The sequence below is a fragment of the Scleropages formosus genome, chromosome 14 (genome assembly GCF_900964775.1).
Source record: "Scleropages formosus chromosome 14, fSclFor1.1, whole genome shotgun sequence".
NCBI lineage: Eukaryota > Metazoa > Chordata > Actinopteri > Osteoglossiformes > Osteoglossidae > Scleropages > Scleropages formosus.
Window position 1 is genome coordinate 566,548 of NC_041819.1, and position 57,076 is coordinate 623,623.

The 57,076-nt window shown below is 47.2% G+C and overlaps 2 protein-coding genes across 4 annotated transcripts; one reads left to right on the forward strand and one right to left on the reverse strand.

The window, feature by feature from the left end:
* Positions 1 to 15,270: 15,270 nt before the first annotated feature.
* Positions 15,271 to 29,689, reverse strand: LOC108942267 (UPF0524 protein C3orf70 homolog A). Its single transcript, XM_018765457.2, has 2 exons — positions 28,785 to 29,689; positions 15,271 to 17,550 (listed from the first exon to the last, which is right to left on the reverse strand). The coding sequence occupies exons 1-2, from the start codon at positions 28,966 to 28,968 to the stop codon at positions 16,931 to 16,933; spliced, it is 804 nt and encodes a 267-aa protein (XP_018620973.1). The 5' UTR covers positions 28,969 to 29,689; the 3' UTR covers positions 15,271 to 16,930.
* A 12,705-nt stretch (positions 29,690 to 42,394) lies between these two features.
* Positions 42,395 to 52,587, forward strand: LOC108942594 (transmembrane protein 41A-A-like). Of its 3 annotated transcripts, XR_003798126.1 has the most exons (6): positions 42,395 to 42,669; positions 47,335 to 47,485; positions 47,627 to 47,788; positions 48,835 to 48,973; positions 49,659 to 51,488; positions 51,857 to 52,586. XR_003798126.1 is itself a non-coding variant. In XM_029257701.1 (5 exons), exons 1-5 carry the CDS (start codon positions 42,503 to 42,505, stop codon positions 49,877 to 49,879), a joined length of 840 nt encoding a protein of 279 aa, XP_029113534.1. In that variant the 5' UTR covers positions 42,395 to 42,502; the 3' UTR covers positions 49,880 to 52,587. The 3 variants fall into 3 exon arrangements, 2 of the variants coding, with proteins under 2 accessions (XP_029113534.1, XP_018621550.2); XM_029257701.1 differs by having other exon boundaries at positions 49,659 to 52,587; XM_018766034.2 differs by having other exon boundaries at positions 42,395 to 42,657; positions 49,659 to 52,586.
* The last annotated feature ends 4,489 nt before the right edge of the window (positions 52,588 to 57,076 follow it).

Genomic DNA, 57,076 nt, shown 5'->3' on the forward strand with positions numbered 1-57,076 from the left:
TGCAAACAGAGTGTGACTGTTGTGGAACATTGGCTCTTGTGTTCTGGGCAGCAAAGGCCAATTGTTGGGAAACTAAGAACAAGGAGACAAGTGGTACATCGGGATCTTTCAGCAGTACTACATGAAGGGGCGTAGACCTATAGAGTGTGGGTTGTCTGAATGGTGACATCCTCCTGGCTACACAGATTCATGATAAACAGTTTTGTTCAAAGTGGATTAGACTTAAGAGTATATTTGTTTCAATCTACATTGACATTTAGCTGATGCTTTCCTCCAAAGTAACTTACAATGTCAAGCTACTTGCAATTATTTACCCCTTTATACAGCTGGGTAATTTTACTGGAACAATTTAACTCAAGGGTACTACAGTTGGTGGTGGGATTTGAACGAGCAATCTTTGGGTCAAAGGCAGCAGATCTACCTATTATGCTACCAGCTTCTCCCACTGGGGCTGTTTTATTGACCTTATTATATTACTTTTGAGTCCCAATGTTTGATCATAGAATCCATCAGCGACCGCTCCATCTGCTGTACAATAACCTTGGCTGGCCGTGCTGCTTCAAGGCACCATATTTCTTACTGCTTGAGTCTTAGTCAGTGTTTGGGTGTCTAGCAGCGATTGTATTTTGTTTACAAAACTTTTTTTGTGATTCCCTTCAAATTGCTTTTTACTTAATGTCTGCCAAGTGAAAAAATGTTTTCATTAATGCGTATTATACAGTATTAACTGCAGTGTTCATAATTACTTTTACTCCATTTCTTTCATAATTACTGTACTCCAATTTATTATTATTCTATATTAGTACTATTTTAACAGATATAATGCTTGAAATTAGTTAAAAATATAATAAAGCCCTGTTACACAACTTGGCATCTATGCATTTGTGCTTGTTAATTGTTTATATGTCCTTATAGATCACTTAATACAGCGTAAGGGGACTTTCGACTAATGACGAAGTGGAGGACTACCTATATTCTACAGTTAAATACAGTTAATTAGCTTTTAACTGGTAAAAGCAGCAGGGTTCCTTGTGGGACTTGAGATTTCAACCTTTAAAAGCGGCTATTGTCTAAAAGGCACCATCTACCTAAACTGGGGACAGACAAATATGAGAAATGATACCTACTGTGATGTAACCTACTGAATCCACTTTGACAGCGATGGGACTGGGCCAGGTAGTTATTTGTGCTAGATTTGTGTGCTTTCTACCAGTGTGCATGCTGGAGCAAGGTCATGCCCCTTCAGAGTATACAACATTTGATGAACTTTTCACCCTTTACCTTGTCTATAACACATAATCCCACTGCAGTAGAACTAATGTGAAGGATTTCTGTCAGCAGGTTCTTGGGTCAGATGTCAACAGAGGGCCGGCAGGAGTTGCAGTGTTACAAGAAAAGAAGCAGCAATGAGAAGGAGTGTAAGAACAGCATCGTCTGTTGGAGGGGATTAACCATCTTCTGGGTTCCAATCCGTAGGGCCAAGGGAAATGGATACTAGTACATGCTAGGTTAGAAAGTAATCCTCTCTATCTTAATCCATCTTTAGCAGCACCATGTGCCATCCCCCACCGTAGGGCCCGTCACTGAGAAATCAGATGTTATAGTTGGGTGCCAGACCTCTGTGGTCCTTTCCCTCAGGGAAACCTTCTTAATGTCATATATGGGGTCACTCCAGGATGTGCACCATACAATGAAGTGAAGTTTTCCTCCCAAAATAGATTTTGAACACTGATATTCTTTTACAGGTATTTTTTTGACAACTTCTTAGGCCACAATGTCATCATCTGTGGTACTAGAAGTTCCCTTGACACCCCTGAACCAAGCATGCTTTCTCAGAAGACACACTGCAGCATCGAATTGTAATGTCGAGGGTCTTTGTATGTCCAGTCGCCAAAGTACCCCTCGAGTACGTTGTGGTGATGACTTCTTACTGCTGCCGTGCAGAAAAATACCTTTCCAAACTTTACCAAGTGCAAGTGCATTTTCTTTGAGCCATTACTGCTTGCCCTGTGCCTTTCTCCAGTGGTCATCACCTGGTCCAGCATTTTCAGGCATTTCATTTCCAATGATTAGACAGAACAGCAAGGATCTGTGTGTGTGTGTGTGTGTGTGTGTGTGTGTGTGTGTGAGTGAGAAAGAGAGAGAGAGCGGATGGGAGGGAGGGAGACAGAGGGAACATTTTTGATAACAGTGAGCCCTGAAAACCTTGTGTCTCTTTCTTCTTTATCTTTTTTCTTTATCTGACATTGTTGTTTAATACTGTTCACCTTGGAGTAAAGGTGTGGGAGGGGAGGGGAGGGAAGTATGTATCTGCTGCTCTGAGAACAGCTCTCACTGCAATGTGTGGCTCAGTCTTTTGCCTGACAGAAGTTCTCCCTGTTCCTCTGAAGAATTGCTAGAACTCTCTCTGTCACTGTTTATACAGGGTACTGATACTCATTGCAGTAACAAGGCTGCTGCCATAGATTTGACACTGTTTCCACCCTGTTTACACCCTTTTGTTTCACTCAGGGGTGGTTGATTTCAATGGTAGGTAGGTGTCAAGGTTTGCTTAATAATTCTCATTTATAAGAGTCTTACTAGGTGTCCTGGTATGTGTCTTACTTCTTGCTTTGCTTTCGTTCTGGCAGGAACATAAGAAACAAGTCTTAAATCTGAGAAGTGAATGCTGTCCTTGTCCTTGTTCACAGTCTGTGGACATATTTGACCCATGTTTTTGATTCTCTGGGAAATACAGGCTCAGCCAAAGAACAAGCTGCCAAGACACTGCATCACTGGCCGAGTGCCGGATGTCATTGTTCCAACGGTTTAGTGTTTTTTGTTTGTAGGAATGGTCCCCCCGTTGTTTCCCCCAAGTTGGGTGTGGTCAGTCCGTAGTGTTACGCTCTTTCTGGGGATAAATATGAAAACCACAGATTTCTGGAGTTTTAACAGAGAATATTAGTGTAAGTTTCTGATTCTAACTTTAACCTGACATGCTTCACTACCGAATCCAAAATAAAATATGCAGCTTGGTTTCCTCTCTCTCTTTAATATTTCATATTGATTCCAGCAATTGATTAGATGCTAACTGAATATCGATGATGTTTCCTTATGAGGCCTAGCAATAAGAAATAAAAATTCTGGAGTGGTCAGATTAAGCATTCACAGGTCAGAATTGGCGTTTTATTACACTGCGGTGCTTTTCGCAGACCTCCAGGCTATGTAAGAACTAAACATTGTTTTGCTGATGTTTTCTACTTTTAATCAGAATTGATTTGTTTCACTGGTGTCGAAGGCATTTCCATAAGGTGTCTTGCTGTTTTTGCATAAAAACATGGGGGGACAGAATTAGTATGCAGTCTGCCCCTCAAGATAGCTAAGATATGTCCTACAGGGAAAGCAGCTCATAAGTGTGCATGAAATAAACACACATTATAATGTGCTGGGGACAAAAAAAAAGTGACTACAAGGTTTATATTTCAATTTTAAATCTGAGTCATCGTGGCACAGCGGATAGCACCCACTCAGTCTGTGTGGATTTTGCACATTCCCCCCATGTTTGCGTGAGGTGCTCTGGTTTCTTCCCACAGTCCAAAGACATGCTGTTCAGGTAGACTGTGACTCTAAGTCACCCACAGTGTGTGAGAGTGAGAGAGAGATAGTGTTTCACTGATGTATGGATAAGTGACCCATTGTAAGTAGTGTATCTAGCAGTGTAAGTCACCTTGGTGAATAAGGTGTGGGCTGATAACACAGTTCATGAGAAGTCACTCTGGAAAAAGGCATCTGCTAAATGAATAAATGTAAATGTTTGATGTTTGTATGGATTACCTTCCACAGTCCAAAGAGATGCCATTCATGTGGACCGATGATTCTAAATTGTCCTTTGTGCAAGTGTGTGTGTGTGTGTGTGTGTGTGTGTGTGTGTGTGTGTGTGTGAGTGTGATCATCTTATCCTGTGCTTCCAGAATAGGCTCCAGACCACTACAGCACTGCACTGGAAAAGCAATTATTCATAATTGATGGATGGAGGTAATTTCTACTAAAATGTTCACATCCCTATTTAGATAACAATGTCTCCGATAAATGACTGTTGTGGTCACAGGGGGGACTGGGTGTGCCCCCTCAGAACCCCATCTCACCCATCCTGCACACCCAGTTTTATATATATTAATATTAAATTACAAAGTTCACACATGAAACATGAACAAATGAGTCAAAAGTTTCACTTTTGATTAGATATTCAAATGTTGATAAAAAATGTTATCATGACCAATTAAAAAAATGTTAGTAAAGCATGACTATTAGTGCCGCAGTGTCAGTTTCAGTGGAGCTGCACAGGAAAATGGCGCACGAATGAGGTTCCGCACGCCTGCCAGCTTAAAGTTGCTCTATATACCAAGTATTTTTATACGGCACTTTGTGCTGTACCTACAATAAATGTAGTAACAGGCATGTTACCTAATTTAGTTGTAATAAATGGGGTGATGTTTATGTTGCATGCTCTTGAAAGTGTCACTCAGTGTTTTGTTACCTTGTATGTTATATGTTGTATGACTGTATCCCTGTAGTTTTTATCAGCCTGGTGTGTTTCTACTCCTATGTGCACTACATGTGCTTAACTAAGCTGAAATATGAACTTTTTTTGAAGGCCAGTGTGCCTTGCTACTTCAGGACACAGGTTGCAAACTTGGTCTCTGTATTTGCTAGTTTTTATTCTAACTGACCTTGCAATTAATCAGCCTCGATGGTGCTCATCATTGAATGAATGATGCAATGAAAATCACGATCGACAAAGCATTAGCTGTAATTTGTATTAGTCTGGAATTTGTGCATTTATGCGACGTTAAAAAAATGAACAAACTTTTCTCTCCCCCCGATTAAATTTAAAAAAATCCATCCATTCATCCATCTTCCTCCGCTTATCCGGGACCGGGTCGCGGGGGCAGTAGTCCAAGCAGAGCTCCCCAGACTTCCCTCTCCCCACACACCTCCTCCAGCTCCTCTGGGGGAACCCCAAGGCGTTCCCAGGCCAGCCGGGAGATGTAGTCTCTCCAACGTGTCCCGGGTCTGCCCCGAGGCCTCCTCCCAGTGGGACATGCCTGGAACACCTCCCCAGGGAGGCGTCCAGGAGGCATCCGGAACAGATGCCCGAGCCACCTCAACTGGCTCCTCTCGATGCGGAGGAGCAGCGGCTCTACTCCGAGCTCCTCCCGGGTGACTGAGCTCCTCACCCTATCCCTAAGGGTGCGCCCAGCCACTCTGCGGAGGAAACTCATTTCTGCCGCTTGTATCCGCGATCTCATTCTTTCGGTCATGATCCAAAGTTCATGACCATAGGTGAGGGTAGGAACGTAGATCGACCGGTAAATTGAGAGCTTCGCCTTACGACTCAGCTCCTTCTTCACTACAACAGACTGGTACAATGACCACATTACTGTGGACGCCGCACCGATCCGTCCATCAACCTGCTGCTCCATTTTTCCCTCACTCGTGAACAAGACCCCGAGATACTTAAACTCCTCCACTTGAGGGAGGAGCTCCCCCCTAACCCGGAGGGGGCAATCCACCTTTTTCCGACTGAGAACCATGGCCTCGGATTTGGAGGTGCTGATTCTCATCACCGCCGCTTCGCACTCGGCTGCAAACCTCTCCAGTGCATGCTGTAAGTCTTGATTCGATGAAGCCAAGAGGACCACATCGTCCACAAAAAGCAGAGACGAGATCCTGCGGCCACCAAAACAGACACCCTCCGTTCCCTGGCTGCGCCTAGAAATTCTGTCCATGAAGATAATGAAGAGAATCGGTGACAAAGGGCAGCCCTGGCGGAGTCCAACATGCACCGGGAACAGGTCTGACTTACTGCCAGCAATGCGAACCAAGCTCTTGCTCCAGTCATACAGGGAACAAACAGCCCGTAGCAGCGAGCCCTGAACCCCATAATCCCGAAGTACCTCCTACAGGATGCCACGAGGGACACAGTCGAATGCCTTCTCCAAGTCCACAAAACACATATGGACTGGTTGGGCAAACTCCCATGAACCCTCCAACACCCTAGTGAGGGTATTGAGCTGGTCCAGTGTTCCACAGCCAGGGCGAAAACCGCATTGCTCCTCCTGAATTCGAGGTTCGACTATCGGTCGGATTCTCCTCTCCAGTACCCCGGCATAGACTTTCCCAGGGAGGCTAAGGAGTGTGATCCCCCTATAGTTGGAACACAATCTCCAGTCCCCCTTCTTAAGAAGAGGGACCACCACCCCGGTCTGCCAGTCTAGAGGCATCGTTCCCGAACTCCACGCAATGCTGCAGAGGCATGTCAGCTAAAACAGCCCCACAACATCCAGAGACTTGAGAAACTCAGGGCGGATCTCATCCACCCCCGGAGCCTTGCCACCGAGGAGTTTTTTGACTACCTCAGCAACTTCAGCCAGGGTAATGGACAAGTCCCCCTCTGAGTCCCCGGCCTCAGCTTCCTCTACAGAAGGTGTGTCGGAGGGATTGAGGAGATCCTCAAAGTACTCCTTCCACTGCCCGAGGACATCCTCAGTTGAGGTCAGCAGCACACCACTTCCACTGTAAACAGTGTTGGCGGAACACTGCTTCCCCCTTCTGAGTCGCCGGACGGTTTGCCAGAATCTCTTTGAGGCCAACCGAAAGTCTTCCTCCATGGCCTCACCGAACTCCTCCCAGGCCTGAGTTTTTGCCGCGGCGACTGCCAGAATTGCGTTCCATCTGGCCCGCTGATACCCGTCAGCTGCTTCAGGAGTCCCATGAGCCAGCCAGGCCCGATAGAACTCCTTCTTCAGCTTGACGGCATCCCTTACCTCCGGTGTCCATCACCGTGTTTGGGGATTGCCGCCGCAACAGGAGCCGGAGACTTTATGGCCGCAGCTCCGAACCGCCGCCCTGACAATGGAGATGTGGAACATAGTCCATTCGGACTCAATGTCCCCAGTCTCCCTTGGGACCTGGTTGAAGCTCTGTCGGAGGTGGGAGTTGAAGACCTCTCTGACAGGGGCCTCCGCCAAACGTTCCCAACAGACCCTCACTATGCGTTTGGGCCTGCCAGGTCTGTCCAGCTTCTTCCCCCGCCATCGAATCCAACTCACCACCAGGTGGTGATGAGTTGACAACTCAGCCCCTCTCTTCACCCAAGTGTCCAAGACATATAGCTGAAGGTCAGAAGAAACGACTACAAAGTCGATCATCGACCTCAGACCTAGGGTGTCCTGGTGCCAAGTGCACTGATGGACACCCTTATGCATGAACATGGTGTTCGTTATGGACAAACCGTGACTAGCACAGAAATCCAATAACTCGGGTTCAGATCAGGGAGGCCGTTCCTCCCAATCACGCCCCTCCAACTGTCACTGTCGCTACCCACGTGGGTGTTAAAGTCCCCCAGTAGAACGACAGAGTCCCCAGTGGGAGCACTTTCCAGCACGCCCCCCAGGGACTCTAAAAAGGCCGGGTACTCTGCACTGCCGCTAGGCGCATAAGCACAAACGACAGTGAGAGACCATTCCCTGACCCGAAGGTGCAGGGAGACGACCCTCTCATTCACTGGGGTAGACTCCAACACATGGCGACTGAACTGGGGGGCTATTAATAAGCCCACACCCGCCCGCTGCCTCTCACCCTGGGCAACGCCAGAATAGTGGAGAGTCCACCCCCGATCGAGGAGAGTGGTTCCAGAACCCAAGCTGTGAGTGGAAGTGAGCCCGACTATATCTAGACGGTATCTCTCAACCTCCCGCACCAGCTCAGGCTCCTTCCCCGCCAGTGAGGTGACATTCCAAGTCCCAAAAGCCAGAGTTGGCGCCCGAGGTTTGGGTCGGCCGGGCACTCGGCCTCCACCACCGCCCAAATCACAATGCACCGGCCCCTTACGGCCTCTCCAGCAGGTGGTGAGCCCACCGAAGAGTGGCTCCACGTCTTGGCTTCGGGCTAAGCCCGGCCAGGCCCCGTGGGCATAGACCTGACCACCAGGCGCTCACATGCGAGCCCCCTCCCGAGGCCTGGCTCCAGGGTGGGGCCCCGGTGACCCCATACCGGGCAGGGTAAACGAGAACCTAGATTTAATGGTCATCATAAGGGGGTTTTGAACCGCGCTTTGTCTCGTCTGTCACCCAGGACCTGTTTGCCATGGGAGACCCTACCAGGGGTGTATAGCCCCAGACAACATAACTCCTGAGATCATTCAGGCACTCAAATCCCTCCACCATGTTAAGGTGGCGGTTTGAGGAGGGGTAAATTAAAAAATACACTGCAAAAATTAAAATGTAATTTTTTTATTATGGAACAAATCTCTTTATGCTGCCTATGCTATGTCTCACTATGAATATTTTCTTGTATGCCTATAGTGTGCCCTATGGTGACTGTTACCCAAATATGGCCATTATACACACACACACACATTTTCAGAACTGCTTGTCCCTTACGGGGTCACGGGGAACCGGAGCCTACCCGGCAACAGAGGGCGTAAGGCCGGAGGGGGAGGGGACACACCCATGGACAGGACGCCAGTCCGCCGCAAGGCACCCCAAGCGGGACTTGAACCCCAGACCCACTGGAGAGCAGGACTGTGGTCCAACCCACTGCGCCGCCGCACCCCCTATGGCCATTATAGGTTTCATTAAACATTTTCATCTTTAGCCCCCTGAAATGAACCCTCACAGTCACTCCATGCACTTCTTATTGCACATCATTTGCTTTTGTAAATACCTCTAACAGCTTGATTTGTAAAAGCCAGGAAATACCCTTTTTGAGAAAAAAGTTGAGAAAAAACTTTGAGCTTGAAGCACATTGATCTTTACTTCCAGGAGACCACACGACAAGTCCTTGTTTTCCTTTTCTTCATGAAAGAAGACTTTTGTGGATGAAAGGGTTTTTGAAAAGAACAAGTAGGGATTAAGGAGTGATATTAAAATGGCAACAATAGGCACTTTATTATATCGACTGTGTTTCGATACCTTCTTCGGAGCTGAGAACAAAGGCTGCTCTGGAGCCCCTCACTTTAAGTGCTCAGAAATGATTCAGAGCACATCAATGGATCCCACTTCTAACAGGGATCTTCAGCCCGAAGAGGGAGCATGCCAGACAGCACTGAGGGAAAGTCCTATCCTCCATTCACGTTCTCCGTAGCTAATGGAAAAGCTACGACTCCTGCTCACACATATAAACAGACACTTGAAATTCTGCACACATTCACGAAGAAACAAACTGATAGACCTTGTAGGGAGAAACGCTTGTTTGGTTGGTTATTTTCAGTATGGGGGAGCGTGCGGCGGACTGCGACTGCCAGACACAAAGTGACGTGAAACCCGAAGGTGAAGAGGGCCTACGGAAGCGGTATTTTCTCCTGTCCGATTGAGAAAGTCAAACATGTCGAGCCGAGTCTTCCTCCTTCAGTTTGCTGGGTGAGTCAGTCCCATGTCATGATTTATTCAACACAGGCGGGTCAACTGGCATCGCACATGCACACCAGTGTGCAGCTAGCGGCCGGGACAACACACCATCAGCGCTAAAGTTGCACACACCACTGTGCTCTGTTTACGAGACACAATGAATAATTCACAGGGTCAAGCACTATGCCCCAACCCGAATCATTTAACTAACTTAACCGTTCTGCTAATTAAACGGGCAGAATTCTTTAAATTACGAGCCTCTAGTATTTGTGTTCCGAGCAATAAATTTGTTTTTTAAGAGACGTACGTGACAGGCCGTTCCAAGAAAGCAGCTCAAGGTGACAATGGAAACACTTATCGCCATCGCGAGACCTCGCACCTTATCCACATGCGCTTGCCGCCTGCCCTGAAAAGGTTATTACGTGTCTCAAAGTGTGGTGGGGGAGGAAAAAAAAGTGTCTTTTATAATGAGCAAATGAATTTTTATAGCTGCTGGTGAAAGCAACGTCTGCATGGGGCCTTCAGCCAGAACTGCCATTGGACAAATACAATTCTTTCACAGAGCACAGCACAGGAGAAAAAGCAATGAATATTTTACTGGTGGAGGCTCGGGGAAAGCGCATCGAGGGCGACTACAGTGCTTCTGAAGCTTATTAAAAACATCCCAGTGCCCCAGCCCAACAGAAACATGGCTTGGATAAGGACAGTGCTGTGTGTATTTTTCTATTTGTTTTAATCCAGGCACCTGTTCTTATCCACATTCCTTTGTCCCCATGGGGCAAGGGGCTCAAAAATGACAATACAAAAATAATTCTTGGACAGGCATTAGCATAACTGGCAGACATAGGCTGCCGTTTGGGGTAAAAAGCAGTGAGAAGCTTCACTCCTGCTGCTGTGGAAACGGATCCAGACTGAACCATGATGGATCTGAGCTTGGACTGACCTAGTGCACATATCAGCCTGCCCGCTCACTTACGCCCCAAAAAATTATGTGGACACCATGGATAAAAAAAAAGAACACACACGTGGACAGGATGAGCAATTTGGGACCCTACCCCAATAAAGGGCCTACATTACGCCTGCAGTAATGATCATAAAAAAATACGCATTTTTAGTAATTTGTGTAAATGCAGCTTTTTTCGGCACATCATGTTGATTCTTCTAAGAGGGGTGCCATTAAGTGACATTTGTTTTTTTTTCCAGTCTGACTTCAAATACTTGTCCTCAGGGGCCTCATGGGGAAGTAGCTCTTTTAGAAATATTAACATTTAAAGAACTAAAGAGAAGAAAATGTGCTCTTTTATGCCTAAAAAGTGCTGATGGAAAGCACGCCAGACTTGAAAGAAGGTTAGAGGGAAACCAGAACCTGAGGTTGTCTTCTGTTGCTGTGCGTTGGCTGCCAACCCAGGAACATAAATGAAGGTCTGGACTCAATGACCACCCCCTTGTACACACACACACACACACACACACACACACACATACACACACACACACACATACACACACACACACACATTTTCTGAACCGCTTGTCCCATGCGGGGTCGCGGGGAGCCGGAGCCTACCCGGCAACACAGGGCGTAAGGCCGGAGGGGGAGGGGACACACCCAGGACGGGACGCCAGTCCGCCGCAAGGCACCCCAAGCAGGACTCGAACTCCAGACCCACTGGAGAGCAGGACCCGGTCCAACCCCCCGCACCCCCACACCCTTGTATTCATTGTTAAATCCTTTCAAATTTGGGAGACCACTGCTGGCAGGAAGTGGACGACTTCAGAATTTGGCTCTGAAATCGAAATTCTTCAAGGGGGAAAAATTGGAAATAGTCATCTAATTGACATATGTTCAGGAATTCATGCACAAGATAATGTAAGGTACCAGCGAATGGATTATGCAAAGCAACTTGCAACATACATATTACACCAGTTATTATATTTGATTTTTATCAGTCTGAAAAGAACAGCCACAATGGGGAGAGCAACCTAATTAAACATCAGAGATCTTGCTGCACCTCTCTGACTGAACTCTACCACATCTGGCATTTATTATAAAAGGTGAAAATCAAAATGGTATACAATAGTTTCTTTCATGCTTCCGACTCCCCTCCATGGACCAAAATCACACTGATGACTAAGAGTCTTTGATGCAGCCATCTTTAAGGTTAATTCTTATCCTGGGAAAAGCAAGTGCTTTTGAGTCCTGAAGCCATTAACTGAAGAAGAGCTACCTGCTGGCTTTCCTCTTGGTCTTAAAGCTCTTTAAACATTCTCAGGTCTTATTCCATAATGGGGAAAAGCAATTAAACATTACATTAAATCTTCGTTGACATTACAATTAATTAAACTAATGGGTTCTCTGACAATCAGTACGGAAAACACAGTGTTGTGATTTTCATTATTTTGTCCAGATGCCAGCATTGAAACATCCATACATCCATCATCAGCAACTCCTTGCTCAGTGTGGGATCACAACGGTACGGAGCCTAACCTGGAAGCACAGGGCACAAGGCGTGAGGGTGCTGGCTTATTATAGGGCCATCACACACACTTTCACTCACACACACACACACACACACTACAGGCAATTTAGAGTTCCAGTTCACCTTAAACATGAATTTGCACTCTGGGAGGAAACCCACACAAATGCAAGGAAAACATGCAGACTCCACACAGACTGAGCCAGATTTGAACCCATGTCTGAACCCGTAGTCCCTGAATTGTGAGGCACCAGCATACCCTTCCCGCTAACAAGCATTCATGATTTTACATGTTACTCATTTAAACAGCTGCATGTTTTCATTAAGTAAATCAGGTTCCATTCTTAGCTCTGGGGTACAACATGGAGTCACTTCCTATGTTTGGAACCGCACTGCTTCCCGCTGACTTGGTCAATAACCTACGAGCGAGGGTGTTTTTATGGCCAGCACTTCTACACTCTGTCCCGCTGATAATCACCAGAAATGTTCAATGGCTGACATGCTGTTTTGATCTGTTCACCACAGGGCTCGTGTATGGAGACAGCCTCTCGCCCACCTTCCCCTGCTCCCATGCTCCCCTGTTGGCGAGGTGGGAGCACGGCGTGGAGCCCACAGTTCACTCCTGCCTCCTGACACAGCTACGTGCATTTGCAGGTGAACTAGTTTTGCCTGGGGGGAACTTAAATTAAAATGGGATGATGCCAAAAATTGTTTTGTTTTCCAAAGTTGACACATTCTTACTGATTGAAAACATTGCAATTTTTTTCCAAAACGCCATTTAAATTAAATCAATGACCCTTATCAACCGGGGAAAAAAATTGATTTGTGGGTTTTTCTGCCCTGGACCAGTTGGGAATGAGCAAACCAGTTGGGAATGAGCTCACCAGTTGGGAATGAGCTCACTTCCCTTGCTGATGTTGCCTTGTGGGACACAATGGTTTGAACTGGCAGTCACAAAAAGGGAACGAAATTAGAGTGTCTAGACCGGAGGTCAGCAATCTTGGGCCCCCGGGGGCCACAGAGTTTTTTTGTTTTCTTTTTTTTTCAGCCGAGTGCTTCATTTCTCAACCTTGACTGGCCCATGATTTAAAACGCATGAAACTGAATGCACCGAGAACCTGCTATTCACAGTTATTTTAGCTATTATGATATGCTTCAAGCAAAAGTTTACAAGTTACCAACTGATTATGTTAAGTCAGCCAAAATTTAGAAAAAGTTACTAACTCATAACAAGTGGCTCCAGATATTCTATTAAAATATGCTGAAGTTTGTTTGTGAAATTAAAACACAAGATGCATTAGCACTTTTTCTGTAGCTTTATCAATATTGCAATATTTAACTGTGCAAAGCTACGAACGACAAAGCAATTTTTGATTGTGAAGTAATAATAATTTGCATTTTTATTAATTTTTTGACACGATCATAAAAACATTCAGAACCATCTTTGCGCTTCGCCATCGGGACGCAGTTACTGCTCAGTTCATGTTCGCTCAGTTAAACGTTATTGAAAACCAACAGCGTTTCTTCAGTCAACACATTTGATTTAAAGCAATTTGAATCCTGCGAGGCATTTAATCAAAGTCCCAATCGAGCCTTGATAGAGAACTGATCTGGAACAAAACCCACATTTGAGCCACGAGGAGCAGGAACGTCCACCCTGATCTCAAATGTCTCCTCATTTATTCATTTGAATGTTGAAGCTCATATTCATACAAACACCCATCTGACAGTGAAAACCTAAGACATTTGGATTTAAAGGAGTCATGCAGAAAAAGGACCAGAGTTCCTTTGTGTTTATATAGGCTAAGTAAAGCCTTGGGGAATGCATGGTGCTTTGAAGACTTATGTCAGCTGTGCCGTGGCCCTAGAGCAAAGACATCACCCTGTGTGCGTGTGTGTGTGTGTGTGTGTGTGTGTGTGTGTGGGGGGGGGGGGGGGGGGGCGGAATGCACACACATGTGTATAATTCATGCTGAGTTATTAGGTGTCAATGTGATTTTACTGACTGCATTTGAGGAGTAAGATCATAACATGTCAGCCAAGAGCCTTATATAGTAAAGACACTCTAAGGCTCAAAGGTTTCTACCCACAGTTCCCTTGAGAGGTCCTTCAAGTGTCATCACATTACATGCACATTGAGACCACTCCTCATTCTCCGTTGTTTCTGCTTCCCTAACCTCTCAGCAGCTCAGTTCCACTATTGCTGGTGACCGCTCTCTCTCTCTCTCTCTCTCTCTCTCTCGCTCTCTGGATGACTTGCCCAATCTCCACAGCTGTGGCTGCCTCTCCCCTTTCACTCCTGCAAGAGAGGATTGGCGCACCCCTCCATCGAGTTATTACCATTTGGGTGTCTGTATTATAGACGTGCTCTGAGCAAGTGGGATCAATGGGCCTCTGTGAAGCAGAGAAGGGGCGGAGGGAAATCGATTGACCGTCGCAACCCGAAGGTGAAGTTCTTCTTGAAGTGGACATCAAACACAGGTAAATGTGAAAATGCTGGGAGAGGGAGAGAGGCCATGGGACTCCAGGGAGGGCTGTGGATGGGGCGGGGGGGCGGGGGTCCCTTCTTATTCCAGAACACCTCCTTCCTGGCCTATGTTGTATCAGCTGAAGGAGTGGCAGGTTCTCCTTCCCTGCTCCCCTGTCCCCTGTGTCTCGCCCCCACACTGCTCCCCGCTGGCTGCTCCGAAAGTTTTCATGAATGACTATAGGTGAGATCGTGGAGCTGCTAGCACTCTCCTCCAGCTCGTTCACACACAGGCTGCCCCTGTTGGAAGAGCACTTTTCATGTTGACCTTGTTTGTCTTTGTCTTATGTGACTGGATATGGTCCTTTGTCTTTCATTTGTTTCACCTTTTTTCAACCATTTTACAGTGGTCCAGAGTCATACAGTGTGAGGTAGGGTACGCTCTGGGGAGGACGCCACTCCATCACAGAGCAATCACATACAGTCATTCACGCACACACATACACACAAAGGGCAATTTGGAGTCACCAGCTCACCTGAAACATATCTTTGATTGCGAGCAGGAACCAGAGCACCCCACGGTAACCCAAGGGAACACGGAATGCACATGGAAACTCCACAAAAACTGAGCTGCATCGGAACTAATGCCCAAAATGAGCTGTGACTCACCAGTGCTTAATGCTGTGCCCCATGCCTTAGTCTTATACATTAAAATTTATTTCAGTGGAAAGGCTATTATGCTGATATCGTTAAAATCCTATCATTTGTATTAATTAGCTAGTGCAGGATGGTTTTTCCACGCAATAAGTCCCTAATGGAAGCAAAAGGAAAGAAGAGCAGCATATTTTCACACACAGAACAGACAGTGCACTTTTGTTCTAGATTTCTTTATAAGAAAATAAGAGTAATAACAATAAGGATCATAAGAAAAGTGGCTTTAGCACAACCAAAGCAGAGGCGTGACATATCATATGTGTGCATCTATAAGTTTATATTTTCATTAATTTCCCTTAAAATGGAGGTTACAACAGACAAGACAGAATTTTAACTTCCACATTTTGTCCTTCTTTTCCATGTTTCATGGGTTGGGGGTGTTTTCTGGGGTTAGGGTTCTCCTGTGCTTACAGCTCCATCCAGGTTCCGATGGACCCTCCATTCCTGAATATTTCAGAGCTTCTGCAGCTCCTTTCCATGGATCAGAGTCGGTTCAGGCGGCTGGGGTCTGTCCTTGTGCTGTGCCAGGGTCTGTGCTCAAGTATGGGTGGCTGCAATAATAAGTGTCATTCTTCTGTATCAAGGGGGGCATCATGGCAGTGGACCGCTTAGTCAGAGAGCCTCTTTGGCTAGAATCTTTAAGCACAGTTGCCCAGATAAGTGGACTGCTGCTCCCGCAACCACTTCCTTTCGATACTACAGCTTATCTGTGTTCAGGGTCTTGGGTCCACTCTCCTTCAGAAAGACCATACATGATCAAGGTGGTCCTGGTCAGCCAGCACTCACAAAATGTGCAGGAACTGACCTCACGGACACCTACGTGGTCCTGAGCAGGAGGACACAGCACAATATTTATACCGTGCTACCCTGAAGAAAGTGCTTTCAGAGAAAGTCTTAAAACTACACAGCTGCATATGCTGGACCACCACCAAGTGGCTCACGTTCATATATCTGCATGCAAGAGAGTCTGGTGCTTCTTTTCGAAATGCGGTGATTGTCAGGCATCAGCAGCCGCTTTGTATGGCCCTTTAAAAAGCTCGTTTTGTGCAGGCACGCCGTAAACCTGTGAGACGACAGTGGACTGCCGAGTGGGCGTGGCCATGGTGGCTGTGCTCTTGTATGATTGGTCATGAGAGGTGCAAGGTAGGCCACCACACAGGTTCTACAAGCCACCTGCCACTGTCCCCCAGGGAGCTGTGGCTGGCGGTGCTGAGCGTCGGCATCCTCGTGTCCCAGTGCCTCATTAGCGCCTCCTGAACTCATGCATGATTTAGCCCGGGTTTCAATGCAATGGCTACAATGTGGTTGCCTCACACCTCCCTTTCAAGCTCCTCTTATTTCCTCTTGCACTGAAATGTCATCTCTCATTAGGGCCTTCTCTCCTGGCAAGAACTTCCAGCTGCGGCTGAAAGCCACAGTTTCAGCCCCCCGAGGGCTGTATTTAAAACAGTCTTTTGACTACATCTGGCTAAATACAGTCAGTGTGTGCATGCGTGTGTGCGTGTGCGTGCGTGCGTGCGTGCGTGCGTGCGTGAGTGCGTGAGTGCGTGTGTGTGTGTGTGTGTGTGTGTGTGTGTGTGTGTGTGTGTGTCCACAAGAATTCTGACTACTGGTTGGAGATGCAGGACGATGCTGGCATTCCCTGTCTTGCAGGCCATGCTGAGGATTGTGGGATAAGCTGCCGCCCCGAGCTTTTCTTGGTGGATCTTGGCTCTTGCTCTACATGTCAGTGTTTGTGACTCGGTATGGCAGGCCCTGCGGGTTCTGATCCAAATCCAGTGGTCCTGGAATCAAACACGTGACATCTATCAATTGTCCTGCCAGGGGACATGGACTGTGGTGGGTTCTGGGAGATGGTTGGGGTTGTCGGAGGAGTGGGGGTGTCACACAGTTGTTTCGATCTTTTCAATGATCTCCACTGTGGACTTGGAGGGGGACAGCAGCGAACACTCGTCCTGGTCCCAGAGGCTGGCAGGGTATGAGTCTCCGTCGGTGCTCAACTCCTCATCGTCCTCTTCCTCCTCCTCTGAATCCTCATCGCACGACTCCATGTAGTGCAGACCCAGTGCATTGATCCCAGAGTCCTCTGAGCTGGATGGCGACGAGCAGTGGTCCATTTTGGGCCCACTGACCTTGTTCCCGGGGCTGGGGTCCTGCTTGTACTCGCCAACTGCTGCATCACCTGCTGGCCCCGGTGGGAGCTGGGGGGCCGACTGCGGAGTGGGCGGTGCCGGAGTAGGGGGTGGGGGCCGCTGCACGTAGCACATCTTTCCATTGATGCGCTTTACAATGTAGTCGTCGATGAAGAGGTCGGCAATGACACAGTATTTGGGCGACTCGGGGCAGGGCGGAGCCTGGAAGCAAGGGGCGGTCCTGAGGAATCGCTCAGCCAATGAGGCGGACAGGTCGAGCGTGTTGCTGTCTGCATAGTCGGACGGGGCTGCCGGCACCGCAGTGCTGGGCAGTTGACACACACTGGTCATGGGCTGGTACACGTATTTACCTGCAGGAGAACGAGAGTCAACGTCAGCGTCCCCATACCGCCAGTCCCCTGCACAAACAATCTTTATTGAGACCTTTATTGCTTGCTTCCAAACAGCGAATCCTCGGTCAGTTACATATGGTGACATAATTTTTATGTCGTGTATGATTTCATTTACGGAAGGAACTGAGGTAAACCCTTTCGTTCTCGTAGGGTGTGCCCGCACTGGGGCTGGGGCAGCTTTAAACATGGATTTGTCTTTTACAGGATCGTGTTCTGCTTCATTGGTATGTTTGATAGAAGGGTCATCTGTTTTATTGGAAGCTCGTCTGTTTTATCAGATGATGATTTTGTTACATGGTTGTTCTGTCTGATCGTGCTAACCTTCATACGATGATTTTCTCTTTTATAAGACAGTGATTTGTGTTACGTGATGGTTTATATGTTGTTTCCTGTGCACCGAGGTCTGCACTGCACACCTCTAGGAAAACTAGAAGTGTTGCTGCAACTATTATTAAAGTGAGAAAAGATGAAGTATGCAAACAGGACAGGATTTGAAATTGTGGTTACATCAACATTTTAAAACACACAAGTCACAGAACAGAACACCCCCCCCACCTCGTCTCATCTTCCGACTCATCAAAATTTCCCAGAAGTCCTTGAGTACATCCAGGTAAATAATGAATTCACAGCAGCTGCTTTCAAATGTCTTTGGCACAAAACTTCTTGGCATAATTTTCAGTTTGCAGCTTATGTTCCTGTAACGATTGCGTTGCAAGGTGTAGAGTGCAGCACTTTTTACTATGAAAGCATGATATCACATTTCAGATGTCCTATCTCTAATGGTGGTGACCGGAAATCCAAAAAATTTCAGTCAGGAATGCTTTGCTAGAAGAGTTTTGATGACAATGTCTTCATCTTAATTGGGAAGCTCTATATTTCGATAGGGCAAGACGTAGTCCTTACAGGATGTAAAGGACAGCTGCTGGACTGAGGGAAATATGGACACAGCCGCACACTGCACAGCTCCAGCAGACAGTGTTTATTAAGCGAAAAGACTATGCTTTTATCTTGGTGGATCTTTGCTGGCTCATTCCTATGGGGATCCAGTCCCTGTCTTGTTGCTCAATAAATGTGTCTGTATGGTCCAAACAGTATGTGCATGCCTTTTCCAACCTTTTCACCTCCCTACAGTGTTCCCAGCATCTGCAGCACTGACGCTCATATGAATGCATCACATACTGGCTACTTCATGTAAACGGGGTAAATTAATTCTTTGTCTGGATGCAGCATAAGGGTGGCACCTGGCAGGTTCAATGCAACATTCACCGCGCTTTTCTCATTAAGACATCAGAGGCTATGAGAAGTAGGCATGGTTTGGGGAGAAGAAGAGAGGTGAAGGTAGGGTGCGACAGGAGGGCCGGAGGGAATGAGATGGGGTGGGGAGATGAGACGAGGCAGAGACGAGGTGGGGAGAGGCAGAGATGGGCGTTTGGAAAAATGGAGATGGAATGGAGATGGGTTAGAGGTATGTGGAAATGGGATGTGGAGAAGGGTGGAGAGATTGATATGGGGGCATGGGGAGAGAGAGAACGAGACAGGTGTCAACAGGAGTTACAAAGCAAAGCTCAGACGTTCCCATCCTGTGTTTGTTAAAGAAATCCAAGCTCTTTCAGCCCACTGATTTGTCTGCTCCATCAGATTTTAAGTTTGATCCTTCAAAAGTCGTTCTCTGTGCCGATAAAATTTTAAGCGATTTCCTTTAATACAAACAAAGGATGAATATACTCTGAGTAACAGATTCCTTAATGTCAGGTGACAGGAGCGGGGCTGCATCGTCTCAAAGTGCGCTGACAGGAAGTCCCCCTCGCCGGCATGGCTCGCACTTCCAGCGCATAGACACTCGTCACTCTGGAAAAGGGGGATTGACGAGAGCCAGAGGAAGGGGCAGGTGTGGGTGAGGAGACGCTGGGCTGTGCCTCGGCCAATCGGGGACATGCGGCCGGTGTCCTCGGCACTGGCACTCGGGTGGCCATAACCGTCCATCTCATTAGCGCCCAAATGTGAATATCCGCAGAAAAGCCCTTGCAGCCATTGCCAGAAAGAACCAGTGCTTGCTTTATTTTACTTATTTTCATTTTACTCAGTTATTTATCTTCATTATAAACCTGAGGGTATAAGAATCCTCCATGAAGAGAAATAATGCTTTTTTAATCATTTTGTCGCCTAGGTGATACCCTTCGCAAGAAATGCTTCTCGTCTTTAAAATTACTAATACTTGTGTGCTCATGTATTCGGTGGTTATATTTATACTGTTGAAAGTATGCAGAATTACTGGGTGGAATGAAAAATTAACCGAAATCAAATGACGTGACACCTGCAGCAGGTGTTTTCAGGTGCCTGGAGCTGCTGCTTTGTGCTCAAAGGACCCAGGTTTGAATCCCAGCCCCTGCTGTAGTTCCCTTGATCAAGGCACTTACCCTAAATTGAAAGATTAAAAAACTTCACAAACGGGTGAATCATTGTAAGTAGCCTGACATTCTCATTGAGATGGTTTTTGAAGAAAAGCATGCTACTGAAATAAACGTAAAGTGTTTCACCCTACCAAATGGAAAGGTCCAGTTTTCCATGAACATTCTGATAGTGACAGCAGAAGGGCAGCTGGGGCTTCATAAAAGGGTGATTTCATATGATGCACTTGTAACAGCTTGTGCTTGTGGCTTATTAATATTGTTTACTGACACTTTTCTAAAAGAAATGACCTATAGTTTGAAGTTACATGCTATTATTAACCATTTCTACAGTTGAGTAACTTTTACTTCATCCATCCAGTGTAAATACCTTGCTTAAGGAAACAACAGCGGGAGGTGGGATTAAAACCCGACGTGACCTTCTAGTGCAAGGGGATAGCACTAAGTACTATAGCATACTACCTGCCTGACTTGTGTTTCCATCTATGCAGCTTAGAGCAAAAATGCTCGAACCCGGGAGGCAGGAAGCAATTCAGCAACATTCTCCAGCACACACACTCACCAAAAAATAAACAGAGGCTCTAGTGAGTGGATGAGAGGAGGCTACGGATCACTGCCCCCATTCCTCCCTCCCACCCAGCACTTGGGGTTCATGACTGTGCTGGACCTGGGATCCTACGCTCTCCCAGAGACCCAAGACCCTTCCCTCCACATGCAGAGCATCACTAGCACAGGACCCGGCCCACGTTTGTGTTATACATGACGTGTTCAATGAGCCCACATCTCCTGCGGACACACCGGCATGTGTGGGCCCAGCAGGCCCAACATGAGGCTCATTCTAGGCGACACAAGTGGCACAGGTTGACAGGGAACTGGAGCAGAGAGCGTTCTCAAAGACGGGAGAAGCCCAAATCTGTGCAAAGAAACACCAGGGACCATTGAGCTCAGCCGTTCAGTTTGTTAGCTATAAATGCTGAGTTTTTTGGAGCCCAAAGTTTTCCCTCCATCTCCTCTATTGGCCGTTACACTAAACTCGTCGAGAGAGGGGTGGTTAAAAGCACTTAACATGGATGTGACCTGGGCCACATGGCCGCCCACGGAAGAATTGCTTCATCACGATTAGCATATGTGATGATGTTAGTGGCCGAAGACTAATCCTCTCCATCATAAGGCATCATTTCCCCCTCCGACTCCACTGAATCATTTAATGAAGATCACAGTGCTCTCTCAGCCCCTGCGGATTCTAGAGAGACGTGGGACGTGAACTCTGGCTATGAGGATCTCTGTAACAAAAGTTATCCAGGAAAGTCTCCAAAGCAGCACAATGGGTATGGGGTCCCGTCTCAGGAGTTCATATTGTTTTGGTGGAGCAGGAGCATTTGTGTGTGTGGGACTCTTCCATACACTGACCGTCCACTTGTCCATTCATTATCGTTAAGAAATTGTCCAATAAATATAGTCACATGGGTCCAGAGCCTATCACGGAAGCACAGGGCATAAGGCGGGGAATACCCTCAGTGGCATGCCAGTCCATCCCAGGGCAATTGCACGCACACCTAAACAGAATTTAAGGAAATCAGAGCACCTGGAGGAACCCTGTGCGAACACAGAGAGAACATGCAAGTACCACACATATGAACTGGATTTGAACCCTGGATCTGAGCCTTTGCCCCAGCGCTCCCAGCTCTGCCACTATGACACAGTTAAGATAAACAGTTAAGATTAAATAACTTTCTCACAGCTACTGCAGTATGGAGCCAATTACTGGTTCAAAAGGCGTAATTCCAGTTCCTTAACCACCTGGGTCACAGAGTCTCGATGAGGGACAGGAAGCTATCGACTCATGAAAGGTTTGCTTTGCTCATAATATTACCTAGTAGTCTGACTAAGCACATCAGACAGTTTTGGAGATTCCTTTCGTTTATCCAAATTAATAGACTACGACACTTATAGTGAAACTTTAGGCTATATTATGACATAAAGCACAGAAACGCTAAAAAAGAACCAGAAAACCCCCCAGTTGTAGTTCAGCTTAAGAGACTTCCAGCTTCAGCCTGCTGAGGGATGGCAACAGATTGTGAGATCACTGTGTCAGAAACACTGCACAACGGAGCTCTGGGAAATGACCGCAAGCGCATCCCCCCACTGTGGCCACGCAGCTGTCCACTGACCACACGCCTCGCCAACTCTGCACTGACACCCCAAGGCTGCTCCAAGATGGAGACAAATGCTGGCCTTGGAAGAACGCACTGGTGTAACTATTTATCAGGGCAAGACAAGGCCAGGTGGACTGTGGGGCTGTGGTGTGCACGATGAGTAAAGTGACCAGTTGAACTGGCCAGGTGTGTCTGCTTCACTGTCCTAAACTAGCGGGATGCCCTGCTCACTCAGCGTCCTCTCTCCTGTCCAGTGTTCCATGGAGTAGTTACATTCATCATCACTAACCCCTTGTACAGTGTAACAGTGCTCCAGAGCCTATCCTGGAAGTATAGGGCGTGAGGCAGGGTGCACTCTGGTCAGATGTCAGTCCATCACAGGGCAATCACACACACATGATGGACAATTTATAGTCACTGATCCACCTTAAATGCATGCCTTTGGACTGTGGGAAGAAACTAGAGCACCTGGAGGAAACGTGGGCTGGATCTGAACCCACATGCAAACCAACATCCCCAGAGCTGTGAGGGCTCTGCCACGGTGCCATCCCAAAGCAGTAACAGCAGTCACAAAGAAAGCACAGCTTCCTGAAACAGGTGGGCCTCGGACTGTGGTTGCGCTGCCAACCTGTGAACAGACAGCAGGTCCTGGCAGCGGCACTAAACATGGCTAATTAACTGTAACGACGAATCCTGGCTGCCGCTCCAGCAGCTGCGTTTCGGGGCAACGAAAGCAGTCGTCCACTTTTCTCCTTGAGCCCCACTGGGCTTTGGGGGCTTGGAGCAGAAGCGAGGGCAGCGTCTCATGGAAAGCCGGGGGGGTCACAAGGTCTACGGGCCACTTGGGGGCTCCGACCCCTACGGATCCTGTGGGCTCCCAACCCCCACCACTACCCACCTGCGTTCTTCTCCTTCTGTTCAGTGAACATCTCACTTCCTCTAAAAAATTTCCCAGAGAGAATTCACTCGCCACAGTCTTCAAATTTGTGAACTAGCGACAACATCCACGATCACGATGAGGCACATGGCAATCCTTCAGTATGTCTTCAAACAAATTTAATGCCCCACAACTTAGTTTCTGTTCACCCATTTAATTAAAGTGGTTTTAATCCAATTCAGAGATTAATTGGAAGGGAAAGATATTCCTACTTTATGACAATCTACAATGTTCATAAGCATATTTCCTCAGTACGTGCTAAGCAGATCAGCTTTTATGAGCCATAAAATGCACATTGTTAGGAGTTTGTTATCGCCAAGCGGCCCATTGGTGGATTACACCTTTGTGCCGCATGCTCTGTCTCAGCCCCGCGCTTGATTGGCTGACCGGGAGCCTTCTGAGGTTACACCCTTGGAGGCGTGGCTTTACCAACGCTCAAACATCGGTTTAGCCCCGCCTCCACACATCTCTGTTAGCAATGGCGCAACGGGAACGAGGGGAATTCGCAGGAGGCTGAAATAAAAGCAGTTCTCCACAGGCAGGCAGTGCGTTCCGAAGTGTGTTTGGAGATCTAACGTAAAGAGCACTTCCCAAAAAAACACACAATCCAGATACATGGCACAAAGGGCAGCCAGGGTCACCCTTCTGTTGTGTGGCAGACGGAACACGTGATACACATCAACTGCCTTGCAAAACACGCAGGCGCACATACATGCTGATGTGCACAGTATTTGGAGCATCTCCAGCAGGTATGCCAATGAAGGGTGAGTGTTGTGATGGAGGAGGGGAGTCACACCACGCCCACATGGTTCCTCCTGCAGGACTGGCATGGGAGTCATGGTGGTGTCTCCTTCACTGGCCTGATGTCTGCATTGGAGGAGAAAGGCTGTGTGTTGCCCAGATCCCGGGGCTGCTCAAAGTCTGCCCACCCGCTAATTAATGATGCCTGATGTCCCACAGTGCATTGTGTGAGCTCAGGTGAGTGGCATAAGGAGTCAGAGTGAGCTTCCTGAAACCAAACCTACACTGATACTTATGGAGAGAGTAGCACACATACACTGTCACCCATCACACTATGTCTGTGTGTGAATCTGACTGCGCGCACGCACACACACACACACACACACACACACACACACACACACACACACACACACACACACACACACTCTTTTCAATCACCTACACTTTGGCATGAGCTATATTTACCAAGTCACTGCTGTGTGACTTTTTCTATATGTTCCTTTTGGAATGACTTGTAGAGAAACCATCTTTCCTCCATCTGTTGGTGTAAGTGCCACCAGAACATACAGTCCGCCGCGCTTTAGAGCTGCCCCGTTTTTCTTAGTGGGAAGAAAAATGCCAAAAAAGAGATAAAAAAGAAGAAAATAGGACAAAATGTCACTATCTGAGTGCCACATATCCAAACATCCCTCAAGCGTCTCTGCGAGCGGTTTATACAGCGAACATGAGAAGAAGCCCAAAACCAGCGTGAACGTTGCCACACTTCCTGCTACAAAATAAATTGTGCGTAATTAGCCTTTGCATATATTACGCTATGTGTATAAATTAACCCTCTGGAGCGGAGCATCTGTGCAGGGAAAATTAGGAGACTGGACTGTCATCATTAATTGCACCCTGCATGAGCGTGGGGCCCTGGAGGGCGTTGCCAGGGGATACCCGCTGCGTTTGCCTCATGTGGCACTCTTGGCGTTTCAGTCTCTGTCTCTCGGTGGGGTGGCTGTGCGAGTCAGACAACGTGCTCCAGGTCAGCATCCCGGGTGGGGCAGCATTGTGAGTGAACGCGATGCTGTGAAGTCCCCTGCTGGGGGACAGCTCAGCACACTCTGGGGTCAAAGTGCACAGACTTTGCAATGGGCTGGATGTGACCTCGAACCCTTGTCCTCTGCTGCTCCAGTGTCCTAGCGAGGGTGCAGGGCAGGCTATCAGGTGAGGCCCTGACTTCACTGGGATGTTTAACAATGAAGGGGAACAAAGACGGGGCTACGCTGTCTCCAGCCGAACACTTACAGGACATGTCCGGTTGGTCCTTCGGCAGTGGTGTCAAACTACACTACGTGCTTTGAGAGAATCCAGTTTAGAACTGTGAAATCCCACAATTGTGTTGTCCACATGAGCGGCCATCTATCAAAATACTGTATTACCGAGACTCAAAATCCCAGGATTACACAAACTGCCAGCCGAATCAAAACTGTATCTGTGGCATCATTTCCACCAAAATACGGACTGAAAACGAGCAGCTGAGTCGCGCAGAACCGAAAATGGGATTTATACATTGTCAGCCTGAGAATTAGTGCAGCATATTAGTCTTGACTTATCATTTAGTGCACTGATGCACGAGACTTTATATGTATTTATATAATGTTTATTTTCTGATACGCTGCCATGTTCACATCCGCTCCTGTCTTGGGGCAGTGCTCTCGATTGACTTGTAACCGAAGTAAATCGAGCATGACCCCACCGGCTGATCAGGGTACAGAGATTAAGTATTTCTTATTGTTGGGTTGAGGATATCCAGCATCAATCAGCGAAAGGAAAGGCCACCATTTCCGCATCACCCCGACAGTCCCCTCGCAGCGCCCTTCCACCGGCACCCACAGAGGATGATCCCACCTTGTCGGGCCGCTTTGCCGTCCCTCTCAGTGGACAAGAGCCGGCCTACCCGATCCTGCAGTCCTCAATTCTTATTGGCATGCAATCACATGCTTTTCTGAGGTCAATGGTCAAAAAAGGTTGTGGCAAAGTGATAAAGATAAGCAGACATTTAACCTTTATACATTTAATCGACAGCCATGTTCACCTATGTCGCACAACACGGTATGCGGTTTACAGCCTCGGATAAGGTGTGTCTGAACTCTCGTTCATGTGATACATGTTTACCCTGTTGGTATTTCTCTTTTTCAGCATTTTCCACTGAAACCCAAGAACTGCTATTTCAGGAAGTCGTACTGTGCGAGAAACCAGATGTATTTTACCATAATAACTGTGCATATTTCTAGTCCATATCACAGGGACACAAAAAGCACTTTGTGCAAAGACACTGAAATGTGCCGTATGGCTCCAGGCTGTTTGTTCACAAGTACGTGATTTCACGTTGTCGTGGTGCATTGCATCAAGTTAGCTTGTTATCTCTGAGCCTCCAGCCGTATCTTCTCTATATTAAATTATGGCCACTTTGTTACATAATCACCGACTGAACTCGCACTGGAAAACATGTGCTCCACCCAGTGAGATGATGTGGTCACAATGACCACTGAAAGCACAAGGAAGGTAAAAGTGCCAAAAAAAAGGCCCAGAAAATGAGGCCAGACCTGAGCGCGCAATATGATCACGAATTACAGTAGGAGTCAAGCCTGCGATGTTTACACAACGAGACTTCCGAGCAAACATTTCCAGGAAACGTCCATTAATGAACAAAACAAGTGCAGCGGTTTGCTGCGCAAATGAACTTTGTCCAAATACTTTTCTCACAAATCATGGTGAAGTCACAAGTTCTGCAGATTACACCAGCATACCCTGTTTGTGGAACTGAGAGGCACACTGAGATGTCAGAATGACCAAAATGACACGAGTAATGACTGCACTAGTCTGGCCATGTGCTGGTAACTCTGTGGGTCTTTGTTCTTCTCACTTTTGTCCTCCTTTCTGAGGTGGAACTTCACATGTGTACCATTTTCACTATTTAAAAATGTATTTCGTACACAGTCCACAGACTCCCCGCTGAGCACTGATGGCTTTCAAAGCCTAAGAACATCCTCCTCGTACCCAGAATCCCTGGGGTTTGAACTCGCCCAGTCCCTGGTTGATAAAGTTATCTGTGATCTAACATGCTACCTAAAAGTACGAGTCCCCTAATTTTGTTGCCCACGTTTCCAAAAGAGGGGTATTTAGGAGCCCTCCATTTCAGACAGGATGTAAGGGGCCCTTTCGCAGGGTTCACATGGAGTAAAAGAAGCACAGATTATGAGGTCAAATGTAATCTAAGAGGACAAATCTGAACACACCAGCCCCCTTTCAGGTGCCAGCGAATGGTCACATGTAACCGTGCAACTGGGGCAGAAAAATATGATTCTAGCTATTGTACAAGGGTCCAGAATTGGACATGAAAGCGTCGAGATGCAACGAGGAGGTGTAAAATTTCCTACAGTAAAAAGTGCTACCGCAGGCAGTGCTGAAAAATGGCTTATGAATGTCAAGTGTACGTCCCAGGGGGCGCGATGCCTGGTGTATGACGAATACAACAAAGAGCGGCACCGAGTCTCTCAGATACACCATCTCCCCTTTCTGAGGGATGTAAAACATCTCACTGAGCAACTTAACCTACTGCACGGGCAACTCAGCCAGCGCAAGCGCACCACATTAGCAACAAGGACCTGAAAAACGTTGAGCCACACAGCATCATTAGAGCGCAGGAGAGACAGAAAGGCTTGTTTAACTCCAAGCTCCTCCGTCGGCATCAGGACCAAAAGAGGACCTGTGCACTGTAACAGTGGTGAGACGATAGTTGTACCTGCACTGGAATATTAATCAATTATACTTAATATTAATATTTCTGGAATGTTAATATGAACCGTTCGACACCGACTATGTACTTAACTACTAGAGCAACTGCAACACAGCTTCAGCTTTTTCTGAGTCGCCCCTCGTAATGCGAGAAGGTCCTCATCTTCACCGCCTGAGAAATTGCTCATCAACTGAGGACATGAACTGTTGTGGTTGGTGATTAGATTATTTTCACCAGTTTAATTGTTCAAATCATAATCTACATTTGGAACTGAGCTTCGAACCCAGATACGTGAGTCTATGAATGACTGTAAGCACTTTTATGCCTTGTATAAAGATATCCCTTTGTAATAATAATAATAATAATAATAATAATAATAATAATAATAATAATAACAACAACAACAACAACAACAACAACAATAATAATAATATACAATTACTATTTAACACATTTGAACTCCCCCCCACAACTCTCAATCAACTGCAATAAAGGCCAAATGATGCTAAAGCTTCGCACTAAGTTGCTGGCTCCAAAACATGGTATTTTAAGGGCACAGCAGAAATGCGGGGACAGAAAGCATCTGGGCCTGATGACACAACACGGATGGGCTCTTCAATGGAAACGGGAAACTCCCACATGGTTCCAGAAACCCATTTCGCTGTTCCAACAACAAAACCCCCTGAACTGAAGTCAGTCGCGGTGATTAATGGCGCATCTCAGAGTCATTTGAACACAAAATTTACTTCCAGGATCTTTTCAATAATCAGGAGACCCTTGGGCTTTGTGTGAGCTTCAATACAAAGAATTGTAACTGCTGAAAACTGGGTCAAACAAGGAGTGTTTTCTTGTTTTCTTATTATTATTATTATTATTATTATTATTGTTTTTGCTGTTGTTATTGCCACTAACCACAGCGCTTCTCCAACTGAGGTTTTCTACACTTGACCTCTGTATGTGGGAAACATTTTTAGGTGACAGGATTACTTCAAACACACCAAACACAATAGCTCTCAGCCTCCAAAAGTGCTATTGAGAAGTGACAGTCAGTAACACTGAGGTGTGTGTTGGAGTGTCTACAGGAACATGAACACCGAGGTGCTTGTCAGAGGATCTAGGGAGGAGGACGGAGAGCGGAGGGTTCAAGGCCCATGACATGTACTCACAGTGGCACCATCCCAGGTGGCAGCACCAGTGCAGCTTGAAGCACTTTCCATGGCTGTGTGTGGCGCAGATGGAGAGCCCGTCGCACGGCAGGAAGTCGGGTCTCCCGGCACAGTTCCTGGCCAGCGCCTGCGCTTCGTCCAGCTTGTCGCTCTTGGGAGCCCGGGGTCCCCCCGAGGTGGCCATTGCCTGGACCCTCACCCTGCGCTTGGACCCCAAACTGTACCCGGCTACCGCATGAATGTGGGAGCGGCGTCAGGAGGCGAACTGACGGGGATCCTGGGGGAGGGAGGGGGGGGGCGACCCGGAAACACGGGAGAAATGCAAAGACTGTGGATATTTCACCAGATATGAGTTCATATACTACCGATTTTTAGTATATGAAATGGGAGCCGCGGTGGCGGACGCGCATCTTCGCTACGCGCCTAGAAGTGGAAGTGCAGCAGCGCCCGTCCGACGGTCGCGGGGTCCGACACTCTAGAGTCTACTAGGGTCCAATGGGTGGGGTCGCAGCCCGGCGTCGTGTCACGGGCCACTCCACCCGTTCACTTTTGCATCATGACATCAGTGTTTTAGAGAAGCGATGAAAAATCCCCCGTAACCTCCCGCCCGACCCTCCTCCACAACCGAAAGAAAGAAGAAGACTGAGGAACAGAAAAAAGAAACAGTCACCAGTACGTCACGTGTGTCGTGTGTGAAATTCCGCGAATTCAAACGCCCGATTTCTTTTTTTAAGAAAAAAAGCGACGTCTCAAAACTAGGCGAAATTAAATCCCCGGGAGTGGAGTCCTCCGGGCGGCGAGCAGGCAGGCGATCGGATCCGGGATCCAGGGGCTGTCGCCTTACGGGGACACCTTCGCTGTCCACGTCGCCTCCCGCGCTCACTGTCCTCCGTCAGCGGCTGGAGCGCGCGCGGATATAGAGGCAGGGAGGCACTCCCGCACGTGACGTTTCGAGGGGCTTTTAACTTCACCGCCCCCCCCCCCTCCCCCCGCCCCACGCGCTCATCTGGCTGAGGAGGTCATGGTTACTAACGAAGTCGAGCGCAGAGAGCGCGCGTGAGTCCCGAAGAGTCGTCAGCATCGTTCCAGTTAACAGCAAAAGGGCGATAAAAGAAAGGAAGGAGCGATACAAAGTATCCATCTCCTCTCTGTGACGTTCCAAACGATGTTGCGCGCGGTGGCCACGTGGCGGCGTTGTTTCCCCGGCAGCCTCTCCCGCCCCGCGCTATGAAGTTTCACCTTTTATTAGTGCATCTACATCTATTCAGAAACTCCGAGCCCTGTGGTCAACTGGACTGTGGACACTCGGTGTCCCACCGCTCCTTCCACAGTGTGCTCAGACCTCACAGCCACGGTGGTCCTATAAGGGATGGAGAGACGGATGGTGAGCATTTTGGTGTGAATGTGGACCTGTCTAGAATAGGAATGGTGATGAAAGTAATAGAATAGAATAAAAAATAGAACAGAATGCAGAAAGAAAGAATAGAAAAGATGATGTGATTTTTTCAAAAACTATTTTCAAGTTTGCAACTTTTTTCTTCCTTACATGAAGGCACAGAATGTTATCCGGCCACACAGCCGGTGAACAGCTCTGTACCCTCATTAACTTTTTGATTATTTGTATGCCAAGTTAATTAAAACTTCTCCTTCGCAGCCCAGAGATTGATATCTTCTGTCTGAGACACACTGGATCTGCTCTTGTTCTCGCACACAGCCATGTGTTTTTCATCTGCAGGTCAAAAGCATCGAAGGAAAAATACTCCCAAAATACCAAAAATACCAAAACAATGTTCGTGTACTTGTCAGGTCACTTTCAGGCCCTTCATTTAAAGGACAAACATGTAATCAATCATTTTAAAAGACATGCATGTTTCCTCACTGAGCTGTGAAAAAGTCCCTTTTTCTAGTTTTGTAAGCAACACACATTTTATTTCCATCCACACCAAGGAAATTACATAAAAACAGAACTGGTGTTATTTATCTCTCTCTGGCTCCATTCATATAAAACCGACATAAAGATCTGATCAAATTTAATGTGAAAAAGCTGCAGAAACGGAGAAAACTGGTGAGGGTTAAAGACTTTTTACTGCATTTTCTGCAGAGGATTTACCTTAGAGAACAGAATGAAAGAATTCATGGAAAAAATTGCTTTATGCTGATATGACACCAAAATGACACAATGCGGTTATTTTAATTCCTGCAGATATTTCATTACTCTGCAGCCCGACTGATGGTAAAGCTGAGCTGGACCTATACTAATGAATGTTTCCTTTGAGCTGTACGTCACGTTGGAGAAAAGCGTCTTCTAGAGAAAAACTGTAAACATCCAGGTAAAGAATGTAGAACGGAATCCATTAGTGAGGTACACTCAGCCGCCACCCCAACAGTCGTATTTCTTACCCCAGGAGATTTTAGTCTTGTATCTAGTTTTCAGTCCGCTTTGCCCCACCAGCAAATGCTCTAGACCAGGACAAACACTCTATATCTTCTTTCCCCATGCACACTCAGACACACTCATGCACACTCACACACACACTCACACACTGATTAGCTGAGGTCATTTGATGCTGTCGATATCCAAGCACCACCACAGGCCAGTGCCTTTCCCCATTTGACAAAATGACAGCTGTCCCTGCAGCTGTGGGTCAGGATTTATAGTTCCCCACCAGAGGTCAAGGTCAGTCATGCCTCAGTCCCACTAGAGGAACCAGGAGTTACGGCTTTTTGGTTAAACAGGCGCAAGGAATCCGAGAAGGTCAGTCAAGTACAGAACCCACCCAGATGGCTTCAGGGAGTGATCATCTCCAGAGAGGTTGGTTAAAGCCCAGTGTGGCATGTGCTTATGGAAGGGGCTTAATAACTTTCCTAAGAAACGAGTCTGGTTATGCGAGGCTTGTCTGCCACACGAAAAGTTCATTGTTAGCTGTAAAACAACAGAGGAAGGCCAACGTCACATCTTTTCCCTCTCCTCTCATTGACTGCTTCCCTCATCCAATTCCAACAACTTCTCACTCAGCTGTGTCTCGCTGTGATATCAACATGTTTGATCTCCTGAGTCATGGAGCTGCAATTCATCACCAAATATTTATATTCATTAACTTTCCTTTTTATTAGAAGGTCTCGCTATCCATCAAGTCCACAAGGGTGCCTGCGATGCATTTGCCTGACTTGTCTGGCCTTTATAACGCTCACTGATTCTTTTTACAAGTCCCCACGAGGTACAATTCAGGAGAACGAACATTCGGGTTTAATGTCATTTCATTAAATTGCCAACATCAATAACCGCACCGTGGTCCAACCACCGCACAACAGTTCCTGGTCATAAAACGCATGCAGCAGCCACTAAAACGGAACATTGATTCAGGGCCACGTGTTGAGTGCATTATCCAATCGATAAAACGGATGCGTGTGAGTGACGGCAGCCTTGGCCTGATGAGGCCGTGCACCTGCGTTTTGCTCCAGGATTGGGACACAACACATTGTTACTGCATCCTGTTGTGAACATGGCGGTTGCAGCATCCCACAATGCTCTGCCCATGACAACAGTCACGTTCTTTCACATTTGCTGCACTTCTTGGCCACGTGTAATTGGCCACTGGGGCCTGTCCAGCATCCCTTATTGATTGTTATTTCTACTCATTCACTAATACCTCATTGGAGCTGCAGAGAAGCTGTTCTGAGATCCGTTCCTTGGGGCCCAAGACGAAGTGGGTAGCGGAGTCCTCCTGGAGGAGGTTTCCAGGGTCTTGGAATGGGAATCCCGAAGATGCTCTTCTATATTTTTAGCTAACTGAGAGACATCTTTACACTCCAGTGTTCTCACCCTTCCAAAGCCACAGCTATGGTAACTGTTGTGGGATTGGAACCTGTAACCCACTGAATATACTTTCACCACCTGAGTCAGAGGAAGGCTCTGCTGGGAAGGGTGCAGCAAACCCGACAGGCCGGTGTGCACGGGTACCGTATGTTTCAGGCCGTGCTGTTTCTCTCCAGGTGGGAAATATGCAGTGTGAGTCCTTAATAAGTACTTTAATTAAGGACATCATTGTCTCATGACAGTCAAATAATAACAAGAACAGAAGAACCTGTTTAAAATCACAAGCCAACAAGCAACAATATGAAACACTGAAATTGTTCTGGAATGGTGAGGGACACACACTTGGAATAGAAGGGCTGCCAGTTGAGGTCCCAGAAAGGAGCCTGTTGCTGGACCCTTGAGAAGCCTGGTAACATCCAGATGGACACACTCAGGGCTAGAGTTTAGTGTTCAAAGGCCCTGAACACCTTTACTCTGAAATGCGCAGAAAGACAGGTGAAAGCCAACGGAGTAGTGCCCACTGACATGATGTACTTTAAACTGTTCTCATGATAAACCATGTGGGTGATGAAGGAGCAGAAGAAAGAAACCTTCTTGGGAAATGCCTATAAATTCTGCAATTATATTTTTGAAATGTAATTTTCAAGTCGTGGTTTCATTAAATTTGTGTCTCAATCTTTTTTCTAATTTTTTTTTTTGCTTTTAACATTTTTTCCACTCCTCTGTAGGCCCTGAAAAATCCGTAGGCCCGAGACACTGTGCTGGCAGTGTCGAATGGGAAATGAGCCCTTTATACACTCCTCTGACTGGACCGAAGACTTGAAGAAGTTTTAATTTCCTTACAGTGCAGGGCTTAATGTGAGGAAGTAATCGGTGCTGTAAGAGTTGCTCTTGACTGAGGGGCTGAAGGGTTTCCGGCTTCCTGCAGTCCTTTCAGGAGCTTCACACTTCCTGTTGCCCCTGCTGACCCCAGTGAGCACACACTCATCTGACTTGTTCCCCTGGTGACTCCCTCAGACATGCTCCTCACGGTGTGTTCGACTGACACCGCTACACCGGATTCCTACCTTGGCGGGTCTTACTGGACGTGCCCTACTGAGCACACCCCCACTGGTACTGCACTATGGAGTGTGCTCCACTGGGTGTGTTTCACTGGATTGCTCCGCCTTCCAAACATGGCACTGGGGAGAAAGAGCAGCTTGGTGGGCAGTGGGCTGTCTGTGTGGGGTGTCTGAGTGTGAGCCGCCAACCTTTCTACTCCTCCCATCAGGCCCTGGCCTCAGAATGGACACATTCTGGACCTTTAACTATCTACAATCCCGCCATTGCTCCTCCATCTGGGGGCTGAAGACCACAGACCCCTGAGACAATGTGGCTCCACTGGCTTGATCCAACGTTGGGAATGAATCACTGTGATGCCAGACCACCACAGTCTGTGTGTTTCATTCATCAGGGGCTCAGGACACTGCAGGTGACTGTGTGAATTTAGCACTGACAGCTCATGATCTTGATTAAAAATGCAAGTTAGGACCATTTCCAGTGCTAAACTTGACCTGGAATATGTTGACTGGGGTTTCTGCACATCAGCAGTCAAGGTGCACTTTGCAGTTCCCACCCTGTCAGGAAGAGCAGGGTCCCTTAGGTTCAGTTTAGGAATCTAAGCAGGTGGTCATTTGAACCACTTTTCCCTCTCATTACATTTACATGACATTTATTCATTTAGCAGATGCTTTTCTTTAAAGTGATTTCCAATGAGCTCTATGTAGTGTTATCAGCCCACACACCTCATTCACCAAGGTGACTTACACTGCTAGATACACTACATACAATGGGTCACTCATCCGTACATCAGTGGAACACACACACTCTCTCACTGTCACTCACACACTATGGGTGACATAAGAGGTGCCCAGAGCCCCTGGGGTCAGAACCCACTGGGTGTGTGTCTGCACATGCTCTCTTCAGCAAGAATGAGCAAAGCCTGTCATTTAACAACTTCTCTCACCTTGTAACTGCAGCTACTAGGGTAGTAATTCAGAACCATTTTTACCATAGTTTCAGTGGTGTCTCACACTCCCACTCAGGGGTGACAATATTTTTTCTTACTATTTCACTGTAGGGGGTGCGGTGGTGCAGTGGGTTGGACCACAGTCCTGCTCTCCGGTGGGTCTGGGGTTCAAGTCCCGCTGGGGGTGCCTTGCGATGGACTGGCATCCCGTCCTGGGTGTGTCCCCTCCCCCTCTGGCCTTATGCCGTGTTACCGGGTAGGCTCCGGTTCCCCATGACCCTGTATGGGACAAGCGGTTCTGAAAATGCGTGTGTGTATTTCGCTGTTTTCAGCTGCCACTTTGCGGTGAAAGGACCTGGAAGAAGGTTCAAATACCACCTCCTGCTGTAGTACCCTTCCCCTGTACTGATACAGTAAAAATTACCAAGTTGTGTAAATGGGGTAAAAACCAAGTAGGTTAGGATCGTAAGATGCCGTGTGGAAAAATGACAGCTAAATAAATACATAGTTTTATTTTCTTCATTTCAGTTTGAAATGATATGAAAGCTTAGCCGCTTATCCAGTTTCAACATCTGGATAGTTTCACCGAGGCAAAGCATGGTGCGTACCCTGATGAAGGTACAGTATCAGAGCCCCTTACCCTGAGACTGGAACTAGTAATTTCTGAGCGCAGATCCTCAGCTGCTAAAGTGCCCTCGGCAGAGAAGTTCAGTCTTAGGCTGTGCTCCATCGTGTGGGTGTCCGCTGAAGAGGGGACTCCTAGGGGTATGGCTGGAACCTCTGGACTATGTTGAGCGAGAAGAACCACAGGCTGAACACACGCAGACAGAGCCATGAGGACACGTGTCTCTAAACCTGTTTGAATGTCCCCCTCCTGATGAGATTACCGGGGACGTCACAATAGCGCACTGCAGTTTTATTGAATTATATCCAACGCTTGGCCTTGGGGACGGGAAACTGGGTCATGAAGTCGGGCTACAAAGGGCTCACATGGCCCAAGGACAGGAGTTTCAGAGCGATGGCTGCATAATGTCATATGGTGTAACCCCGCATGCGGCTTTCCAGCTCTGCTATGCAAATTACCCGTGATGTGGAGCGAACCATGCTGTCACGCAGGGTCCTTTCAGCCGCTGTGCCCAGTGCCGTTACTCATCCAATATCCACACTGACACGGGAGCTGCCGAGACAACACTTCTCCTACAATAAAGAAAAAAGCAGCCCTTCATTTCACATTTTAATCTCCGAAATCTGTGTCGACTGATGTGCTCTCAGTGTAGGAGAGGATGCTTTGTGACCCGGGCAGATGTGTGCGCCAGATGTTGGGGTCACTCAAAGAGAAAATAAATCTCTCCGAAGGGAAGAGCGCATTCGGCGGTGTGCGTATGCATGTGCAGCCCACACACCTTTGCGTCCATGTTACAAAGTAAATCTCTGCTGCAACAGGGGTCTTTGCGCCATCAACCTCTCCAGCAGCCGCCAACCATTGAAATACCCTTAGACACGGTGTGTCTGTGGCTCTTTGCCTTTTTTTCTACTGCTCAGAGCTGCAGGTCTGAGAATCACAGTCAAATAGTCCCTGTAACCGGAGTGTGTGTGTTGTCTTCTAGGGGACGCTGGGTTCTACTCCTGTAGAAATATGCTCACACTGCTTCAGAAGGACCCAGGGACGTCCCCAGGGAGTCGCTGTCAACTGAGGGGATCAATTACTCCCGTGTTTATTATGGAGACTGAGCAGGCTGCCCTCTCTTAGCGCGCACACACACACACACACACACACACACATGCACACACACACACACACTCGCAAACCCAGAGAGCTCCAGCCTTACTCATGGACAGATCCACAGCAGCAACTGGGAGTGAGGGGAAAATCCAGCCCCCAACACTCTCCCTTCTGCTGGTCACCCAGTAGCTGTGAGCTCATGGTTCCCGTTTGGTCTCAGCGCTTTATCCCACCAAAAACCTGCCCCTTCTGGTCACCACATCTGTTCCTGAGCCTTTATCTCCCGGGTGAAAGCATTCATCGCCCAGAATTCCACATTAGAGCAGCTTTGTTCTTGCTCTTCCTCATCCTTGTCCAACGCAGACACTGCTCCCCTTTCCACAGACGAGCAGGTAACAATAGAAGTTGGAGAAAGAGGCATTTGGAACGGCTCCCATTTCTGCTCCAATCTCAGTTGCATCCCAAGAATTGTTCTTCGCTATGAAAGGACACATGATTGTAATCGGAAACACATGAGAAGAGGCAGGAGGACAGCGCCGCAGCCATCACCGCCCAGAGGCCTTGTTTATATTCAGTCATTTTAATTGCATTCACATCACCCAGGGCAGCTGCGCAGCTCTTTGTACACCATGTGCCCATGAAGATCAACATGATCATGGTGGAATGACCTCCCCTTCTCACTCAGAACTGCTGAATCTCTGTCCACATTTTAAAAGGGTCTTAAAACTCACTTCTTCAAGACTCACTTTGCTTATGATCTCTTAAGTTCATGTAAGGTGTAAATGCTCATGCGCACTTTAAGATCATGCCTGGAGAAACCTTTACGCAGCTGCTCCAGTGTAATGTACGTAAATGTTTATATGTATGTAAAAAAAATTACCAGGAAGGTGATCAGGAATGGGGGGCACGGTGGCGCAGTGGGTTGGACCGGGTCCTGCTCTCCGGTGGGTCGGGGGTTTGAGTCCCACTTGGGGTGCCTTGCGTCCCCTCCTCCACCAGCCTTATACCCTGAGTTGCCGTGTTAGGCTCTGGTTCCCCGCGACCCTGTATGGGACAAGCGGTTCAGAAAGTGTGTGTGATCAGGAATCATTGATATTCTGATGAAGTTTTATGCAGCTACTCCTGTGATGAACATTGGTTCACATGGTGAAACTAACTACTTAAAAATACATGTCTGTAACTATCTCTTTCTCCTAATGTAATGCACATATTGTGTTATCTGAGATGTTTGTTGCTTTGGAGAAGAGGGCCTGATAAATGAATACATGTAAATGTAAAATATAAAATGATCCCTGAAGCATCCTTCAGTAGGAGACCTGCTGTGAGGTGCAAGGTGCCAATATGCAGCTACTCCTGCTCTGCACGACCACGCTGCGCCGCACTGCTCTGCTTGACCACCCTAGAGCCACACGAGGGGGGAGGGAAGGTACTGAGGGGGCATCTCTGGAAGCCCCTGTCCCTCCTGTGGACACAGGGACTGGAAGCAGGTGGCAGGAAGGCATAAGGGGTGGGGAGGGGAAGGGAGGGGGGGATGGAAGAGAAATAAGTCAGAGCTAAGAAAGAAACAAGGAGAGGGGACAGGAAGAACAGGGACGGAAAATAAATGCACCTGGAAAGAGGGTTTGAGTAATGCATCTGCTTTGGGCTGGTTCACCACACCTTATTTACTGTGGTACAGAAGTGCGTGTGTTCAGCACCAGGACACACGATAGAGGCGTGTGCCCTGAACCACCGCCCCTCCAAACCAAACTGTTAGCCAGGCAGTAAACCCCAGATGCCAGTCGGCCTTCCGTTCAGCAGCTGGTCAGAGAGGCCCTGGACAGCAGGGGATCCACAAAAACAAAGCGACACTAAACCTGCTGCACTGGTGTGAAAGTAATTGACTGGAGGTCAGAGGTCACATGAGAGCGTAGAGGTTAATCAAGCCGCTGATAATCCAGACCAGCGCGACTCCTCCCACTTCACTTTGGGACCCAAGTTTCCGCCGCCCCAATTAATCTCAAAATAAATGGGAAGCAAATGGAGGAAGAGCAGCGCTTTGACGGAGCTGCGGAACAGGGTGCCGTTGGATGGATTTCCGTCTGGGAGGGAGAAGTGCGTTCCAAGAGCACAGCCTGGCTCCTCACCAGTGGGACAGGAAAGCTTGTATCCAGAGGCTTTAGGTTCCAACACCACAAGAACAATGGAACTGCTGGGCTCATGCTGGGCCGGGATGGGGTCTTCAACACCCGCGGAGAATGTGACATCTCCATCTCCAGGCGTCAACTGGGGCACAAAGGGATCACTGTCAGTGCCTTGCCTGTCACAGTGAGGCATGGGTTCGAATGCCATTCTCTTGATGATGTGTATCCACAGAGGAGGAACTGGTCTCCACAGCAGGTTGTGAGTCCATATTTCGCTTGTTTCTCTGTGCCTGTAACTCTTGGCCATTTCAGAGCTGCCCCCACACCCCACCCCACCCCACCTCACCTCACCTACCCGTCTCAACACACAACACCTCTTTTCCTGTCAGTGACCCCAGGGGAACCAGAGAACATGGCCTTGGTAGTACCAACTTCCTACTATTTGCACATTTAAATATCTCAACTCATGTACTTCTTTCCTATACATACAACACAATTATTTTCGTGACACTTTTTCATAGAAAAATCACATTAGAACACGCAATGCAATTTGTCATCTGAAAGAAACAACTATATAAAAGACTATTGTTATCCTTAGATGGCTTTACTCATAACTGTGAATGCCTTAGGATGGAGTCATGTTATGAAAGGAAACTAAAATGCATGAAATCCTCTGTTCTGGAGCATCATGTTGTCACATCTTGTCATCATCCAGGTGTCTGTTTTTTCCGTCGCGTCGCTGCTGCGCCGAACTGAAGCGATGCTGGTAGGACCCCTGCTGGTAGGTTTGGAAAGTGCAGGAAATGAAGCGCAACCGCTTACATTTCATCATCATTGGTGCCTTTTATTTTACACCGTCCACCGTACACTTCAGTGTGCTATAAAGGTGCTGGAAACGCTATCAAAGCCTAACATCAATCCCTGGATGAAACATATTTAACAAAATAAAGGGGAAGGAAACAGAGTCGGATTTTCAAAAATAATAGGGTCAAACAATAGACACATGATGAAATACGACCATCATGCAGGAGGACCACAATCAGTGCACATCATCTGTTTAGACGTTCCTGAATGCTCCTTTTTCATGGAGAAACAACTGTAAAAATGAAGGGCGATGTGGGAACCGCGGAGCAGTTTGTGGGATAAATACTTCCACCTTGGTGACAATAAAACAAATAAAACCTGTCTGACTGTGGTTCATGTGCAGTTAACAACATCCAGTCCAACTCAGATCTCATGTCCAGCAACAGCCTTAGCTACGGAGAGGGATAAATGAGACAAGAGAAAAGGCTCAGACTAGGAACAATGGTACCTGACAGATTTAAAGTTCCGGATTCTTGAAGACTGTCCTGCGGGTCAAATGTTTATATTATTGTATTGTTTCTCCACCGAGGTCAGGATAGTACTCCAACGGAAACCAATAACATCAAGTTGTGGCCCTACCACTAGATGGCGTTTCCTACATCTGTTTTGATCCATTGATGGACTGATCGATCGACTACCGAATGAATGAATGTATCGAGACGCCCGATTGTTAACCGCCCTCTTGCACTTTCAACACGTCCCATTTATCCGTCATTCATACTTTGCTTCTGAAGTCGTACTAGGAACCACTCCGACTTCCGTCGGTCCGTCACCTCCTTATGCCCCCCTACACAACGAGCCTGTTGTTTCGTTCCGTCTTCTCACTAGAACTGTGCTGTATTGCGGAAACTGCCCGCGACCACAATTGTTTCTTTAAACCTATCTGTTTTATATATCCCACAAAGCAAGTATTAAACAGATTAATTCACTCACACACACACACATTTTCAGAACCGCTTGTCCCAGATGGGGTCGCGGGGAACCGGAGCCTACCCGGCAGATTAATTCAATTCAATTTATTTTTATAGAGCACTCTTCTCACGTAGACACAGAGTGCTTTAACACAGGTATAAGGCAAGAAAAACAGATATAAACAAAAAAGACAGTCGACTAATGGCTACCATAATAAAGTACATTTAGAGAGCTAAGTATGCCTACTGGCCACCGGGGAAAGGAACAAAAACTCCCAACTGAAGGTTGAGGGAGAAAAAACCTCTGAGGGTCCATGGGCCAGTGGTTGACCACCCCTCCTGGGCATTCGAGATAAGTAACAATTGTAAGCTGGTTTAACAAGTAATAATGATATTTTTGCTAAATGGTATCTTGGATCCCCAGCTCAGCATGGAATGTCTCGTTCATCACGGCAGGTGGTTATCATCCTCAGTCAGTTTGGGATTCGTCTGTCACCACTGGCCGGCTTCCTCAGGTCTTATGTAGCAAGGTAGTACTCAACAAGAAGAAAGAGCAGAGTTAGTAATTTGTTACTTAAGTTAATTTATTGTGCATTTTTATAAAGGTGGTAAAAAACAACCAAGGCAAGTGGAATTACATTTCAAGGTGGAATGCCTGAGTGAACATGTAAGTCTTTAGTCAGGATTTGAAAACAGAAACAGACGGGGCATTTCTGACAGTAATTGGTAGACTATTCCACAGTTTAGGTGTTCTATAACTAAAGGCGCAACCTCCTACTGAGGTCTTATTGATCACAGGTACTTTAAGGTAACCTGCATCTAATGACCGACGATATCGTCCTGGGCTATAAGAATCAATAATCTCACAAAGGTAAGCCGGAGCAGTGGCATGTACTGCCTTATAGGTCAAAAGTAGGATTTTATAGTCAACTCTAAATGTGACCGGATGTGGATGATTTATGTGAATTTGATGTCCTAAAACAAGAAACCATAAGGCATCTATTCTTTGACTCTACAGTCATGTTTTTTGTTAACTGGAAAATTTAGAAATTTTGAAATCATAACGGGATTTCTGATTAAAAAACAAAACATTTTCTTGTTTTTAAGCTGAACGACCTTATCAAATGGGTTTCTTAATCAGTCTATGGATGATGTTTGGTAAATATTTTAACCACAGACAAAACAGTGAAATGCTAAGCTAGTAATATTACCTTACTGAAAATTGATAGTCTATAGTGTCCGCTCGCCCAGGTTTCGGACAATGTCCGCTTGTCCCAAGCGGGGTCACGGCGAGCCGGAGCCTAACCCTGCAGCACAGGGCATAGGGCTTGAGCGGGAGGGGACACACCCAGGACGGGACGCCAGTTGGTCGCAAGGCATCCAGACAGCACTCGACTCGAACCCCAACCCCCAGAGAGCAGGATCCGGCCAACCCGCTGCGCCACCGCGCCCCCCAATAAATATATAAATAAATATATGAATAAATTTTATATATATATATATATATATATATATATATATATATATATATATATATATATATATATAGGGGGTGCGGTGGCGCAGTGGGTTGGACCGCAGTCCTGCTCTTCGGTGGGTCTGGGGTTCAAGTCCCGCTTGGGGTGCCTTGCGACGGACTGGCGTCCCGTCCTGGGTGTGTCCCCTTCCCCCTCCGGCCTTACGCCCTGTGTTGCCGGGTAGGCTCTGGTTCCCCGTGACCCCGTAAGGGACAAGCGGTTCTGAAAATGTGTGTGTGTGTGTGTGTATATATATATATATATATACACACGTGTGTGTGTAAAGAATAATGAAGCAGGCACAATGGGAATGGTCCCTCGAGATGTTCGAACTTCGTACACCTTCAAATCCCTGTTACCCAAGTAGCACTGCACGTATGTTTCTTTACGATATTATGATTACTGGTCTAATTATGTACAATTTTTTTTATTCTGTCGCTTAAATATAATTTCAAAAAACGGCCTGTAATCTATCAGTTAGTTGTTGGTCCGGCATTCTTCTCTCCTCCGTCTAACGATGTTGTCAAACAGCGGTTCCCGTTCCGTCTACTCGCTAGGAGCTTTGGGAAAGTTGCTCGCGACCTGCCCATCCCCTTCCGGTCCGACACCTTCTCGTGTCCCCGCATACGACAGCACTATTAGAGAGTGGTTCCTTTACTCCCCTTGAGGACGGAAGTTCCGTAGCTGTCTAGGCGCTCGGCGACCAGCCTTTCCGGGGGTGCTTCAGAAGACCGGGACACCGGGACACCGGGACCATGCGCTCCGTGGCCGGTCTCCTCGCAGTGGTCGCCGCCGCTACTTTTTATCTCTACCTGCTGTCGTCGTTTCTGCCACCGGGACCGCAGCGCCTGGGAGCGGAGATCGAGGACGGAGAGCGAGAGGAAGACGCCGGGGAGGCGAGAGATCGCGGGTACGGATACGGGTACGGATACGGATACAGGTATAGGTACACAGGTACAAGTGGGGTAGGAGCGCGCAAAAAAAACTGCCTTTCTGGAAGCCACAGACAGACAGCCAGACACAGGACCTGCTCTGTGCGACGTCCGAGTCCTGGAGCCGCCACCGAACTTTTCGATACTTATGACATGATCTCTTCTTGTTGTTCATCCTCATCATTTATCAAGTTCAAGTTGTTTTTATTGTCATTCCTCTTTACAGTTTAGTTTGTATAATACGTGGAACGAAATGTCGTTTCTTCGGAGACCATGGTGCAACAAAGAACATAGCACAAGACAGTAAATAAATACACAGGACAGGACGTGGACGCAGACATGGGCTGAGCTGTAGGTAGTTGTGGTGTAGTGTAGTGCTGCGTTAGCTGTTTGACTGTGCCAGCCAGGTGAACGTTGGGAGGCAGCAGGGTGTTGAGTAGTGTGACTGCCTCAGCCTCAGGGAAGAAACTGTTGTGGAGTCTGCTGGTAGTGGCACGGATGCTCAGATGGCAACAGGGCGAAGAGTTCATGAGAGGGGTGAGAGGGGTCGTCCACAATGCTGGTGGCTTTGCGGACGCAGCGGTTTTTGTATGAGGAGTCAATGGTGGGAAGAGGAACTCCATGATCTTTTCACCTGTTCTTACAACTCGCTGTAGGGTCTTGCAGTCAGAGACTGTGCAGTTCCCGGACCACATGGTAAGACAGCTGGTCAGGACGCTCTCTTATCGTCCCTCTGTAGAAGGTAGTGAGGATGGGAAGGGAGTTTGGCTCTCTTCAGCCTCTGCAAGAAGTGAAGATGCTGCTGGGCCTTCTTGGCTAGGCAGGTGGCGTTCAGAGTCCAGGAGAGGTCCTCCATCATGTACACACCAAGAAACTTGGAGCTTTCTCCACAGTTGTTCCTTTGATGTGCAATGGAGAGTGGTCTACTCGGGTTCTCCTGAAGTCAACAATTATCTCTTTAGTCTTATCAACATTAAGAAATAGATTGTTGTCTTTACACCATTCTGCAAGCTGGTTCACCTCGTCTCTGTATGCTGACTCATTGTTGCTCTTGAGGCACACAACTCTAGTGTCATCAGCAAACTTGATGATATGATCTGAACTGTACTTTGCAGCACAGTCATGAGTCAATAGGGTAAACAGCAGTGGACTGAGCACACAGCCCTGGGGAACGCCGGTTTTCAGTGTGGTGGTGCTGGAAGTGGAGTTGCCGATCCTGACGGACTGGGGTCTCCCAGTCAGAAAGTCCAGGATCCAGTTCCAGAGGGATCTGGTCAGACCCAGCAGGCTCAGCTCTGTAATCATTTCTGAGGGGTGATTGTGTTGAATGTTGAAATGAAGTTAATGAACAGCATCCTTACATAGTTGTCCTTTTTCTCCAGAGGGGTAAGAGTGAGGTGGATGGTAGCAGATATGGCATCTTCTGTTAGACGGTTGGGACAGTAGGCATACTGGAATGGGTCCAGTGGTTGGAAGACTGCTCTTTACGTGTTTCATGACTAGCCACTCGAATCAATTCATGATGATAGGAGCGAGTGCACCCGATCGGTAGTCATTCTGGAAGGACACCGATGATTTCTTCGGCATAGGGATGATTGTGGTCATCTTGAAGCACACAGGTACAACTACCTGGCTCAGGGAAATGTTGAAGATGTCCGTGAAGACATCTGCAAGCTGAGCAGCACATTCCCTGAGTACCCGGCCAAGTATATTTTCAGGACCTGCAGCTTTCTGTGGGTTAACTCTGGAGAGAGTCTTCCTGACATCTACTGCAGATAGACAAAGTACCCGGTCGGTGGGAGTTGGGGTGGTCTTACCTGCTGGTATGTTCTGTGCTTCGAACTGTGCATAGAAATCATTCAATGCATCTGGGAGCGAGGCGTCGCCATCACAGACAAGTTATGTAGCTTTTTAGTCTGTGATGGCCTGAATGCCTTGCCACATGCACTTTGTGTCCTTTGAGTTTAGAAAATGACGGTGGATTCTTCCTGTGTAGTTGCGCTTCGCCTCTCTGATAGCCTGGGACAGATTGGCTCTTGCTGTGCGGTACACTGCTTTGTCACCAGACCTGAAGGCAGTATCTGAGGTTTTCAGCAGTGAGCACACCTCAGCAGCCATCCACGGTTTCTGGATTTATGCCGTGATTTTTAAAACTAGTCGAACTGCGACTGCAGTGAGTTGGTGACACCCGTGTCCAAAGTGACTGGCAGCGTTTTACCCGTTCACAGAGCAGGTGAATTTTTACTGCAGTAAATGCATGGTAAGTACCTTGATCAAGGGTACTGTAATAGAAGAGTGAATGTGACTCGAACCCACAACATTCTTGGTTCAAGTCTACTGCACCCCCTGCTGGCCACCGTAGGTAAGTGCAGTAAGGGCTGGTGTGCCGTGACATGGTTGTTTGGCGTATGAGACAGAGCGTCTCTTTTACACCAGTGTAAAGTGTGTTCCCCACATTCAGAGTGTCCACTCTCAGCATGTGGGAAATGAATGTGTGTGGAGTTGATTAAGAAATGTGCTTTCGGTGGGAAGTCAGGCTGGGCTGTGATGTCCCAGGGCTCAGTCTCGGGTTTGAGTTCTACTCGGGACCTCATCTGTGTGGGGTTAGGGAGATTGGTCATGATAAATGCTCCATGGTGTGTGTGTGTGTGTGTGTGTGTGTGTGTGTGTGTGTCCGTCCTGCAGAGTGCTCTGCCACAGCCTGCTCTATTCCCCCTGCAAATGGGTCTAGTTCGGAACCCAGTCTTGCTGAGGATTATCACTTTTTATATGCAAGGAGAAAGGGTTTGGCCAAGATTGCAGGTTCAAATCCCACCTCCAGCTATATTACCCTTGAGCAAGGTACTTACCCTAAATTGTTCCAGTGAAAAAAAAAGTCCTTGCTGTATAAATGGGTAAAGAGTTATAACCTTAACAGTGTAAGTAGCTTTGGAGAACAGCGTCAGCTAAATGAGTCAATGGTTGAAGGGGTTGAAGGGGGCTGCCGTGGGCCGTCATCATGTACCGTCACAGCCTGTTTGTGACCAACACCTGCACTCCCCCCTCAGCCAAATAGAAAGCACTCTGTGTCTTATAATAACCCATCTTCTCTTAAGTGGCCCTTTGCAGGAGCCTCTTGTGCCCAGAGCTGTGTGAGCACTTCCTTCCGCCCCAGCAGGTTGTTCCTTTTTAGAAGGAAAGGGAACATGACCCGGGTTCTGCTGTGTCCCTGCCGCAAAGCTCGGCCTTTAATGGAGCGACATTAATCAGCACGGAGAGGGAGCAGGAGGTCTTTTGTGTGTGTGTGAGATTGCCCTTTGACTGAAAGCTGTCCCATCAGTGTAGCCTGCATCACACCCTGTGCATCCAGGATAGGCTCCAGGCCACAGTGACCCAGCCATGGAGAAGCACTTACTGCTAAAAAGTGATGGATAATGGAAGAAAAGTAGAGTAGCGCTGTCCATCTGCATGTTTAATTAGTTTGGTGTGGAGAGCGTTGCACAGAGAACACTTCACGCCTTCATCGCACACACCCGGTCCTCGTTTTTAGCAAAGCAATAACATCGCATCCTGTTTAAAGTAATGGATTTGTGATGTGCTTCAACAGCCCAAGGGTTACAGTTTAAGTGTGTGCTTTGCTGCGTACTCCAGCTGCTCTTCATTTACTGCCCTTTTTAAACGCTGCGTCCATTAGGCACTTGGCCTCAATCGGTCACTTCAGCAGCTCGTGCCCAGGGAGATGCTGGATCAGGACTCACCCGCGTCTCACATCAGCCAGCAGGGACTGGAAAAGTTACGATCCTCCTGTTTTTAAGTTGTCCCCGAGAGGCTTTCAGGGAGCAGCATGTCATTCTCATTGATTTTGGTGGTGAAAACTTTGCCCTTTCCGTTCGCTGTCAGAAAGGCATGTGGAAGAAGCGCGAGAGGTCCACCGTCTGGAGTGTCCAGCAGAAATGCATCATTTGCTTACCGTAGCGCCGATGCACATGTGAGTTTCCATGGCAACCGAGCAAAGTAATAGAACAGTATTGTCGTTTCATGGAAACCAGTTGTTTTTCTGCTAGCAGCGGCGGGAAGGCGTTTTCAGTGTTCATATTTTAGGGTGACGAGAGTGGAGTGAGGTTTGCACGGCTGCAGCCCTGTCATCAGGGATGGTGGGAGTGCCGGGGCGGTCGCTCTGTGCACTTCTGACCAGTGGGACCATCAATGCTGAGTTTACACAACGGCACAGGTGATAAAGGCAATCAGTCCTGCGGCTGCTCTTTATCTGCCATACAGTTAGTGTGTTACTCTAGAGGCATTTTGCTCGTCTCATACCGCGCTACCTCGCAGCTGATGTTCTCTCCATCGGCTACTGGGAGGTTCTTCCTGCTCTACGCGGGGTTTGTGTTCACTGGAGGAGCGGTATGATTTTAGGATGTTGCTGGGGCATTAATTTCACACATACACGTTAAACAGCTCTGTCTTCTGAGGTTCTCATTTCCACATTAAATGTGACGACCTTCAGAGAAGGCCTGTTAGATACCGATTCTTTTACAGCACCAGTTACTGGAAAAAGGACCCACTCCTGTTTCCATTCTTGCTCTTTTCCCTGCTGGGAGTGGGTGTTAGGTGTTTGTTGAGGAGACTCAGGACTGAGACTGTGCGTGACTCCGACCTGTCGCCTGTGTGTCCAGCCTGAAGTTCCCGTCGGACCTGGAGGAGCTGCGTGTGCAGGCAGCGCTGTTGCGTTTCTACCGAGCAGAGCATGCGAGCTACGTGCTGCTGCTCTTCTGCAGCGCGTACCTCTACAAGCAGGCCTTCGCCATTCCAGGCTCCTCCTTCCTGGTGAGTGGATCCACCTGCACCAACTCTGTATAGCCAACTGGGGGGCGGACCGGCTTCGGTCCCAGTGAAGACAGCACAGCTCCTTGTTGTGTTTTACACTGTTTTCACACCGGTTGTTTTCTGCTCCTCTACCATTCATAGAACATGCTGGCAGGGGCGCTGTTTGGGCCGTGGGAGGGCCTCTTCCTGGCCTGTGTCCTCACCACTGTGGGCTCCACGCTCTGCTACTTCCTGTCCCAGGCCTTCGGGAAACAGCACGTCATTCGCCTCTTTCCTGACAAGGTGGCCTTGCTGCAGGAGAAGGTCTGTCTTCAGCTTGCTTAACGTAATAAAATGAAGCAGGTTTTGCATACCATAAGGACATTCAAAATGTTTATTAAAAGAAAAGGCAGTTCAAATAAAAGACGTCCAGTAGCAAAGTGTCACTTGCACTGCGCCACATCTGTACTGCATAGTCCGGTGACCCCCTGTTTTCATTGCCATTATTTAGCTGCTGAGCGAATGAATTGCATGAAACCACATTTGTGTTGCTATGTGTAATTTGGTCATTTCTAAAACTGAAGCATAATGAGAAGTAGTAGTCAAACTTAATTTGGATGAGCCAGTCCTTATAGTTACACATTTTTTGAAAGGCTAAAACAGTTTAAGAACCTAATCATAAAAACTCCTGAAGCAATGACCACTGTGTTATACACTATCGTGAAAATTAAGAAACAGCTTGCTTTCACTTTTAGGGGTACTCCTTGAATTACAAAATGTAAAAAGTATAGTTTGACAAGATTATAAATAATGGTAGATCCTAAGAAGAGATGATGTGAAACACAAGAGATGACGTATTTTTGATCTAAATGTCTTATATAGACCTTGTCAGGCCGTTACGAGCCATTGCTGTGGATGAAGGATCTGGGCTTTATGACTGCAAGTTTGCAGGTTCAGGTTCCTTGGAAATAGATGTTAAACTGCTGAGTTTGCATTAGTCTAATCTGAATTTATATGAAGTTTTATTTTCATGCTGGAATGATGAAATTTACATTTATTCATTTATCTGATGCTTTTTTCCAAAGATACTTACAATTATTTACCCATTTGTACAGCTGGGTTACTTGAGCAGTTTTTTTTAGGGTAAGTACCTTGCTCAAGGGCATTGCAGCTGGAGGTGAGATTCAAACCTGTGACTCTTGGGTCAAAAGGCAGTAGCTTTACCCACTACACTACCAGCTGCCCCTGTAGATAGAGTAGTAATTGTGGAGTTGTAAGGGGTCTTTGAGTGTACACAGAGAAACCATTATTGAAAACACATGGCAGGTTTCATTACTAATGTAATACCAGTCCGCTTTCTCTCCTGGAAGGTGGAGGAGAACCGCAGCAGCCTATTCTTCTTCCTGCTGTTCCTGCGGCTCTTCCCCATGACCCCCAACTGGTTCCTGAACATGGCCTCCCCAGTGCTCAACGTTCCCGTCACCATGTTCTTCTGTTCCGTCTTCATTGGTGAGACACGTATCAAGAGGTTTCCTGGCGCACTTTGTTCCTGTTAGATGCAAACTCACATTCGATCGTGATCGTGCATAACAAGCTGTCTTTATCGTCACAGAAAGCTGTGCACATTACTTTATCGCAACTATCTCGTCTTTCACATAAGCAGTATTTTCAAGTTCAGTATTAGAGGATTGTTTGCACCTGATGTGAAGGACAGATGGTTTTTATTTTTAGGAGTACAGTGTGATAAAGCATTACTGCTGTCTTATGAATGGCGGAGTTACGAATTTTCAAGGATACAAACATTTAGCATGCCTTTTACTGCTATCTGCAGACTGGGTATGTAAAGTTAATATAATATTTAAATATATTAAAATAAGTCTTAGTAAGTATTTAGCTGAAACTTTTGCAGAACATAACCTATATGTAAATTGAGGAAAACCTGGATTATTTATGTTTTATTAGTGGTAAAAGTGACGTTTTATTTAGGAACGAATCAGTTAACGAAGACACAGCTCCCAGTTGTGTTTGTAAGCTGAGGAGTTGGTGTATTTGACAAACTTTCCAGGGTTTTTATTTTGCTGGTCCTTTTCCCTGACTGCTACACCTCCTGCTGGCCAGAGCCTGGTGTCTGTTTAATACCGTGTTTCTGTATGTTTCTGTACCTTCCTGTGCCTTTATTTTTTTTTTTTTCCAGGCCTCATTCCATACAACTTCATCTGCGTGCGCACGGGTGCCGTGCTCTCCGAGATCTCCTCCCTGGACGACATCTTCACCTGGGCCAGGGCCCTGCAGCTGCTGGCCATCGCCTGCGCAGCCCTCCTGCCCAGTGCCCTCCTCCGCCGCTGTGCCCACAGCCGCTTCCAACTGGACGGGCTGCAGAGCAATGGCATGAGACCTCACCACAAGAGCACTTGAACCGCATTGCACACCCGCCACCGGCAACCAGGACAGGAATGTACACACCACATGCTTTTATGAAGTCTGGGAGCAAGGCACTTCATTAAGAGGACACACACACACACACACACACACACACACACACACACACACACACACACACACACACACACACACACACACACACACACACCAAAGAAATTTAACACATCCTGTACAGCTGTTGTGGAATTGTGGGGTTTCTTTGCCTTTTTCAACACCTTGATTGGTTTTTTCAGAGCGGAGGAGCTCTCACTGTTAATTGCTGTTATTAAGGTGTTATTACTGGTGCCTGCGAGTTTGTGTGTGATAGGGTCTGCACATCTGCACGTCTCTGTGTCCCACCAGTGAGCGCCTCACTGCTTGAGTCCCGGAACAAATCAGGGCGGCTGGCCGTCCCGTGGAGAGGAGCACAATCATCTATGAGGCAGCAGTTATACAAGACACGCTGTAGAAAATCTCCGCTGTTCACAAGAACCCATCATAATGAGCACCAGATACACACCCTGACCTGAAGCGTATGTGTGTGTGGGGGTTCAGTCATCACGCTGCTGGATTTTAACAGACCACTGTGTAGTGTCATATTTTGATGTGAAGAGCACTATAATGCAAACTATCACATGTATTTTTAAGAAACTTGGGTGTTTTTTTTTTTTTGTTATATATATCTTCCCCTCTTTGAAATTTGACATCAGATAACAAAGCTCTGCATCAGTGGTGCTGTTTTCACACCGTTTTTGAGGACATAGAGATCAGACACAGTTTCCTGTAAGGTTTGTGTCCATCCTGGCTTTCTTAACCTGTCAGTTTACGTGAGCTTCACTTTGGCCGGCTCTACAAGGGTTCCTAGTGATCTGAATGAGTCTCTCAACCTTTGTAAAGGGACTTCTGGTCTGTGGGTGGTTTCTCCTGCTTTGTGGGAGGGGTTTCATGTTTATGGGTGGAGTTTCTCTTGCATTGTGGGAGGGGCTTCTGTGGCTGTGTGGGTTGGGCATGTTTAATATGGAAAACTAACAGATATTCTTTGATACTCAACAAAGTGCCTTGATAGAATTAGAAACTTCCCTTGGGGTTGCCATGGTGACCTGGGCAGCCTTCTCCCCATAGCCAGGGCCCAGGCATTGTGGTGTTAGTGAAATATGCCATGTAAACTTGAGTAAGGAATTTGAGGTATGCAGACACCCCACAGGACACAGTTGTACCCTCCACATCCCTGATTACCATGAAAGCAGTGAAGTGTATTGAGGGAAACGTCTAGGAGCTGCGGAGTTTGTTTTGAAGAGGGAGATCAATTAATCGAATGGATTAGCTGGTCAGATCTGTGTGTGCCTTCAGAGCCTTGGAACACAACCTCGCAGGTTGACAGCAGGCGTTTTCAAAGGTCTGTCTACGATCGTGCCGTCGTTCTAGAAAGACCTCACAGTAACTTGATATGATATTACCTGCCTACAGGTTACAGATAGTATCGCCTTCACGGCCCTGCAGCACAGCGTGAACCCAGTAGTGTGGAAAGCAGTAAGTCCTGCTGTGAGACAGTGATGTGTAACGCAAGCAGAGTGGGGCCCAAGCATCCTCAGAGTTGCGAGAGGTATATGTTTCTTGAAGTTTACAGAATGTCCTGCTACTGATTTGGCCATATTTACCTTTATTTCACACATCAAGTCGTGTGTTCAGGACACTGCTGTAGAGTTATAATAAAGAACATGCAGCTGAGGGGGAACATTATGTTTTATAGTATTATGTTCTATATAGATAATGTTCTCATTTTAACATACAGCTCATCCATAAAGTGCTTTCCTGCGGCTGAGCTTTAGGTTACGTTAGCTCCTGAGCTCACCTTGTGCCAAATGTGTAGGCGTGACCTGTAACCTTGAGAGCAGCCTGAAACGTACAACCTGCTGAGGCCCATCGGACAGTTCAACCGGTGGTTATGCGTGCCGTTTCCTGTTTTTGCAGGGTGATGAACCACTGAGGGGCTTTGGGGTCACCTTGCCGGGGACTCGTTGCAGCTCCAAGTTTGCAAGTTAACTATTAAGTTGGCAGCATCATGGACTCCCGTGTATGTCCACAAAAGTACTTTGGTACCCTTTTCCCTGGAGAAAGGCTCAACCCCCAATCCTAGTGGATGTACTAATTTCATTACAAGGTTCTCCACAGGTGGCTCTGCAACTGTAGCTGCAGGAGTCTGCCATGAACCTCCAGGTTATCAGGCCATTACTAATCCAGCCAGTCTTGTTTTTCTCAGTGTTCTTAGGTAAATGTCTTTCTGCTTTACAGTATAAAGTACACCACGGACAGCAAGCGCAGTCTCCCTGTGTGGAGGCGCCCCTTTCTGTCCCGAGGGGCTCTTGCTAACGTTGTGTCTCTGCTGCTGCCCTTTTCCCGTCACACATCACTCGGCTGTCCTTCTCTGTGGACCAGAGCATCCTTTTCTGCTTTCTGTTGTGCTGCGCTTTTTTTAAATATTAAAAACGGGCGTATTCAAGCACAGTCTTCCCGGTGGTGTATCCCCGTGGAGTCCTGCTGTCCCTGAAGATGACTGCATGTGAAACTATTGTCACCTGTCAATAAGTGGACCTGTTTTATAATTATTATATAAAATGAGTACTTATCACCAAAATGTGCCCAGTGTGGTAATTTGGATTTGTAACCGCTGTGTTTTTAAGGAAGAGGAATAACATCAACTAAATGTCAAACCCACAACCACTTGAATTTGTCTTCTTGTAAAGAGTTACCTGTTTGACTTTGGATAAATCCATCTGCTTAGCAACTTTAGTGAAAAATAATTACACAAAATTCATTGAAATGGCAAAATGTGTAATCTAATTGTCCCTACAGAAGTCGTTTATGCGTTTGTGTTTTGCAACGGTTCAATTACTACTTTTGGCATGGTGTCAGAAAGATAAGTTCAGCACGGTTATTAAATCAGTTGGAGGAATCCGCTAATTAAGGGTAGAATGAAGTACAGGCCGGGCGCTCAGAGCCAAACGATAAATTTGCAGAGAGGGAAAAAGACACGCAGAGCGACGAGAGAGAGAGAGAGAGAGGAGAGAGAGAGAGAGAGAGAGAGAGAGACCGTCATTTCTTTGAAGACTTTATTGCTCATTTCCAGGTTGATCAGCAGTACTGTTCACCCACAGCTGAGAAGAACAGCATGGCTGTTACCAGAAACACATGGACCAACTCTCAGTCCAGCACTGTACGCACTCTCACCTCAGCCCAGATGGCACAAGTTAAACTGGTGAACTGGGAGATTCCGATTTCAAAGAAAAACTAGAAAGAACAAAATAAACTCCAGTGGTGAAACACTGTTCCGAAACGGATCCACCAAAACTAGGACTAAAGTGGGTGAAATGCAATACACCTTTTACAGCCTATGACACTTCATGCAACTTCTTTATTCAAGAGTAAAACAGGAAAACCGGTGCTGTGGCCTTGTGGTTAAGAGTGTTTAAACTGAAGCTGGAAGGTCGTGGGTTCAATGCCCACCGGGCCATGTCAAAGCTTCCTGGGCGCTTGGTGTTAAGAGACAGAACCGGGGTTAATGCCCTGCGGTCAGACAGCCAGAGAGCCCCGTGTGTGACGAAGATCCAAATGGCGACATCACACTCGGGAGAGCCTTAAAAGGTACAAGTGGCTCCTATTTTCAGCTGTGACTGTAATGGGGTGAAATCTACCCAGGAGCGCAGTCCTTGTCAGTTTTTGAGACAGGACCCCCCGAGCGCTGCTCTGAAATGTCCTCCATGTCTTACATGCGATGGACCCTAAAGTGGGATTTCACTGCTTAAGTATAAACTAGTCCACAATGAGGTCTGTGTGTTTGTGCGGGGCGGGAGGGGGGGTCATAGCCTTATCATCAAAACCACCGATGAAATGACAACCCACACAACTCCAGCAACGTTTATGGTCGTAGCTGGGTGTTTTCAACCCACACCTGTTGTTGAACTGACCCTTCGAAGGTCCAATCAGTTCCTCCTCTATCGCACACCCCCGCTCTCACCCCGATCGCATGTATCACAGATGACAGGCAGTCATCTCCCGAAGGCCGCGATCAAAGCCCCAGTTCGGGCCAATCCAAATGAAGAGCTCAGAAACCTACACCCCCCCATCATGCTACAATATATATGAGTACCAAAAACATAAAACAGTTGTGTATCAGGAAAGCAAACTGCAGCACGGTCGAATTTCACTTGAGTCCAAGACCGTGTTCTAGAAAGAGCCCATGGAAAGGTAATGTGCTGAAGAAAATGTCACAAACTTTTGAAAAGTTTACAAATCAGAAATTGACTGGAAATAGCTAAAATCACAATAGAAAACTCCAACCCAAAGCGAGTCCGCTAGCATCCCGGGTGTCCTTGGGTGACCCCTGCCACAATGAGACCCAAGTGAGCACAACAATCAGTGAGAAGTCGCATGTGTCGACCGCAGGTGTGCGCCTTTGTTTAGTGTGTTTCCATGAAATAGCAGCACCCCCTAGAGGAGCAAGCTGGAGGAGCACAAGGCGTCCACGAGCTCAGCGCTAACAGCTGCTGCAGTCTTGAACCCACGGCCTGCAGCGCAGTGTGGACTGGAGGTGTCAATGAGCAGGAAACGGTTGACAAAGACCGCTTCGGTTCTAAACAGCAACAGCATCACATCCACCTGGTTACCTGCCGGAGAGCGAGGCATGGCATCAGAAAGGGCTGTCTGAACCAAGTCGGGTGGCATTTCCAGTGACGCAGAAACATGTCGGTGTCTCGCCCCCGCAGGCCGTGTGGACACTGGGCATGTCTCACCGGGGAGCAATTAGAGTCAGAGAAAGGAAAACGCGCTGAGCCGCAGTGCGTCGGGCGATCATCACAACGGCACCCAGAGAAAGCAGGTGTTCTGCTCTTCCTCTGATGACGGTTGACATTATTTCTGCAGCGGAAAACCAAAGACGAACAATGAAAGCTTGCATAGGCAACGGGGTTCCTCCAGCACAGGAACCTGCAACGCAACACGAGGGCGCGTTGCCCACAAGTGACACCCCCTCCGTTCCTCCCTCCCAAATGTTTTGTTCCAGGAAATAAAGAGAGACGCATGAGTTTCGCAGAAGGCAAGTGAGTGCGTGACAAGGCTGAGGTAGACCCCACCGCGACGCACGGTGACGCCAAGCAGCTCCAAGTTCCTGCTCTCCTTGAGCTTATTTACAGCAAAGTGGACGCCACGCAGCGGCACACAAACATAGAGCATGACCGCTCTTTGCCTGCACTCAATGCATCGCCCTACAGACAGTGAAGTCACCTGTTTGAACGCAGCCAGCCCAGGATTCCAAGAGGTAATTTAAACATGTACAGCACAACTGTAGTGTGGGAGGTTAACATTTGAACTGTTGGATCAGAGAGGTCAAGAGTTGAACATCTCCAGCACGGAAGAATCTAGAAACATAGCAAAAGGTGCCACTGTGTCTCAGAAAGCAGGGGTACAAAGGGTGAGTGCTGGGTCACTGGCAGAACAAACAGAACACATGAGTGATTCTACTCTAAGGGTCAACTGCTCTGTCGGTTAGCTTATTCTGCTTAGGTCGCGTCTACAACACTTCTCCCATAATTCCCATGATTCTCTGGGTTTGGGACGCAGCTGCCAATCGATTACCTGTGCGCACAATCAGCTGTGCACCAGCAGCACTGCCAAACCACCTGCGAACAGCAGCCCGCATCTGGGAGTCGGGAACTAATTAAAATGCATTTTAATTAACTGAATCTCCTCCCCCCAACATGTGCACATACAGTCACACTGGCTCCTCATATTACAAATTTTCAAGGATAGAAGCCTTTTACAGTTTATTTCAACCTCATTAGGTTCGATCTAATCTCATAAACTAGGTTTACCTCCAAAGCTGACAGAGGGGGTTGGTGGCTAGTAAAGAGCAACCTAATACAGGTGGTCCCCGATTTACGATGGTTTGATTACGATTTTTTCGACTTTACAATGGCGAGCTGGCAATAGACATTCAGTAGAAACCGTACTTCGAATGTTGAATCTCCCCATCTGTCACGCAGAGGTGTGTATTAAGTATATTAAATGCATTTTGAACTTATGATATTTTCAACTTCCGATGGGTTTCACAGAACATAACCCCATCGTAAATTGGGGACCACCTGTAGAATGGGAGTGCAGAGCATCGTCACTAAATTCATTTCCACAGTGTTTACAGCTCATGTCTGGTGTTCCTAGATGCTGATGATCAATATCAAGAACGTTTGAACGTTACACCTTTAGGGGATGATCAGTCAACAGTTGCCACTGAATAGATTGTGGAGACAATATATTTTTATTTTTGGTTGTTTCAAATTAAATTGAAGTTGGCAAAAAATTTAAGAATCTTAAAGTATTTTACTTATTATAGATAAATGTGGGATTTTTATAGAACCTCTTCTCGTAAAATAAATCAAGGGAGCTCTGCATCATTAAGTTTTTATTGACTGATTTAGTGGTGTGGTAAATGATGGAATACATTCCAATGCTGTGCATGCTATCACCTCATCATCTTTTCAAACAGGACTCGCTGGCCCTCAAACAGATGACCTGTGTCTGAATTAAATAACACAAAGTAAAATTACAAAATGTTAAGTTTTACTCTACGTTTGTTTTTAATGATGGGGACGCAGTGGTGCGGCAGGTTCAGCCAGTGCTCGCTGTGTGGCAAGTCTGAGGTTTGAGCCCTGCTTGGGGTTCCCTGTGATGCACTGGTGTCCGCCCCCCCTTCAGCTCTGTCCCGGGATAGGTTCCGGCTCACCGTGACCCCCGCTCAGGACAAGCAGTTGTAGACGTTGGTTGGTTGATTTTAATGACCAGCAGTGTGTAACGACCAATATAAACAGGATTTAATTACCATGTCAGTGAGTTCCACACCTGTTTTAGCTTTACGCTAATCTGATTCAGTATGCATTAATGATCACAAAATATCTGCAAAACTGCAACTTCGACATACTGAAAACAGACACCGCAAAATATCTTTTTATCTGTCCACCAATCAGAGCATTTTAAGAGTTGTTTCACAAAATGTGAGAAAAGTGCTTTATTCCTCAATAAATCTGACATGATATCCCTTCTAGAACCTACTCCCAAGTAGGTTTCAATGAAACGTCCAACTGAAGAGTGACTTCCACTGCCTCCAGTGGAATGACGCGTCTAAGGCTCATTTGGACTGCA

What these genes read in the sequence shown, in the direction of transcription:
- LOC108942594 (XM_029257701.1), top strand. Translation starts at nt 42,503, where the DNA reads ATGCGCTCCGTGGCCGGTCTCCTCGCAGTGGTCGCCGCCGCTACTTTT. An exon ending in TGGCCTTGCTGCAGGAGAAG is followed by an intron (nt 47,789 to 48,834) that starts GTCTGTCTTCAG and finishes CTCTCCTGGAAG; the next exon opens with GTGGAGGAGAACCGCAGCAG. An exon ending in CTTCTGTTCCGTCTTCATTG is followed by an intron (nt 48,974 to 49,658) that starts GTGAGACACGTA and finishes TTTTTTTTCCAG; the next exon opens with GCCTCATTCCATACAACTTC.
- LOC108942267 (XM_018765457.2), bottom strand. Translation starts at nt 28,968, where the DNA reads ATGGCCACCTCGGGGGGACCCCGGGCTCCCAAGAGCGACAAGCTGGAC. An exon ending in CCACCTGGGATGGTGCCACT is followed by an intron (nt 17,551 to 28,784) that starts GTGAGTACATGT and finishes GTTCTCCTGCAG; the next exon opens with GTAAATACGTGTACCAGCCC.